The 71,659-nt window shown below is 45.0% G+C and overlaps 2 protein-coding genes and 1 non-coding gene across 3 annotated transcripts; 1 reads left to right on the top strand and 2 right to left on the bottom strand.

Annotated features, from left to right (window-relative positions):
* Window positions 1-13,795: 13,795 nt before the first annotated feature.
* LOC118089584 (U6 spliceosomal RNA) lies at window positions 13,796-13,898 on the bottom strand. The gene has a single exon (XR_004693142.2). It is a non-coding gene; the product is annotated as a U6 spliceosomal RNA (small nuclear RNA).
* Window positions 13,899-23,231: 9,333 nt separating this feature from the next.
* Window positions 23,232-44,277, top strand: LOC148685142 (uncharacterized). The gene is made up of 8 exons (XM_088674582.1): window positions 23,232-23,348; window positions 23,931-24,074; window positions 25,331-25,468; window positions 28,651-28,785; window positions 38,118-38,237; window positions 38,818-38,961; window positions 40,459-40,596; window positions 44,019-44,277. Exons 1-8 carry the CDS (start codon window positions 23,249-23,251, stop codon window positions 44,156-44,158), a joined length of 1,059 nt encoding a protein of 352 aa, XP_088530708.1. The 5' UTR covers window positions 23,232-23,248; the 3' UTR covers window positions 44,159-44,277.
* A 5,793-nt stretch (window positions 44,278-50,070) lies between these two features.
* On the bottom strand, window positions 50,071-64,280 carry LOC118089372 (WAP four-disulfide core domain protein 8). Its single transcript, XM_088674581.1, has 6 exons — window positions 64,170-64,280; window positions 62,990-63,133; window positions 54,606-54,734; window positions 52,566-52,703; window positions 50,388-50,534; window positions 50,071-50,264 (listed from the first exon to the last, which is right to left on the bottom strand). Exons 1-5 carry the CDS (start codon window positions 64,255-64,257, stop codon window positions 50,398-50,400), a joined length of 636 nt encoding a protein of 211 aa, XP_088530707.1. The 5' UTR covers window positions 64,258-64,280; the 3' UTR covers window positions 50,071-50,264; window positions 50,388-50,397.
* Window positions 64,281-71,659: the final 7,379 nt, after the last annotated feature.

The raw sequence follows: 71,659 nt of genomic DNA, 5'->3' as shown, positions 1-71,659 counted from the left end.
AACATAAGGTTTGAAAGTATTACGATAAACAATGATAAAAAGTAACATTTCTCCCTTTTCTGTGTGAAACATCCTCTAACTATAAGACTCTTAATCACTCTTTAAATTCTATGCACTGTATTACAAATTTTACCAGGCCTTTCTTTTAGATCTGCCTATTAAAGGATGCTATTAAACTCTGCTCCTGTAAATTATATTAACTAATTGAAATTTTTGTTGGCAATAACCTGACCGTTATTTGCAGAATATACACAACTCGAGGGTATACATCTTTCCACAAATGCTCCCTCTCAGAAGTAAAATCCAACCATCATTATCTTTTTATCGCTGAGTAAACATCACCACTCTGCGTGACTTTACATCTGCTGAGAGGGGGTGGTGAGACTTTCCCTGATTTTGTATTTATTATGTACTTCTCATATTTTTAAGTCACTGTGCATCTTGCGTTGGGCGTAAATGATATGCCCAACATTTTCTCTTGTCAAATTTTCTCTTGTCAATTTTTTAATTGCTCTAACATGATTACACAAGTCATTTAATATTTAGAGTATTATAGATATCTCCAAAATCTCCAATATTTGTTCATCAGAGGTGGAAGGGTGTAGAAAGCTATGGCTTTTGCATACTCAAGATAGAGCCTGTGGGATGGAACACTGGGGCAGACAAGTCACAACAGTTCCTAGAGTATCCACTAACAGGAACTCACCTGGAGGGACACCTGACTAAGTTCCTGTTCCTCCAGATATGCAGATGAGATGGATTAGCTGGGACAAAAGCCCCTAGCCAGCAGCCATTCTCTCTCTTAGCCTTTTCTCCTTCAATGGGAACACATCTCCAGAGAATCTCCAGTTAGAATGGTTCTCCCTCTTGGCCTGCAGACAAGAGAGAGACCAAATGGAGCCTCACTTTACTAAGTAGACTCCAGATGTATATACTTGTAACTTTTCTACGCAAGCCTGCCTTTATGAGATTATGCTGTTAACTCAGGATGAAACTGTAAGTAAACTCTATCTTATTTTATAAACACTGTGTTGTGTATTTCTTTTAAGAGGTACAAAGGGGACTTTGCCAGGAAGTATAATATTGTACAGGTTTTAGCAAACCTGAACGCACACGCTTTGCTGCGCACAAAAGGGGAATGTCACTCTGCTGATATTGGAAGCTTGCTAACACAAGCTTGGATAGGATCTATCAAATAATATATCCTAATCCACATCCCTAACATTCCCACAGAGCCTACAATACAAAGAAAAGGGTCACTCCCTCTGTTCTCCTCTGCCTCTGACCCCTCCCTGAATTCTAGCTGCAGGGGTGCTCCAGGGCTGAAGTACAAGCCAGCTTCTATTTCTAAATAATTTTCTTTTCTTTTCTAAATACACCTATCCATCGTGTCCATTATTTTTCTTCAGAGACAGATAGTGGAAGGTAAAACATCTCATTTTATGGTTCCCCTCTCTCTCTCACTAGCATACACTTCCCATACACATGAAGGATGGGCTGTAAATATTTTCAATAATGAACACATCACTGCTGAGGTGCCCCCACAGGCCTGGGGAGGTTGTGCTGATGCCTCCCCAGCTGTTGCCATTAGCTATGGACCATCTCTGATGTCACAAAAGGACAGGGCCGGCCCCCACATGAGGCAAGGTGAGGCAGTTGCCCCAGGCAGGCGGCAGATCTGACCTCCTCTGCTGCTGGGTCTTCTTCCTTAAAAATGCTCACCACTTGATCTCTTATTGACGTCCTATAAAACTTTATCTTACTATCTCAGAGTAATTAAGGCTATTTTGCTTATTTTAAAGGAATACTAAATGCTATATACACTTCAATACAACTATTAAATTCTGCGCCAGCCGTTCCTATTAACGACTTATGCAAATATAGCAATCAATTGTCTCCTTCAATCCCTTCCATCATACAAAATATTTTTATATGATTTAACCTAGCTTTCATTGCGCAACGTTCATCAAGAAACCAATTCTCGTTCCTAGAGTCTTAATTAATTCTTCTATAGTCACTATAGATTTTTCTTGCTTTTTTCATTTCCTACTGAATAGCCTCTTATGCTGCTTAATATCCTCTTTTGGATTTTTAATTTCGGTCTCATTCTGAGTTGCTCTTCTATCAGTCATTAGAATCTTTCCGCCAAACCTTCCCCCCCCAAGTCTGTTCCAATTGCTTTGTTTCTAACGCACAAGCTGTACTGAAAATTATTAAATCTATTACATTTAGGGCAACAATCCTCAGCTCCTAGAGAAGGTGACTGAAGGGTCACTGGAAGTTGCAGACTGTCCTCTGCACCGGTGGAGGTCAAAAGGCAGCGAAAGAGGATTTGCAGACAGAGGTCTCAGCAGAGAAGTCCATGCCTTCCACAGAATACAAAACTCTCCCATTTCCATGTTACTGTATACTCCACACAAGGGAGAAACATTATGCCAACCATAGAGACAGAGATGGAAGGGAGCGTGCGGAGAGGGGGAAGTACCAGTTTTCTTTTGCTTTGGCTTTTGTTTTATTGTGTATTTCATGTTTTCGTTTTGCATTTTTATGTTGTAAACTGCCCTGCGATCTTCAGATGAAGGGCAGTACAGTGGTATCTTGGTTCTCGAACGTAATCCGTTCCAGAAGTCCGTTTGACTTCCAAAGCGTTCAAAAAGCAAGGCATGGCTTCTGATTGGCGCAAACGCCCCGGAAACAATAGCCAATAGCCGTATAGGACATTTGGCTTCCAAAAAACCTGGAACGCTGACTTCCGGGTTTTTGGCGCTTGGGAGCCGAAATGTTCCAGTACCAAGGCGTTTGAGAACCAAGGTTCCACTGCATATAAATTTAAATGATAATAATAATTATAAACTAGTTACAGGTAGGTAGCTGTGTTGGTCTGACACAGTCAAAACAAAATAAAAAAAATAAAAAAAATCCTTCCAGTAGCACCTTAGAGACCAACTAAGTTTGTCATAGGTATGAGCTTTCGTGTGCATGCACACGAAAGCTCATACCTATGACAAACTTAGTTGGTCTCTAAGGTGCTACTGGAAGGATTTTTTAAAATAATTATAAAGTTAGAGGTGGGATGATACACACAGAGGGATGGGGTGAGACAGAAAGCAAGAGAGCATTCTGCAATCCTGCAATGTTGCAAACTTCCATCCCCTTTTGGCTCTGAATCAGCTATTTCTTGGCTTCAGCTCAACCCCCACCATTGATTCTGGCTCTGTCCCTCCTATTATGAGATGCAGCCCTTGAATTTATTCATGGCTCAATGGTCCTTCATGCGGGGGGGGGGGGGAACTCCTCACCCTCACCTTGAAGGCACGCATGTAATGGGCCTCGGCAACAAGTAAACAGGAATAAAAGCATTAAAGGAAATTAGGCACTTTTGCAAATCACCTGGAAAAGTGCAAAGTGACATTGAGACTTGGAACTGGCAACAAGCTATTATTGTAAGAATGATTTATATTTATTTTTTATAGCCCCACAAGTGCAAGGAGACAGGAAACAAATGATGGACCAATGGAAGGTATTAATAATAAGGACCAGGACCCTTGGGCCTTTCCTAGCTTCTTTCTGGGCTGAAAAAACCCTTGGGCTGCAGGAAAAGCTGTTGGGAACCACCAAGGTGATGATGATAAGGATAAGGATAAGGTTAATGATGATACAGAAGGGATATCATTTTGTCTCACAGTCATCCATACATTTCCAAAAAGGAAACTATTATTTTATCACTCTCCTTGTAAATACTTGATATAAATCTATATTATCAATATAAATTAATGTTGATTTTATACTATTGAAAGGAAACTGTTCATTTATGGTAACACCAGAACTCGAGGGCAACCCATGAACCAATGAATGGTAGAAGATTTACTTTAATTTACTTTCTTTCTTTATAAAAAACGTTTATATACTGCTGCGTCATAAACATATATCAAATAGGTTCACAGCAATAAAATAATAAAAAAGTGAAAAAGAAGTTAAAAGCACAGAGAAATTAAAAACAAGATTCACACAAGGCATGGAATTTTTGTTCCCACAACATGCAGTGATGGCCACCAATTTGGATGGCTTTGAAAGAGAATTAGATAAATTCATGGAGGGGGAAAGCTCTCAATGGTTATTTGCCTCCATGGCTCTGTTCTACCTCCAAAGTTGGAAGCAGTATCCTTCTAAATACCAGTTGCTGGGAATCACAAGTGACGAGAGCACTTGCAAGGTGCAAGGTGCAGTTATAAGTCCTCTGCTCTAATCAATTTGATGTCCACCAAGATAAGGCACTGGCCTAAGCAAGGTAAAGACCAGTAGACACCAGAACTCTGGGATAGGATGGTAGGTAAAGATAAAGGTCAGGACCTTGGACAAGGACCATGGTTAGCAGTTCTGGAGATGAGGCAGAGAGAGCATGTTGTCACAGCACTGTCCTGGAGCAATTGACAGAACTTTATAATCCAGGCTAGGTAGTCAAGATTAAAGCCCCTGCTCCAAGGAGCATGCGATCCAATCCTTGGAGAAGTGTTTCCACAAGGTTCAGGGTACAAGATACAGTCTTAAGTGTCAGCATATCCACAGAGGCAGGACAAGGGAGTGGAGCTGTTTTCTCCCCATGGCACCTGTTGTTGGAAGACTCTATATCTGAGTATTCCTGTTCTGGGACCATGACATCCCAGGTTGGAATATGAACAAAGCACTATTTCCCCATCATTAGAGCCCACCAGAGTATAGTAGTGAAAGCACAGGGCTTGGCGAAACCCAAGTTCAGATTCCTGCTCCTCCATGGAACTTGCCAGGCTACCTTGTGCCAGTCACCAGCTTTCAACCTAACCTACCTCACAGGGTTGTTAGGAAGACAAAATGGGTTGGGGAGAGAACCATATATATTGCCCTGGATTTCTTGAACATGTCTTAGAAATTAATAAATAAAAATAAAGTATAGACACTGAGGACATGCCTGCAGGGGATCATTATGAGGGACCGTGCTGATATTTGCAAGTCACAAGTACCCCAGGTTGAGCCTACACTAATCTACTGCTTCTTTAAATGTCATTGGGTTTGAAACTGGAGCCAGTAGGCCTGTCTTCTTGCAATTTTGGTGGGGTTTTTCCTCACAATGTATTCATGTTTTGGCGACTTAACTCAGATTCCTAGTTCAGCACAGCAGAAGGCAGTCTGCTCTTACCCAGACACTAAAGGAATGGCTCTCTTTTTTCCGCTGCCCCCTCTGGGATATTACTAGAGGAAATATTAACAAGGGGTTGCCCCCGAGAAGCCCAAGGGTATAAAGCTATAAAGATCAGCCCAAAGGAATAACTGCTAATTAACTCTCTCTGATCTTCATATTTAGAGAGAGTAAAACGCCTCAGTGGTTTTTACATTTTTCAATAAGCTCTAGCCTCGACTTCCGAGTTTGCCTTCAATTAACTTCGTGCTTGCCTATATGTTTCGAATACTGAATCAATTATGGTCTGAATGTTTATGCCTCCACAAAGTAGATCTGCAGAGGAGAAAAGAAGTCCCAAGAGGAAACCTATTTTTTTACAGCTCTGCTGCTCAGTGTCTCGCTTTCTCTTTGCCAGTGGCAACTAATAACAAATACCAATTAATGGACAGGGAAGGACAGGCAGGGTTGCAACATGCACTTATTTACAACGTTTGCTAGGCAAAAGCTCTTGAAGTGGGCATGGATCAGGACCCCTGAAAGGTGTTGCCTGAGGAGAATCCCAAGGGCTGGGTAGAGAGGCCCGAGGGGAATGTATTTAGGCACAGGGCATGAAGTTCTCTCCTCTCTGTTTTAGGGCCTTCTTAAAGGATTGACGTGAATGGGCCTTGCATATTTCAGTTGGAACAGAGTTCCACCAGCATGAAGCCACTGCCAAAATGGCCCCTCACAGGTGGGCACACAAGTAGAGCCCAGAGATGGGCAATCTGAGCCTGAACTCTGAGTACAGACCTGCTGATATGGGTGAAAGCATACAGTGGTACCTCTACTTACGAATTTAATGCGTTCCGAACGCACATTTGTAAGTCGAAAAATTTGTAAGTCGAATCCCATAGGAATGCATTGGGAGAAAAAATTCGTAAGTCGAAGCAACCCTATCTAAAAATTTGTAAGTAGAAAAAATCCTATCATCTAAACTGCATCCAAGATGGCGGACGGAGCTCTGTTCGTAAGTAGAAAAATTCGTAAGTAGAGTTATTCATAAGTAGAGGTACCACTGTAGTTGGGTCCCTTACTGCTTAAGGGCTTTAAAGGTCTTTATCAGCACCCGGAAACTCACAGCCAGCAATCACAGTGCAAGCAGTAGGCCTAGTGCAACTGGTTCCTGGGCAGAAGCTGAAACATAACTTTTGAATGGTAATCGGGGAAAGAGAAACAATTTGAATTTTTAGAGCTGGCTGGAAAGAAGCATGGACAGTGTGTGTGTGTGTGTGTGTGTGTGTGTGTGTGTGTGTGTGTGTGTGTACAAGGCAGAAGAATCAGCAAGGATGAGCTGCTGTTTTGGGGGGGCTGATGCTGCAATAGGAATTGCACCGCCTGTTCATAGGGTTGCCAGACTCACTAGAAGACAGGACTTCTGTGCCTTTAATTGCCCTGCTCTCTTTTGAGTCTGGAAACCTTAAAGAGAAACCAGCAGACCCTTTGTTTAATTTCCAAGCAAAGGGTCTGCTGGTTGCTCTTTAAGGTTTCCAGACTCAAAAGAGAGCAGGGCAATTAAAGGCACTGAAGTCCTGTCCACTATTGAGTCTGGCAACCCTACCTGTTCATGTGTCTGCTTCACCTTTCCTCCCATCCCACTTGATGAACCGGATGAATAAGCAGTATGGTCTCCTTACGGACAAAGAGCCTAATTCTGTAAAGCTGACCCTAAGATTTCTTATTTCATCGTGCCAACACCTGAAATTTAAAAACTTCACATTTCTGCTCTTTCTGCTCTTGCTGATAAGCTTTAGAGATGCAGCTGTTATCCCACTCTTTCTGAAAGGAGCTCAGGGAGGTGCTTGAGGAAGAGTGTCCTGATGCTCTCAAGTTGGGTAGGAGGAGACCTTCAGACTGCTTTAAATGTATAATGCAGATGAGGTCTAAGTAGGGTTGCCAGACATCTGGGGTGACCTGAAGTCTCTGTTCCTCGTCTCCAGGGCTCAGTGGTGGGAAGGAGCACAGAGGGAAAAAAACCATGACATTACCAGGGCATACCTATAGGTCTACAGCTTGACTCCTGAAATCTAAGGACCAGGGATGCTCCTGACCTGGCAACTCAAGGCCTAAGATAGATGGGTCTAGTCTAGATGAGCAAGAAGGGGGGAAATCCTAAGAAGGGAATGGGGACATTTGTTCCTGAGGGTAGCTCCAAATTTGAACACTGTATTTGCATTGATTGTGTCAGCTATGCAATTCAAGCAGCATTTATTTGTGAGGGGGAAAGCTAACTTGAAAACACCACTAATTGCATTTTGATTTTTTATGCATTCAGTGCTGTGTGCTTCAAGCCATGTCCATTTCCCCCCTGGGTGAGCTAATGAGTTGCTTTGAATGCATATACCTTCAATTTGTGCGAGTTATCTAGTTGTTTTTGAATGTTGTATGTCTTACTTATGCCATGTTCATTAGTGCATCCTGATAATATTTAACGGGCTGAGCTTCCCCTCTGTCTGATAGTAAGACAATTTTGTTTTCAGCCTGATCTTGTACTCCGCTAGGTGCAATGTTGCTGAATTAGGAGTGCAGGAAGATGCCATTCTGCTTTCGGAATTCCAAGTGGCTGCTCCGTAGTTGAAGATCATAGTTCAGGGGCAGAAGAACAAATGTTTTTAAGGTAGACGTTTCCAGGTTCTATTCCTGACATCTCAAGGTAGGAAGCGAAAACACTCCTGACAGTAAGAGCAGTTAGTGGAAAAGACTCTCTCGGAAGATTGTGGACTCTCCTTCCTTGGAGGTTTTTAAGTAGAGGTTGGAATGCCACCTTATCTTAGATGCTTTAGTTGAGATTCCTGCATTGCAGGGGGTTGGACTAGATGACTCTTGGGGTCCCAACTCTGATTCTAAGAAATCCTGGAGAGCTGCTGCATAGTCAGTGCAGGCCTGTAGTCTTAATCCTTTTCAGTTATGCACAGACATGCATTTGAAAACCCACTTAAAAAGAAAGACACATGCCCTCTTTCAGAACAGGTTACTGGTCACTGTTAAGGACACCCACCAGCTAATCTCCATTACAAGAGGGAATCTCCCAGGCTAAACTTTTCCAAGACATTTAATTATCTTTGTGGTCTCTTTTTACAATCTCAGAAACACAGTGTTGGGGCGAGGGGAACCCAAGGGACACTTGGCCCAACCCCAGTTTCATATCAATATAAAGTTTGACAGCTAAAAGAAAAGGGCATGGAGGTCATGTTTGGTTGGGAGTCCTGCATGACCATCCAGTCCAGTGGAAGGGTGAAGCTGTGTGGCACAATGGTGGGCAGCTTGTTAACACACCCCCAACCGACTTTCCCTCCCTTGAAGGTAAAATGAACTTTCCTTTTTTATAACTATTTATTAAATTTTCCAATTAAACACATTTAAAACAATATACAAAACAAACAAACAAACAAACATTCAAAATACATAAATCACTCTTTTAACAATTCTCATTACTCATTACAAAATACTCCACCGAGTTTGACTTCCCTCCCTCCCCTCAATAGGTTTTCTAATCCGCTCTTATCTCGCAGTTCCTTTATATCTAGTCTTTAAAGTCAATTCGTAGGATTTATTTCAAGCCTGCAAGTGTCTTTAAACCTCTACAATTCTTTTCCATATAATCCACAAATTTACTCCAATCCCTTAGAAACCTTGTCTCCCTCTGGTTTCGAATCCTGCTAGTCAGTCTCGCTAATTCTGCATATTCAATCATCTTTGTCTGCCAGTCTCCGATTGTCGGTAAGTCCTGGGTCTTCCATTTTTGGGCCAATAATGTCCTTGCCGCGGTTGTCGCATACAAAAATAAGGTATTATCCTCCTTGGTTATCTCTTGACCTATCATTCCTAACAAAAAGGCTTCCGGTCTCTTGGGAAAGGTATACTTAAGAATCTTTTTCAGTTCATTATATATCATTTCCCAATAGCCTTTAACCTTTTCACATTTCCACCACATATGATAAAAGTCCCCTTCCTTTTCATTGCATTTCCAGCACATTCTATTACTCATTCTATACATTTTTGCTAATTTCACCGGGGTTAAATGCCATCTATACATCATCTTCCAAACATTCTCTTTCAAAGCAGTACATGCTGTGAATTTTATTGTTTGGTTCCATAGTTTCAACCACGCATCGTATTCAATATTATGCCCAAAATCCTTAGCCCATTTTATCATTACCTCTTTCGTCAATTCATCTTTAGTTTACCATTCTAACAGAAGGTAAAATGAACTTTCCTGGGCTGATCCCCAGAGACACAGATGCCCCTTACATTTTTGTGTGCGTAGAGATTTTCAACTGTATCTTACACAGATGTTTGCAAAACAGATGGTTTTTAGCCCCACTGCATTAATCTGAAGAGCTTCCTGACTACAGGGATAGTGCAATAATAAGCAATAACATATCTCCGAGTTGATTCATTAGGATGACACAAGCTGCCCATTCTTTATTAATGGTAATGGCTTTGAGTCACTGGTGCTATCAAATTGAAAAGAAATTTGGATGATCGAGCATGCCCCATACAGGGCTGAATCAGTCTGGCTCCGATTGCTCCTTTTCTGTATCTGTGCTCCTACAGATTTGATCCTAATGCCTCTCACTTGGGAATAAGCCCCATGGAATTCAACAGGATTTACACCTGAGTAGACATGGTGAGGATTGCACCAATAGTGTCCTTTTAAGTTCCTCATAAGAATGTGAGATGTAAAAATAAAAAATAAAAAATGTTGATGACGACGACTAAAAACCTCCTTCTAATTACGCCTCCAATTAACCTCTCCCCTTAATAGCTAACATCCAGCAGGTTACAGGTAGGTAGCCGTGTTGGTCTGGATGGAAGTAAAATAAAAAAATTCCTTCAGTAGCACCTTAAAGACCAACTAAGTTTTTATTTTGGTATGAGCTTTCGTGTGCATGCACACTTGGAGCTTTCAGATGATTAAGCACCACTCAGGTCTCCTTTTGTTCCCCTGTAATCGCCATGTCAAGTCTAGAGATGCAGATGGAGGTAGCCAAATCCAGACTTGGAAGGGGGGGGGGGGTTGTATCCAGTGAAACCATCTCTTTAGTGCAGTGATGGCGAACCTATGACACGCGTGTCAGCACTGACACGTATAGCCATTTTTGGTGACACACAGCTGCATGCTGAGACCTTACTTCCAGCCGGCAGTGGAATGCCACAGGCGACACATCTGGGGGGGGGGCTTTTGGACTTCCGGCGAGGGAAGGTGGCGGTCGACAGGAAGCCACGGAGCTCCTGAAATTGACCAGCGCTGCAGGAGCTGCCGGACAGGCTCCTGAGCCACCGAAACCGCCACCGCCTGGACACTGGGGGCCACCAGTGCAGCAACCGGGGAGCTGCCGGACCCCACCCCCCCACCCCGCGAACCTGACGGCCGGCCTTTTTTTAAAAGGAGAAACAATTATACATTTTTGTTATTTAAACTATAAATATCGTGAAATTATGGTTTTTTTTCTCGAAGTGACACACCACCCGAGTTATGCTCGGTTTTTTGGCGAATTTTGACATACCAAGCTCAAAAGGTTGCCCATCACTGCTTTAGTGTAAGGACTTCTCCCATGCACTGTTTGCAACTCAGCATCAAAAAGTGATCATCAATAGCATCTATTTTTATTACCTGTTTAGAGTATTCTGAGGGAGAGCATGGCTGAGTGATTGGATAATATTCCATTTTACCCAATTTGCATAATTTATGCAGGCTTTTCCTGTATAACCTACAGGTATTAGGTTGGTGCTGAAATCGGATTGCCTGACTGAAGATTTCTTTAAAAAACAAACCACTTGCTGATTCTCATTCACAAACACACCATGCTGATAATCTACATTGGTTGCCAATTGATGTTAAATTCAGTCTAATGCAGGCATCGCCAAACTGCGGCCCTCCGGATGTTTTGGCCTACAACTCCCATGATCCCTAGCTAACAGGACCAGTGGTCGGGGAAGATGGGAATTGTAGTCCAAAATGTCTGGAGGGCTGAAGTTTGGGGATTCCTGGTCTAATGTATCATGCCCCAGGTTCCTGTTTAAGATAACCATCTCAGACAACGAGTGTCTGGGAGAAGCAGCTTGAGATGCTCTCCTCCTGACTGATGTGAACTCCAAATGTAAGTTGTTAAGGTAAGGTTTATTCTCTGTGCGCGGGGGGCATAGAGACGAGCAGAAAAACAGGCAGCCTTCGGCAGTTTAAGTTGAGGTGGCTGGCAGCTCTTTCATTAAGGTAAACTTCGAAACAGCAAAAGCAACCCACTCCTATCCATATGGAAAGAGCCTTCCAGTTTCCTGGGGAGTTATGCTGAAAGTTGTTAACCTACATCACTGCCAATAAAAGGAGCATCTGTTTCCTACCTTTGGCACACAAGCAAACCAGACTAGTAATTGCTGACATTTTAGGCAGGCATGATGCTACGCTGGGAAGACAACTAAAGGCAGAGTCCAAAGGGCACAGGACTAGAGAACTTGGAGGAATTATGGATGCCTTAGCTGAGATTCCTGCATTGCAGGGGGTTGGACTAGATGACCCGGGTCCCTTCCAGCTCTATGATTCTATGAATTGTATCACTGTGAATTACAATATCAGCTGACCAGATCATTGCCTCTCTCTCTGGGGGAAGGTTGCAGCTCAGTGATAGAGCAACCACTTTCCATATGGAAGATCCCCGGTTCAAATCCCGGCGTTTTCAGGTAGGACTGGGAAGCTTCCACCCGCCCCGTCTAAAACCCCGGAGAGCCAATCAGTGCACACAGTGCTGAGCTAGATGGACCAATGGTCTAACTTGGTATAAGACAGCTTCCAGGGTTACTATGTTTTCTGACTAACGTGCGGATCAGAACTTAGCTTTCTGCCTGATTTCACTTTTTTTCTGAATGCTGCCTTCCTCAATGGTTTAACTGCATTGAAACGCATGTTCAAATGCGTATTTGGCAAGAAAATACATTTAGAGATTAAATGTAAAGTTTTGTGCAGGCTGACTGAGAAATGGGATTGGGTGGACACTTGTGGACCAGAAACAGGCTTCTGGTAAGTGTAGTCAAGTTAAGGGTGCTGGGAAGTTTATCTCTGTGAGGGGAAAACTACAGCTTCCAGGATTCCTTGAGGGAAGCCATATGCTTGAAACATGTGTGGCATGCGCTGTAAATGTATGGTTTGTTGAGGCTCAGTCTCAGCTCTTCTTTCCACCAGTGACCACTTGGTCGAACATTTCACAGTCTCCCAGGAACTTCCATCCTCTTCTCTATCCTTCCACTTTTACCCATTTTTTTATTTCCCCGTCAATCTGACCATGTTTACAGATGCTCATTCGCTAGTCCTCGCTAACAGGGAGAATAACATCTCCTTTTTGTTCCTTCTGTCTGATTTGACGCACGTCCATCTGTTTCATAATGTCCTCGGCTGAAATCGAAAGTGATGGAGGGTGCATGAGCTGTGAAATTTAGTTAGCTCAGGCACATTCCCATCCCATGCGAGCAGCAGCCAATGTAGGGGCAGTAGAGACCCACTGCGCACAACACTCCAAGTCAGATTTCTGTATGGTATCAAAGCCATTCTTCCAAAGGGTTCTGCAACTTTTCATTAAAGTAATGAAACGTGAAGGCGGATTTGTGGGCGCCACTGAAGTAATGAGCTTCAAGAGCCAGCTTGGATTCTGCTCGGGATTTCCATTCTCAATGTCTGTGCTGCTTTCTGTCTCACTGTGCCAGCCGATTGGACAGCTACCTTCGCAATGCCCCAGGAATGCATAGCAATGAGCAAGAGTGAATCACGCACAGGCAGAGCAGTGGAGACAGAGATGAGCTCAATGGCAGGCTTCGCGTAGCTCAGTGTGGGGCAAGCCCTTGGGGAAACCTTCCACAATCACACAGGCAATGTAGGCAGCAACACACCTGAAGAGGCTTGGAGCAAAGGAAGGTAGAATGGTGCGCAGTACTCAAATGTGAACGATCACCTGTGGCTTGGATAGCTCACTTGGTTAGAACGTGGTGCAGATAGCGCGCACCAAGGTTGCAGGTTCGATCCAGCTGCATATTCATGCATTGCAGGGGGTTGGACTAGATGATCCTCAGAGCCCCTTCCAACTCTACAATTCTATGGTTCTATGGGTGTTGTCAGGGACCATGCAAATGCTATTTTCAACATTTTCTTCAATTCATTATATATCATTTCCCAATACATTTTTACATTTTTACAACCCCACCACATATGATAAAAAGTACCTTCAGCCTCACACCCCCAACACTCTTCCTTTTCATTTTTATACATTTTTGCCAATTTGACCGGTGATATGTACCATCTGTACATCATCTTCAAGTAATTCTCTCTCAGCAGTATACAATCTGTAAATTTCAAATTTACTTTCTACATTTTTATCCAATCTTCAAATTGTATATTGTGACCTATATCTTGTGCCCATTTAATCATTACCGATTTTACTTCTTCATCTTTAGTTTCCCACTCCAAAAGGATATTGTATGCCTTTTTTAATAGTTTCGAATTTTCTTCTATCACTTCCTTTTGGAATTTGGAAACCGAATATGAAAAACCTTTCTTGTCCTCTTTGAAGATATCCTTTAGCTGTCTATGGTGCATATTCTTTCCATTTTAATTTTAAAAATATGGAACGCTTCACGAATTTGCATGTCATCCTTGTGCAGGGGCCATGCTAATCTTCTCTGTATCGTTCCAATTTTAGTATATGTGCTGCCGAAGCAAGATGGGATTTTGGACCACGGCGCTGTGACTCAGGATCTCTCTAAGGAAATGCTCACTAGACAGGCTGATACACAGACAAGCTTCTCCTCCGGGAACATTTTTAGTCCCTGCCAAGCTTTGTTGGTGAAGAGATGCGTCGCTCAGCTCAGAGATTTGCACTTAATCAAACCAATTAGCAATTTAATCTTGTTAAAAGCCACGATAATTGCATCATTATCAAATCAAGTGGCAATATGAAGATGTCAGTTTAATTGCTGATAATAACCCTTCTTGATAAGGAAGTGAACTATCCAGACCCTGAATGACTGCATTCACCTTCCTTCCACTCACTCACCCATCCGATCTGTTTCTAATTGAAATTTCACACACCCCGCACAGGGAAATGGAAATTATTATTATTATTTTATTTTATTTTATTTTTGTGCTGTGAGAATGGAGAAGAAAGGTAGAAATCTATAGACCGGAGGAGAGTCACCGATGCGCTCAAATCCAGAAGGGTCAGGGAGAGCTGCGTGGGCTGTGTACACATCATAAATTTAAAGCACATTACGTTCCCTGAGGGACGCGGGTGGCGCTGCTGGTCTAAACCACAGAGCCTAGGGCTTGCCGATCAGAAGGTTGGTGGTTCGAATCCCCGCAACAGGGTGAGCTCCTGTTGGTCCCAGCTTCTGCCCACCTAGCAGTTCGAAAGCACATCAAAGTTCAAGTAGATAAATAGGGACCGCTCCGGCGGGAAGGTAAACGGTGTTTCCGTGTGCTGCGCTAGTTTGCCAGAAGCAGCTTTGTCATGCTGGCCACATGACCCGGAAGCTGCCTGTGGACAAACGCCGGCTCCCTCGGCCTATAGAGCGAGATGAGTGCCACAACCCCAGAGTTGTCTGCGACCGGACCTAATTGTCAGGGGTAACTTTCCCTTTCCCTTTACTTTCCCTGAAGAAGCCTGGGAACTGTGGTTTGTTAAGGGTGCCATGAACTGTAGCTCTATGAGGGGTAAGCTGCAGTTCCCAGAATGATTGGCAAAAGTAAAGGGGGGGCTGTAAGTTTAATGCCAGGTATCTTAAAATCTTTAATTGGATACCAGCTCTTACAAACACGGTGAAGTTTGAAAGGGGAACTGGAACTAGGTGTCCATCTTAACAGCATACTGCCCTCTGGTGGCAACCTGGAAGTACAGCATCAATCAAACACCAATTTGTGCCTTCCACGCTGGCTGGGACTGGTGGGAATTGTCACCCAAAGTATCTGAAAGGCCCCTAGTTGGGGAAGGCCGAAGCATGCAGCAGATCTGTACAGAGCCAAAACACTGCCCCACTTTTGCAGAGCCCTTCCCAGGTAATGAAATTAGGGCAGTATTTGTGGTAATATTCTGAGGGAGAAATTCTAAGCAAAAATCAGTCTTGGAAGGTTCTGGTACTTATCATTCAAGAAGTTGCTTTCTATTTTGGCCATTTCTTTAAGTAGGGGAATGAAGAAAGACCACTGTCCTTTTCAGGTGTGTCTTACCCATAGAGTCTAGTGGCGCGGGGCACCAGGGCGCCAAGTTCTGGAGGGCGCCAGGGAAGAGGCGGAGGCGCCTCCCAGCATCAGCTGACCACCCTCGCCTGCCTCTGCCATGCCGCACCGAAGCAGTGCCACACCTGGAGCCTCCGTCTGCCATGGCCACTGTGGCACGAAGCGGCCAGCTGAGCCGGGAGGCGCCACGTCCAGCCTCTGCCTCTTCCCCGCTGGAGGGAGCTTTGCACCACGGCGCCAGATATGCTTAAGACCTTTTCATAAATCTTTGGAAAAACAGGAGTTTTCAGTGTCACTGTCTTTCTCAGACGATTTCAAGCCTTCGTGGCAACCAAGGTGAGGATCAGCTTGGATCTGGATGAGCAATATCTAGCAAAATGGCAAAATATGGTAATGTTTGTTTGTGGGAGGCTCCATTATCTTGCAACCTTTTGCTCCCCAATGCAACTGGCAGGAAAATGGCATGCAAAGTTCTAATATTATTATTTTTAACTTCATTTTTATTATTTCCACTTGTCACGCAAATAAATTGGTCCATAAATAAAAGTACATCACAAACAAAGTTATATCCAAAATAAAAATGTTTTGCAAATTATACAATGTGTCTTTTCTTATTTACCCCTCTTTTATTCCTCTTATATAACTTTGACATCTAAACTTGTTCTTTCGAACTCGACTTCCTCTTTCTTCTCTCGGTTTTATTTTTTTCCTTCATCTTTCTTTTCTACGTTTTACCATTTCTTGCCTGTCATTCACACAAATCCTATCCAAAGATACATTATTGACAATGACTATATATATATTTTGTGTTGTATTTTCAAAATAGTCCTACTGGCGTTTTGATATTTTTACAATATTCTTTTAGATAATCAGCAAATTTACCCCATTATTCCTGATACCTTTGCTCCTTCTGATCTCTTATTCTCCCCGTCAACCTCGCCAATTCCGAGTATTCCATCATTTCCCCCCTCCATTCGTCTACGGTTGGAATTTCTGGAGTCTTCCACTTTTGGGCTAACAACATTCTAGCTGCCGTGGTGGCATGCAAAGTTCAGGTTAGTAACAAGACTATAACTGTGGGCCAGAAACTTGATTGGCAGCCATTTCGGTTTCCTCCGCACAGGTGAATGGGGCAGGCCTAGGTGCAGGGAAACCCCACACTGAGAACATTAGAGTAGTCCAAAATCCTATGCTTTTCATGGAATTATCAGGGAATACTGTCTGTTCTATTTTTGAGTCAGATTTACTGTACTGTATTTACTTGAATCTAATGCTCACCTTTTTTTGGCCAAATTAATGTTGCGAGAATTAACAGTGTGCATTAGATTTTATGGCATATTTATATTCGCCAGCAAATCCTTTTTTTTTGTTTTGTTTCAAGGTTCTGAAAATTAGATTCAATGGCTTCCCCTGAGGAATCTTGGGAATCTTTTGATGTTTTCCTCTACTTGGCATTCATCTATTTGGTGTGTCTGTGTTTGTGGAGGGGGAGAGTAGTTAGGTATTTAAGTGTTTGTTCCTACCTAGTTTGTTGGCTAAAACAAGCAAACAAACATACCAAAAGCAATTTCTTTTCCAATCGTTTCAAAGTTCAGCTTTATTTTTACAGGGCTAAAGCTATTTGAAATCCCCAAAAGGAGACCAAGCAGAACTGGAAGCTGCGTAACTTAGCAATATGTCCAATATTGAGAAATAAAAACGGAGCAGCCTAATAGCTAATTGAATATCACATTTCCTGCACAATGCAGTTCAGATGCAGACCTCAAAGGAAATTCCTATCAGAAAGAAATATGAATGCTTGATGAAAGAAATTGACCCATTGTTCTATCAGGAAATTAGAATCCACTGGATTTGACATTTACGCACATGCAACTATATTAACGCATCATTGGCGTGTTATTGGGGGCCTGTAAGTTTAATGCCAGGAATCCTAAAATCTGTAATTGGATACCAGCTCTTACACACACTATGAAGTTTGAAAGGGGAAGTGTGTCCATTTTAACAGTACACTGCCCTCTGGTGGCAACCTGGAAGCACAGCATCAGTCAAACGCCAGGCTTCATCAACTTTGTGCCTTGCATGCTGGTTGGGACTGGTGGGGAAAGAATCTGGAGGGCACCAGGTTGGGGAAGCCAGAGGCATGCAGCAGTTTCCTTTAACTGATATGTGCAGAGTCAAAACACTGCCCCACTTTGCAGTTCCCTTCCCAGGAATTGGGGCAGTGTATGTGGCAATATTTGTGGCAATATTCTGAGTGAGGAATTCTTAGCAGTTTTGGAGTGTAATTATCATGGGAAAAGTACTGTAGCTTTTTATTTGGGCCATTACTTTAAGTAGGGGAATGAAGAAAGACCTCTGTCCTTTTCTGAAATCTTGGGCAGGTGGGGAGAGAGTTTTCCGCGTAGTTTTCCGTGGGTTAGCTGTGATGCAGCATTCTTTCTGAAACGATGTTTGCTATTCTTTTATTGATCTAAGAGCATTAAATGTGACATTTGTATTATTTACAAGGGAGATGGGACCTGTTAAGCTAGCTCTTAGAGAAGATGCTGGATTGCATTATAAATTTATAGGATTATAAACAATTATGAGACCCAAGTTCAGTTAAAGATTCGTAACTTTGGATAATCAGATGATCAAATGATTATACCTCCAACCTCCATTGTGAAGAGATGAGACACCAATTAAATATTCTTTAAGGGATCCTCAATGAATCCGTTTTAACTTAACTGCTACTCCTCTAATGTATGGACAACCTGTAATGACTCCAGATTTGGGGTTGCGATAGTCTTAGCAAAACCAGCCTCTGAGCAATCCTAGCTCACTTTTGCCACCATCATGGCTGCCCTTCTCCTTACCCCCTGAGTGCAATATGTGCCTCGATTAGAAGAGCAGCATTAACAGAATCATAGAATCATAGAGTTGGAAGAGACCACAAGGGCCATCCAGTCCAACCCCCTGCCAAGCAGGAAACACCACCAAAGCATTCTTGGCATATGCCTGTCAAGCCTCTGCTTAAAGACCTCCAAAGAAGGAGACTCCACCACACTCCTTGGTAGCAAATTCCACTGCTGAACAGCTCTTACTGTCAGGAAGTTCTTCCTAATGTTTAGGTGGAATCTTCTTTCTTGTAGTTTGAATCCATTGCTCTGTGTCTGCTTCTCCGGAGCAGCAGAAAACAACCTTTCTCCCTCCTCTATATGGCATCCTTTTATATATTTGAACATGGCTTAACCTTATCACCCCTTAACCTTCTCTTCTCCAGGCTAAACATACCCAGCTCCCTAAGCCGTTCCTCATAAGGCATTGTTTCCAGGCCTTTGACCATTTTGGTTGCCCTCTTCTGGACACGTTCCAGCTTGTCAGTATCCTCCTTGAACTGTGGTGCCCTGAACTGGACACAGTACTCCAGGTGAGGTCTGACCAGAGCAGAATACAGTGGTACTATTACTTCCCTTGATCTAGACGCTATACTCCTATTGATGCAGCCCAGAATTGCATTGGCTTTTTAAGGTGCTGCATCACACTGTTGACTCATGTCAAGTTTGTGGTCTACCAAGACTCCTAGATCCTTTTCACATGTACTGCTCTCAAGCCAGGTGTCTCCCATCCTGTATTTGTGCCTTTCATTTTTATTTATTTATTTGCCCAAGTGTAGTACTTTACATTTCTCCTTGTTGAAATTCATCTTGTTTGCTTTAGCCCAGTTGTCTAATCTGTTAAGGTCATTTTGAAGTGTGATCCTGTCCTCTGGGGTATTAACCAATCCTCCCAATTTGGTGTCATCTGCAAACTTGCTCAGGATGCCCTCAAGCCCATCATCCAAGTCATTGATAAAGATGTTGAATAAGACTGGGCCCAAGACAGAACCCCGTGGCACCCCACTAGTCACTACTCTCCAGGATGAGGAGGAGCCATTGATGAGCACCCTTTGGGTTCGGTCAGTCAGCCAGTTACAAATCCACTGAATGGCAGCATTGTCTAGACTGCATTTTACCAGCTTCTTTACAAGAATATCATGGGGCATTAGCCAACTTGGTTTTATCCAGGTGTTGTTGGACCACAGCTGAATAAAATATCATGTATATACAGTCTTTGTCCATGGAGTTTTCTTGGCAGGGATACTGGAGTGGATTGCCAGTTCCTGCTCCAGGAAGAATTGATGCTTTTGAATTAGGGTGCTGGAGGAGTCTCCTGAGAGTCCCATGGACTGCAAGAAGATCAAACCTATCCATTCTGAAGGAAATCAGCCCTGAGTGCTCACTGGAAGGACAGATCGTGAAGCTGAGGCTCCAATACTTTGGCCACCTCATGAGAAGAGAAGACTCCCTGGAAAAGACCCTGATGTTGGGAAAGATGGCGGGCACAAGGAGAAGGGGACGACAGAGGACAAGATGGTTGGACAGTGTTCTCGAAGCTACAAACATGAGTTTGACCAAACTGCGGGAGGCAGTGCAAGACAGGAGTGCCTGGTGTGCTCTGGTCCATGGGGTCACGTAGAGTCGGACATGACTAAATGGCTAAACAACATATACAGCCTAACATACCTGCCAACATTTCTCCGATGGAAATAGGGACGTCCTATTCCATAACAACAACAACAACAATTTTTATTGTTTTATTATTTTAATAATATTACTTAATAAATTTTATACCCCACCCATCTGACTAGATTGCCACTCTGGGTGGCTTCCAACATATATACTGGTAAAACATAATAAAACATTGAACATTAAAAAAAACCAACCCACCTTCCCCACACAAGGCTGCCTTCAGCTGTCTTTGAAAGGTTGTATAGTTACTTATCTCCCTGTCTTGGGGTTGCATAACTCCATACCCTCCAACAATTCTCTGAAAAAAACAGGGACTTCAGACCTCCAACATTTCTCTGATGAAAATAGGGACATCCTAAGGAAAAGCAGGACATTCCGGGATCAAATCAGAAACCAGAAACCGGGGCGGCTTCTGTAAATCCTGGACTATCCCTGAAAAATAGGGACACTTGGAAAGTCTGGAAGGCAAACTATTGCTCCATCTGCTCAGTATTATCTCACAATGGTTCTTGATATTTGTCTACAAATATGTTGTTCTCAGAAAAATGTTTGTTCTTTGTTGGCCCAAATTGCAAGCAGAAGGATCTTCCAATATGCTGAGGAAGCATTGCTTCCCCACCCTCACCCCCCAAAAAATCAGGAATTTTTGCTCAGAAAACCACCAAAATTACACAAGAGAACATACAGCCAAAATGCAACAGCATGAAGAGATAACTCTGTCCTTTTCAGAAATTGGGGTGGGGGGGCACGGCGGGAATGAGTAGTTTTGAGTGGGTCAGCTGCGATGCAACATTCTTTCAGGAAACAATGTTTGCTATTCTTTTATGGCGCATTAAAAGTGACATTTGCATTATTGCACAAGGGAGATGGAATCTGTTAAGCTGGGAATGGGGGAGAAGATCCCAGATTGCATTACAAATTCATAGGATTCTTCTTTTCACACACAATTATCAGACCCTAGTTCAATTAATGATTTGTAACTTTGGCGCCTGGCATGGTCTGGTCCATGGGGTAATGAAGAGTCGGACACGACTAAACAACTAAACAACAACAACAACAACTTTGGATAATCAGATGATCAAATGTTTATACCCCAAGCCTCCATCGTGAAGAGATGAGGCACCACTGAAACATCCTTGAAGGGCTCCTCATTGAGTCAGTTCACTCTGAGTAACTCTACCTTGCCAATGTGTGGACAACCTGTATTAGCTCCAGACTTGAGGCTGGGATAATCTTGGTGAAGTCAATCTCTGTAGGCCCGATATCTCAGCAGTGGCGGAGGAACCCTCTCTGGCACCCGGGGCGGCGCAGCCCGTACGGACTGCGCATGTGCGGCGACCGTATGGGATGCCACACATGTGCAGTCCGTATGGGTTGCCTCTCTCGCACAGCGACCGTATGCGTGGCCCGTACGGACGGTGCGCTTGAGCATCAGCCTGTACCAATGCCGTGTGAGTGGCGCCCATACGGACTGTGTGCGCCCTCGGCCGCTATACAGTTGGGGGGGCAGGGGCCATCTTGTCACCCCTCCCAGAGTGGCACCCTGGGCGGACCGCCCCCTCTGCCCCCCTTCCTACGCCCCTGTATCTCAGCAACACTACATCCCCTTTGCCTCCAGCACCACTGCCCAGGGCTGGGTTTAAATTTGATGAGGCCCTAAGCTATTGAAGGTAATGGGGCCCTTTATGTGTCCAGCTGTCCTTTGTCAACAACAAATTGTTGCTGTTTTTTTGTGTTGAATATATGCTACATGGTAATTTATGGACCTAATAGGTATCTAAAGCTATTTGCACATAACAAAATATGTCTATTTTGGAAATGTACATCCAAGTTTTTTCCTTTAATGTTTTGGGGGCCCCCAAGAGTGTGGGGCCCTAAGCTATAGCTTGTTTAGCTTATACATAAATCTGGTGCTGCCACTGCCCTTTCCTTCACCCTCTGAGTCCAATCGGTACATCTGTTAGAGGGAGAGCATTAGCCAAAGTGGTTTTATCCCAGGGTCATAGGACCACAGCTGTCACCAGCAGCAGCCAGCAAGACCAATAGTTGGGGATGATGGAAGTCATACAGTAGTATGACATTTGGAAATCACCACATTGGCTACCCATTGGATCCTTGATTTTAAGAGGCAGCCTTTTTAGAATCTTTCTCCATGTCTGAAAAGATTTCAAGCCTTCATGGCAATCAAGGTGATGATCAGCTTGAATCTGGATGAGTATCGTCTAGCAAAATGGCAAAATAGGGTAGTGTTTGTTTGTGGGGGCTCCATTATTTTGCAGCTTTTTTCTTCCCCTCACAACTTTCTAGGTTAGTAACAAGGCCCTGACCATGGCCCAGAAACTCATTGGCATCCATTGTGGATACCTCCGCACAGGTGAATTTCGCAGGTCTAGGTACAGAGAAGCCTCACATTGAGCACATTAAAAAGGTAAAGGGACCCCTGACCATTAGGTCCAGTTGCGGACGTCTCTGGGGTTGTGGCACTCATCTCTCTTTATTGGTCGAGGGAGCCAGCGTACAGTTTCCGGGTCATGTGGCCAGCATGACTAAACCGCTTCTGGCGAACCAGAGCAGCGCACGGAAACGCCGTTTACCCACCCGCCAGCACTTTGACGGGCATTCAAACTGCTAGGTTGGCAGGAGCAGGGAGCTCACCCCGTCACGGGATTCAAACTGCCGACCTTCTGATCGGCAAGCCCTAGGCTCTGTGGTTTAACCCACAGCGCCACCCGCACATTACTGTTGTCCAAAATCCTGTGCTTTTCGTGGAATTATTTGGGAATACTGTCTGTTCCACCTTTAACTTGGAGTCACGTAAGGGAAAAAAAACAGATTATATACTGTATAATGTAATTGACCAGTTGAGTAATGTCCCCACTTGTAGCTTGTAGGAGACAGATTAGAAGAATACCCGGAGCATCTCTGTACTGCCAAATGATACCACTTTTATATTCGTTCAGCTGCCACTATGGCTTCCCCTGAGGAATCTTGGGAACTTTTTGATGAGCCAAGAATTCTCTGTTGAAGACTCCTAGCCCATAAACTGTTGTTTCATCTTTACAGGACTCCCCTGAGAGGTGGAATGTCTGCTAAATTGGTAATTAAATGGGCCTTGGACACAATCTACCTGTTCCTCAACATGAAAAGCCAGAAAAACAAGACCCTTGGCATGTTTCTGAGAGAATGCTTTGTGTCCCCTCTATTCCAAAGCTATGTGCCAAAGGATATATAAATGCCCACCTTGGCCATCTCGAATCAGCCGACAGAGGGGCAGTTGCTAACAGCACCATGAGGTCGACCAGCCTTTTCATCTTCATTGGCTTCTTCATCCTGTGCCAAGTGGCACCATCGACTTGTGCCACAACAGAGGCCCGTCCTTATTTTGGCAGTAAGTATTGAAGGGAACCACTCACAAATGTCCTGTTGTGTTGGGGCTCCCAAATGGGCTTTGTGAGCGTTTACTTCCTAACACAAGCAGCTGGAGAGAATGTGGTTCTCCTGCTGTGCTTGTCTGTTTCATTCAGCAGTTTTAATTTATGCCCATTGTTTTAATATTTCTATGCAAGCTGCTTTGTGACTTTCTCCAGAAAAGTGGGAGATGGATATATATAAAGAAATTAGCAAATTAAATGCGAGGAGAAGATGGACGGTATTTGCTGATATTATATCTGGATCCTAGTAGTACATTTGGGTCTCCGCAAATAATATCTATGCAACTTTGAGATTGAAGGTGTGCATCTTTCTTATCCTTTGGATGAAACCAGCTGGTGCCAAAGAAGAGCCAAGAGGTCAGAAACATGTTGGGGAAAATATATAGTTTTATTTTTCTTTGCACTGCCAAGGTCTTCTCTCCATTTGTTTCTGCATCTTCTCCCTTCTTTTGTTCTCTTGGGAAAAAAATGCTCCTAGCTACTCCTGGGCTCTTACTGGTGTCACTGAAATTCTTCTTTTTTTGTGTTTTTGTTCCAAGTTAAACTTGGGGATTGTCCTCGCAATGATGCCATCTGCCATGGGCAAGCTGTTGGGAACAGCTGCGTTAATGACACCCACTGCCCAAGTTCAGAGAAGTGCTGCCCGGGCCCCTGTGGCAAAGCCTGCTTCCAGCCTGTGAATGGTATGGTGTTCCAGTTCCTGCCTCTAGGGGGGATATTGTGGGCATGTGTTGGGGGGGTGGAGTGGGGGTGGCAACCTATGTGCGTGTCTGGGCTGCTTGTGAGTTGTGCAATGTGCAGTGCAGAGTGTGTTGTAATCCTCCGCGTGCCTTCGTTTACCTGGCCTTCATGTGGCTGCGTGATGGGTGGGTTGCGTCGTGGGGTATGCCTGGGGCGTGTACATGGGGCTATGCATTCTGGTTGGTGGCCACACTCAGTGTGGCCTTCTGCATCATCCCCTGTCCATTTGCATTCCTGTGCAGTTTATCACACACTGCTTTCCCATGAGCTAGGTCTGTCCGACCTCGCAGTTCGTACACACCCGATAAGGGCGCTTGGGAACTGTCCCCTGCATGTTAACAGGTGGGCATCATCCCAAGGGGGTCTTGGCTTTAGGTGGTTCTACGCTCCTATTTCTACTTTGCCAGGAAGCAGCAGACTCAGTCGGCATTACTCCCTCCCTGGTGCCCTGAGTGCGTTCCAGATCTGGGGTAGTTTACGCCCCCTAAATTTATGCCAGCATAGTTTTTTGTCAGCTTCCTGTGCTTAGAATTGCTCTGAAAGATGTTATTACAGTAACTTCCCATCCCAAGTGTTGGGAATCAATGGCTTGATAAAACTTGTGCAGATAAGGAGACAGCGTTATGCAAATGATGAAGGCAGCTCCCCCTCCCCCACTGGCATTTGGGGTGTGGGAGAACCCCCTGGAGAGCATCAGAGGAGGAGAGCAGGTATCATTCCTCCCTGGATAATACAGATCCTTACAACTGTACAGGACTATTGCAAGTATTGCCTCCCGTGGGAGATCTATATGGCCCGTCCGTGAGTTGAATACAACTAGTTTATTTATCGATAGGTAGCCATGTTGGTTTGACGTAGTCAAAAAATTTTTTTAAAAAAATCCTTCCAGTAGCACCTTAGAGGTCTCTAAGGTGCTACTGGAAGGATTCTTATTTATTTTTTATTGATTGATTGATTCAAGATCCTCTTTTAAATTGGAGCCCGCATGCTTTTCTTGTGGGGCTTTTGGGAGGGATGCCTCCAGTCTAGAAACCCCTTTAAGATTTATTCAGCATCCCCAATAAGTATCCTCAGTTTCTCCATGCCAGACTCAGAGTTGGCAACATACAAGCAGGCACTAAGTGACAGAATTAAGCTGAGTCTCATTTCTGCAGCACAGCCTTCTTTCGTCTGATATCTTGAATTTTCTCTGTTGTAGTGAAACCAGATCACTGTCCACCAGATCATGAACAAGCTATTAAAAATTTTAATGACTGCAATAAAGATGCTGATTGTCCAGGAAAACAGAAATGCTGCTTTGCTTATTGGGGGTCGGAATGTCTTGATACACAGAAAGGTATGGTATGGTATTTTGTATCACTGGACAATGCTTAGGTTTGCTCTGCTTTTCTATGGTCAATAGCTACTGGTCATGATATTACTGCAATAATAAAAATAATATCATCTTCTGCTAGGTCTTTCTTAATGTGCCTCGTCCACAAGAGGTCCAGAGGGTGGCAATGTGAAAACGGGCCTTTTTTGCAGTGGCTCCCCGTTTATGGAATGCTCTCCCCAGGGAGGTTTGCCTGGCGCCTTCATTATACATCTTTAGGCACCAGGCAAGATTGTTCCTCTTTAACCAGGCCTTTTGTTGATTGTCACCCAATGCCCTTGTAAAACATGGTGGGTTTTTTGGGTGGGGGTGTTCATAACACCGTGTTATTCAGTTGCTTCTGCTTTTATTCTGTATTTTTATATTGTGATTTTATCCTGTGAACCACCCGGAGACCTGCGGGTATACAAATTCAATAATGAATAATAAAATAATACAAATGATATTTATACCCTGCCCTTTCCTCAGCCACGCTGGGTGGCTTCCAGCCAAATGTAAAAAAAAAACCACATAATAAAACGTCAAATATTAAAAGGGCAGAATGCGTCTCCTCACAGGAGATCATAGAATCAAACTCTGAACACCACCCAGCCCAAATCCCCTGCAATGCAGAACTCTCAGCTAAAGCACCCATGACAGATGACCACCCAACCTCTGCTTAAAAACCCCCAAGGAAGGAGAGTCCCCCACCTTCTCATGGGGGTCTGTTCTACTGCTGATGTTGGAGTCCGTGAGTGGGGAAAGAGTTTTGTGTCTCTTTCCTGCTTCTGGGCTTTATAGGCACATATTATTGGCCACTGAGATATAGAAGGCTGCACTCGATCATACTTTGGCCTGATCCAGCATGCTGGGGACCATGCCTGGTCTGATTGGCAGCCTTAACCCATCCATTCCAAGAGTGTATGCTTTCCCGTTTGGGGTCCCAAAGCCGAAGGTCAGTAGCTTGAGGAGGCGGCATGAGCCAGAGACGGGGGTCAGGACATGAAGCATGGCTGGCAGATAGTGCTTTGCAGCTGGCAAAACAAGAGCAGAATACCAAGCAAAGCTAGTCCAGAGCATTCATATACCGGTAGACCTGAAGGAGCGTCTCCACCCCCATCATTCAGACCGGACACTGAGATCCAGCTCCGAGGGTCTTCTGGCAGTTCCCTCCCTGTGAGAAGTGAAGCTACAGGGAACCAGGCAGAGGGTCTTCTCGGTAGTGGCGCCCACCCTGTGGAACGCCCTCCCACCATATGTCAAGGGAATAAACAACTATCCGACTTTTAGAAGAAGCGTACATAAGCAGTTTCTGATCTATTTTTGGTATTTCCTCTCCCACTATTCCTAATAGAAATGCTTCAGGTCTCTTTGGAAAGGTGTACCTGAACATTCTTTTAAACTCATTATATATATTACTAGTGTATTTCAGCCCGTTCAATAACGGGCGCTAGAACATCCTGGGGTTCGGAGAAGCGCTTGCGCAGCGCTTCTCCGAACCCTGGGACCTGTCCTTGCTGTCGGCGGCAGGGGGACAGGAACGGAGGAGGAGAAAGCGCTGCTTTCTCCTCCTTCCTTCCTCTCCCGCAACCGCCGACAGGAAGGACGCGGGACACAAACGCCTACCTCGCCGCCGCTGCTTCGCGGCCTCCCGCCGCTCCTCTCACGGGCCAGGGAGGGTTGTGAGCAGGAGGCCTCCGCTGGCCTCCACCCTCGCTTCCCTGACGTTCCAGCTGGGAGCGGCAGTTGGAGGAGGCAGGGGGGGGGAGAGTGCGCGCGTGCAGTCTCTGCTGTCCAATCCCTGTGTCCCTGGGCCATATGCGCAGTAACCCAGGGACACACGGGACAATTGGACGCAGAGACACTTGCACTTTATTATATAGGATTCCAAAAGACTTTAACCTTGCTGCAGGTCCACCACATATGGTAAAAATCACCATTTTTAACATTATATTTCCAGCAATTCTTGTTCCTCATTCTATACATTTTAGCTAACTTGGTTGGAGTCAAATACCATCTAAGCATCATTTTCATTATGTTTTCCTTCAATGTCATGCATGCAGTAAATTTTAATCCTGTATTCCATAATCTAGACCATGTATCTAATTCTATATTATGCCCAATGTCTATTGCCCATTTTATCATAACCTCCTTGACTTCATCTTTTGTATGCCATTCCAACAATAGATCATACATTATTGATAAGATTTTTGTTTTACCCTCCAGCAACTCGGTTTCCAGCTTTGATCTTGAGATTCCAAAGCCATTATTATTTTTGTCTTTATTAAAAACATCATTGATCTGATGGTACTGCAACCGACCTGTTAATTTGTCACATAATTCTGCATATGGTTTCATCCTTAGCCCTCCATCATCTTCCATTAGCAACTCCCTATACGTACTACGTATTACGTAGGCTAGGTGTCTTTCATATTTAACCTTTTTACTGAGATTGATTCTACTGGTGAAAGCCACCATGGAGTTTTCCATTCTAACACTTCTTTATACCTGATCCAAACCTCATATAGTGGCTTTCTTATGGAATGGTTTAGGACGCCTCTGTGTACTTTTACTTTATCATGCCACAGATATGCATGCCATCCATACCTGTTTCCATATCCCTCTAGATCTAGCAATCTTGTATATTGATGTTTGATGTTTTATCGTATTTTTAATATTTTGTTGGGAGCCGCCCAGAGCGGCTGGGGAAACCTAGCCAGATGGGCGGGGTATAAATAATAATAATAATAATAATAATAATAATAATATATTATTATTATTATTATTATTATTATTATTATTATTATTCATGTGGCTTGGCAATTGCATGCAATGATGTTCCATATCTGCTTGCTAACTTATCTCATTAACTTAGGTCCCTGACAAGGCGATCCCTAGATCAGTGTTTCTCAACCAGTGTGCCTCCAGATGTTTTGGGACTACAACTCCCATCATTCCTGACCACTGGTCTTGCTAGCTAGGGATGATGGGAGTTGTAGTCCCAAAACATCTGGAGGCACACTGGTTGAGAAACACTGCCCTAGATGATAATCTTCAGGGCTTTGAAGAATCAGCCATGTGGCTAGGGGTGGATCACTTTATTGGTAGAACATTTTTTTAAAAGAAAAATTATAATGCTTATGTGTTGTCACCCATCTTTACTACAGCAAAGCCTAAAAAGTGCCCTCAAGAAATTTTCAAATGTACTAAAAGAATGAGGAACGACTGTACTCATGACACTGAGTGCCCAGGGGTGAAGAAGTGCTGCTTCTCTAAGTGCCTCTTGCAGTGTGTGAACCCAATATAAAGGATCTGAGACGCAGGCTGCTTCTGCTGAGGAGACAACTTGCTCCCACAATCATCCAATGGAACCTCAGCGTGATCCGGCTGAAACACAAATCTTCCAATAAAGTTTTCTGGATCAGAGCTTTGCCATTTGTAATTATTTTGTGTCATCGTTCTTTTTCTTTTTCGTTTTTTAGCAATTTATACTAAGCAATTGTCAGAGGTTTTTGTGGCTACTCTTGAGTAACGACGCTCCACACCTCCTTGTCTTTAAGGTGTTTTTATTGTGCATATTATTTACAGTGCAAAGAGTCTGGAAAACATGTCTGCTTAGTACGAGTCAGAACCTCACAATGGCTTCTTCCTGTTTCGCGCTCAACATAACAGCTTGGGAACCCCAAAGCGCCTCCCTCTCGTGCGCCTCAATTCAGGTGTTGGGGGGGAGGGCCGTCCTGAGTGCTCTCCAGTGGCCAATCCCGTCATTTCCTCCCCAGCGGCTTCCTTCTCTACTCGGTGTTGAGGCTCTCGCATGCTGTCAGAGCCTCTCCCCTCCCTTCTCTACTTCCTGATTCCTTTAATCTGATCCCCTACTGTACTTGCTGCTCTGCGAAGAGCTCGAGCTGATGAGGGGGGGGGGCTGTTCTCTATAAGCCCTCCCCCTTTCAGCAATGATCTGAGAAACTAAGTCTGCTGGATGGTGCTGAATAGAACCCCAGAAATGGTTAGGGCTTTTAGCCTATGTAATCCAGTTTACAAGGTGCACAGGTGGCACTTTGGTCAAAACCACTGAGCCTAGGGCTTGCCGATCAGACGGTCGGCGGTTCGAATCCCCGCAACGAGGTGAGCTCCCGTTGTTCGGTCTCAGCCCCTGCCCACCTAGCAGTTTGAAAGCACATCAAAGTGCAAGTAGATAAATAGGTACCACTACAGCGGGAAGGTAAGCGGCGTTTCTGTGCGCTGCTCTGGTTCACCAGAAGTGGCTTAGTCATGCTGGCCACGTGACCTGGAAGCTGTTGTAGGCACATCCAACTCCCAAGAGACTGCGATCTACTCCCAGTATTAAAAAAAACTGGCAGTGATCTACCCATTGTCATTGGAGGGAGGAGTTTTATTTAGGGGAGAGAGTCAAAGGTTGTTGGGGTTTTTTTTGGAGGGGGGAGGACAGAGTTGCTGAGCTTCTTTTTTGGGGGGGGGGAGGCTATCCTTTAACTACAACGCTGACAAGCACAAAAAACAATAAGGCCAACTAACGTTGGCAGAAGACTATAAAAGGCCGCCCTTTATGGTAAAACATAATAAAACATTGAACATTAAAAAAAACCAACCACCTTCCCCACACAAGGCTGCCTTCAGCTGTCTTTGAAAGGTTGTATAGTTACTTATGTCCCTGCCGAGGAAGCATTGCTTCCCCCCCCCCAAAAAAAAACCAGGAATTTTTGCTCAGAAAACCACCAAAATTACACAAGAGAACATACAGCCAAAATGCAACAGCACGAAAAAATACCCCTGTCCTTTTCAGAAATTGGGGTGGGGGTGGGGGGTCACGGCGGGAATGAGTAGTTTTGAGTGGGTCAGCTGCGATGCAACATTCTTTCAGGAAACAATGTTTGCTATTCTTTTATGGAGCATTAAAAGTGACATTTGCATTATTGCACAAGGGAGATGGAATCTGTTAAGCTGGGAACGGGGCAGAAGATCCCAGATTGCATTACAAATTCATAGGATTCTTCTTTTCACACACAATTATCAGACCCTAGTTCAATTAATGATTCGTAACTTTGGCGCCTGGCATGGTCTGGTCCATGGGGTAATGAAGAGTCGGACACGACTAAACGACTAAACAACAACAACAACAACTTTGGATAATCAGATGATCAAATGTTTATACCCCAAGCCTCCATCGTGAAGAGATGAGGCACCACTGAAACATCCTTGAAGGGCTCCTCATTGAGTCAGTTCACTCTGAGTAACTCTACCTTGCCAATGTGTGGACAACCTGTATTAGCTCCAGACTTGAGGCTGGGATAATCTTGGTGAAGTCAATCTCTGTAGGCCCGATATCTCAGCAGTGGCGGAGGAACCCTCTCTGGCACCCGGGGCGGCGCAGCCCGTACGGACTGCGCATGTGCGGCGACCGTATGGGATGCCACACATGTGCAGTCCGTATGGGTTGCCTCTCTCGCACAGCGACCGTATGCGTGGCCCGTACGGACGGTGCGCTTGAGCATCAGCCTGTACCAATGCCGTGTGAGTGGCGCCCATACGGACTGTGTGCGCCCTCGGCCGCTATACAGTTGGGGGGGCAGGGGCCATCTTGTCACCCCTCCCAGAGTGGCACCCTGGGCGGACCGCCCCCTCTGCCCCCCTTCCTACGCCCCTGTATCTCAGCAACACTACATCCCCTTTGCCTCCAGCACCACTGCCCAGGGCTGGGTTTAAATTTGATGAGGCCCTAAGCTATTGAAGGTAATGGGGCCCTTTATGTGTCCAGCTGTCCTTTGTCAACAACAAATTGTTGCTGTTTTTTTGTGTTGAATATATGCTACATGGTAATTTATGGACCTAATAGGTATCTAAAGCTATTTGCACATAACAAAATATGTCTATTTTGGAAATGTACATCCAGGTTTTTTCCTTTAATGTTTTGGGGGCCCCTAAGAGTGTGGGGCCCTAAGCTAGAGCTTGTTTAGCTTATACATAAATCTGGTGCTGCCACTGCCCTTTCCTTCACCCTCTGAGTCCAATCGGTACATCTGTTAGAGGGAGAGCATTAGCCAAAGTGGTTTTATCCCAGTGTCATAGGACCACAGCTGTCACCAGCAGCAGCCAGCAAGACCAATAGTCGGGGATGATGGAAGTCATACAGTAGTATGACATTTGGGAATCACCACATTGGCTACCCAATGGATCCTTGATTTTAAGAGGCAGCCTTTTTAGAATCTTTCTCCGTGTCTGAAAAGATTTCAAGGCTGCATGGCAATCAAGGTGATGATCAGCTTGAATCTGGATGAGTATCGTCTAGCAAAATGGCAAAATAGGGTAGTGTTTGTTTGTGGGGGCTCCATTATTTTGCAGCTTTTTTCTTCCCCTCACAGCTTGCAAAAAATTGGCACACAAAGTTCTAGGTTAGTAACAAGACCAAGACCATGGTCCAGAAACTCATTGGCAGCCATTGTGGATACCTCTGCACAGGTGAATTTTGTAGGCCTAGGTACAGAGAAGCCTCACATTGAGCACATTAAAAACATAAAGGGACCCCTGACCATTAGGTCCAGTTGCGGACGTCTCTGGGGTTGTGGCGCTCATCTCTCTTTATTGCCCGAGGGAGCCGGCGTACAGTTTCCGGGTCATGTGGCCAGCATGACTAAACCGCTTCTGGCGAACCAGAGCAGCGCACGGAAACGCCGTTTACCTTCCCGCCAGAGCGGCACCTATTTATCTACTTGCACTTTGACGGGCTTTCGAACTGCCAGGTTGGCAGGAGCAGGGAGCTCACCCCGTCACGGGGATTCAAACTGCCAACCTTCTGATCGGCAAGCCCTAGGCTCTGTGGTTTAACCCACAGGGCCACCCAGGGCCGGTGATAGGGTTTTTTGCGCCCTAGGCGAGATCACCTTCTGGCGCCCCCCCCCCGGCCAATCATATTTCAAACACATGTGAAAGCAAGTAAGCAAATGACACTGGCTAATTCATAGCCTTCCTTTCCTACTCTGTCTCCCTCCCCCAAATCCCTTGTATTTGTAAAAAGAAATGAGGAGGAGCTACCTTATGCTCAGTCCAATCAATGGCCTGCCTTATTCAAAACATAATTTTCTTTTATTCTTTTTATTGTGTAGAAAATGTGCAAAAGGTGCATATTTGTAACAAATTCCTATAATTTTATATAGAAGTGCTATATAACGAGTGCCACCATCATTTTTATTCAATCATATATTTTTTCTACCTTCCCTACTGTTTTCTATAGCTCGGCAAACTATGCCTCAGTGGTGCTGCGTTCGCTGGGGGGGGGGGAGGGACTTCTCGTCTGGTCCAGCATAGAATCATAGAGTTGGAAGAGACCACAAGGGCCATCCAGTCCAACCCCCTGCCAAGCAGGAAACACAATCAAAGCATTCCTGACAGATGGCTGTCAAGCCTCTGCTTAAAGACCTCCAAAGGGGGAGAGTCCACCACACTCCTTGGTAGCAAATTCCACTGCCGAACAGCTCTTACTGTCAGGAAGTTCTTCCTAATGTTTAGGTGGACTCTTCTTTCTTGTAGTTTGAATCCATTGCTCCGTGTCTGCTTCTCTGGAGCAGTAGAAAACAACCTTTCTCCCTCCTCGATATGACATCCTTTAATACATTTGAACATGGCTATCATATCACCCCTTAACTGGACACAGTACTCCAGGTGAGGTCTGACCAGAGCAGAATACAGTGGTACAATTACTTCCCTTGATCTAGATGCTATACTCCTATTGATGCAGCTCAGAATTGCATTGGCTTTTTTAGGTGCTGCATCACACTGTTGACTCATGTCAAGTTTGTGGTCTACCAAGACTCCTAGTTCCTTTTCACATGTACTGCTCTCAAGCCAGGTGTCACCCATCCTTTATTTGTGGCTGAGTAAATTCGTATGGTTGGATAAGAAACCAAGAATCCAATATAAACTGCTCACAGATGTCACGGAAAGAGGGGAGTGGGGGGTTCCTGATTTGAGACTTTATTATGCATCATCATGTTTGTGTTGGCTCAAGGATTGGTTAATATTAGAGGACGAAGAATTATTAGAGGTGGAAGGATTTAGAAACATAGGGGGGGTGGCATACATATTTATTAGAGGCAGAGAAGGGAAAACATAAACAATTTGGCAATCATGTTATTAAAAAAATCAATATTTAAGATCTGGCAGGAATTTAAAAATTTAATAGAACCAAAAATACCCTGGTGGGCCTCTCCTTTTGAGATGACGGCTCTAGGGAAAAATTGAAGAAAGAAAAATGGTTGACATATCAAGACATTCTGGTAAGTGAAGAGGGGCAATGGAAGTTAAAAACATACGAAGAAATTAAACAATATTGCAGCAGTTGACTGCAATATTTACAGATACAAAGCCTCTTTAAGGAACATAAAAAAATAGGATTTACAATTGGGAAATCAAAATTGCAAGAGTTGATAATAGAAAATAAGGAGAAACCACTATCAAAGATATATAGATTCCTCCTAGAATGGGAATTGAAGGATGAAGAAATAAAAGGGGTGATGACCAAATGGGCACAAGATCTGGGAAGACCGATCTATATATCGCAGTGGGAACATAGATGGAAGGTATCTATGAGATTTACGGCCAGTGCGAATATAAAAGAAAACATCTTGAAAATTATTTATAGATGGCATCTGACCCCGAATAAATTAGCAAAAATATACAAAAATGGCTTAGATAATTGCTGGAAGTGCGATGAAAAGGGAGGAAACTATTTCCATTGTTGGTGGAGTTGTAAAAGAATCTATAAATTATGGGGGGAAATCTACGAGGAAATGAAAAAAATGTTAAAGGTCACCTTTGGGAAAAAGCCGGAATATCTATTATTGAGCATAATACCAGAGAATATGCCAGACAATAGAAATATATATATATATATATGCGTGTGCAGCAGTAAGATTATTGATTGCTCAGAAATGGAGAAAGAAGGAATTACCTACAATACAAGATTGGCAATTAAAATTGATTGAGTTTATGAATTTAGAAAGAATGACGGCAGCAATCAGAAATATTTCTAAGCAGAAATCCAAATTGGAATGGGGGTTTGTAGAAGAGTATTTTTTAAAAAATTGGTATAAAAACTGAGTTGATGATCTGTTTAAATTAGACGGTCATGAGGAAATTAGAGCTTGGAAAATAAAGAAGATAAAAATTTAGGATACAAATACTAGACGAAAGTAACGGATGTAAAAAATGAATATATAAGATAAGTGATGTGAAGTGACTGGGAAGTTAATATTCTCTTTTATCGGAACAAGCATATACTGTATATTAAGATCTATACAATGTTGTGTCTAATATGTATTTTATGGTGTTGTATTTTATGGAATTTAAATAAAGTTGATTTTTAAACTTTTTTTTTTAAAAAAAACATTGTGTATGCCATCAAATGCCAACAGTGCCCTTCAGCTCTCTATATTGGACAAACAGGCCAAACCCTACGCCAAAGGATAAATGGACATAAATCAGAAATCAGAAATCACAAGACAGAGAAACCAGTAGGAGAGCACTTCAATCTCCCAGGACATTCTATACAAGATCTCAAAGTAGTTGTTTTATTACAGAAAAATTTCAGAAACAGTCTGGAAAGAGAAGTTGCTGAATTGCAACTCATCACCAAGCTTAAAACCATGAAGAGACCTGGTCTAGACAAGGACACTGGATTCTTATCTCATTCTACATGATAAAGCTATTTTTAGCCATCTCACCCCTTGCTTTTTCCTGTAAGTCCAATTGCAGTCATTAACAGTCATCCACAGCTCCGAGGGTAGTTCCTCTCGCCGTACCTTACCTTTTCCCCTTCCTTCATGACTCTTGCTGGGTGCTCCAAATTCCAGGCAGGCAGGCAGGCAGGCAGGCAGGCACAGGCAGGCAGACACAGGCAGACACAGGCAGGCAGGCACAGGCAGGCAGGCAGGCGCAGGCACAGGTAGGCGGGAGTCGGGACGCGTCAGCGCCCCCAACCTTCTAGCACCCTAGGCCGTCGCCTAGCTCGCCTAAGTGAACGTGCCGGCCCTGGCTCATCAGCTCGAGCAAGTGCAGTAGGGGATCAGATTAAAGGAATCAGGAAGTAGAGAAGGGAGGGGAGAGGCTCTGACAGCATGCGAGAGCCTCAACACCGAGTAGAGAAGGAAGCCGCTGGGGAGGAAATGACGGGATTGGCCACTGGAGAGCACTCAGGACGGCCCTCCCCCCCAACACCTGAATTGAGGCGCACGAGAGGGAGGCGCTTTGGGGTTCCCAAGTTGTTATGTTGGGCACGAAACAGGAAGAAGCCATTGCGAGGTTCTGACTCGGACTAAGCAGACATGTTTTCCAGACTCTTTGCACTGTAAATAATATGCACAATAAAAACACCTTAAAGACAAGGAGGTGTGGAGCGTCGTTACTCAAGAGTAGCCACAAAAACCTCTGACAATTGCTTAGTATAAATTGCTAAAAAACGAAAAAGAAAAAGAACGATGACACAAAATAATTACAAATGGCAAAGCTCTGATCCAGAAAACCTTATTGGAAGATTTGTGTTTCAGCCGAATCACGCTGAGGTTCCATTGGATGATTGTGGGAGCAAGTTGTCTCCTCAGCAGAAGCAGCCTGCGTCTCAGATCCTTTATATTGGGTTCACACACTGCAAGAGGCACTTAGAGAAGCAGCACTTCTTCACCCCTGGGCACTCAGTGTCATGAGTACAGTCGTTCCTCATTCTTTTAGTACATTTGAAAATTTCTTGAGGACACTTTTTAGGCTTTGCTGTAGTAAAGATGGGTGACAACACATAAGCATTATAATTTTTCTTTTAAAAAAATGTTCTACCAATAAAGTGATCCACCCCTAGCCACATGGCTCATTCTTCAAAGCCCTGAAGATTATCATCTAGGGCAGTGTTTCTCAACCAGTGTGCCTCCAGATGTTTTGGGACTACAACTCCCATCATCCCTAGCTAGCAAGACCAGTGGTCAGGAATGATGGGAGTTGTAGTCCCAAAACATCTGGAGGCACACTGGTTGAGAAACACTGATCTAGGGATCGCCTTGTCAGGGACCTAAGTGAATGAGATAAGTTAGCAAGCAGATATGGAACATCATTGCATGCAATTGCCAAGCCACATGAATAATAATAATAATAATAATATATTATTATTATTATTATTATTATTATTATTTATACCCTGCCCATCTGGCTAGGTTTCCCCAGCCGCTCTGGGCGGCTCCCAACAAAACATTAAAAATACGATAAAACATGTGTCCAGCTGTCCTTTGTCAACAACAAATTGTTGCTGTTTTTTGTTGTTGAATATATGCTACATGGTAATTTATGGACCTAATAGGTATCTAAAGCTCTTTGCACATAACAAAATATGTCTGTTTTGGAAATGTACATCCAGGTTTTTTTCTTTAATTTTTTTTGGGGGGCCCAAGAGTGTGGGGCCCTAAGCTAGAGCTTGTTTAGCTTATACATAAATCTGGTGCTGCCACTGCCCTTTCCTTCACCCTCTGAGTCCAATCGGTACATCTGTTAGAGGGAGAGCATTAGCCAAAGTGGTTTTATCCCAGTGTCATAGGACCACAGCTGTCACCAGCAGCAGCCAGCAAGACCAATAGTTGGGGATGATGGAAGTCATACAGTAGTATGACATTTGGAAATCACCACATTGGCTACCCAATGGATCCTTGATTTTAAGAGGCAGCCTTTTTAGAATCTTTCTCCATGTCTGAAAAGATTTCAAGGCTTCATGGCAATCAAGGTGATGATCAGCTTGAATCTGGATGAGTATCGTCTAGCAAAATGGCAAAATAGGGTAGTGTTTGTTTGTGGGGGCTCCATTATTTTGCAGCTTTTTTCTTCCCAGCGTACAGTTTCCGGGTCATGTGGCCAGCATGACTAAACCGCTTCTGGCGAACCAGAGCAGCGCACGGAAACGCCGTTTACCTTCCCGCCAGCACTTGGACGGGCTTTCGAACTGCTAGGTTGGCAGGAGCAGGGAGCTCACCCCGTCACTGGATTCAAACTGCCGACCTTCTGATCGGCAAGCCCTAGGCTCTGTGGTTTAACCCACAGCGCCACCCGCACATTACCGTTGTCCAAAATCCTGTGCTTTTCGTGGAATTATTTGGGAATACTGTCTGTTCCACCTTTAACTTGGAGTCACGTAAGAAAAAAATAATACAGATTATATACTGTATAATGTAATTGACCAGTTGAGTAATGTCCCCACTTGTAGCTTGTAGGAGACAGATTAGAAGAATACCTGGAGCATCTCTGTACTGCCAAATGATACCACTTTTATATTCGTTCAGCTGCCACTATGGCTTCCCCTGAGGAATCTTGGGAACTTTTTGATGAGCCAAGAATTCTCTGTTGAAGACTCCTAGCCCATAAACAGTTGTTTCATCTTTACAGGACTCCCCTGAGAGGTGGAATGTCTGCTAAATTGGTAATTAAATGGGCCTTGGACACAATCTACCTGTTCCTCAACATGAAAAGCCAGAAAAACAAGACCCTTGGCATGTTACTGAGAGAATGCTTTGTGGCCCCTCCATTCCAAAGCTATGTGCCAAAGGATATATAAATGCCCACCTTGGCCATCTCGAATCAGCCGACTGAGGGGCAGTTGCTAACAGCACCATGAGGTCGACCAGCCTTTTCATCTTCATTGGCTTCTTCATCCTGTGCCAAGTGGCACCATCGACTTGTGCCACAACAGAGGCCCGTCCTTATTTTGGCAGTAAGTATTGAAGGGAACCACTCACAAATGTCCTGTTGTGTTGGGGCTCCCAAATGGGCTTTTGTGAGCGTTTACTTCCTAACACAAGCAGCTGGAGAGAATGTGGTTCTCCTGCTGTGCTTGTCTGTTTCATTCAGCAGTTTTAATTCATGCCCATTGTTTTAATATTTCTATGCAAGCTGCTTTGTGACTTTCTCCAGAAAAGTGGGAGATGGATATATATAAAGAAATTAGCAAATTAAATGCGAGGAGAAGATGGACGGTATTTGCTGATATTATATCTGGATCCTAGTAGTACATCTGGGTCTCCGCAAATAATATCTATGCAACTTTGAGATTGTAGGTGTGCATCTTTCTTATCCTTTGGATGAAACCAGCTGACCCCAAAGAAGAGCCAAGAGGTCAGAAACATGTTGGGGAAAATATATAGTTTTATTTTTCTTTGCACTGCCAAGGTCTTCTCTCCATTTGTTTCTGCATCTTCTCCCTTCTTTTGTTCTCTTGGGAAAAAATGCTCCTAGCTACTCCTGGGCTCTTACTGGTGTCACTGAAATTCTTCTTTTTTCTGTTTTGTTCCAAGTTAAACTTGGGGATTGTCCTCGCAATGATGCCATCTGCCATGGGCAAGCTGTTGGGAACAGCTGCGTTAATGACACCCACTGCCCAAGTTCAGAGAAGTGCTGCCCGGGCCCCTGTGGCAAAGCCTGCTTCCAGCCTGTGAATGGTATGGTGTTCCAGTTCCTGCCTCTAGGGGGGATATTGTGGGCATGTGTTGGGGGGGTGGAGTGGGGGTGGCAACCTATGTGGATGTCTGGGCTGCTTGTGAGTTGTGCAATGTGCAGTGCAGAGTGTGTTGTAATCCTCCGCGTGCCTTCGTTTACCTGGCCTTCATGTGGCTGCGTGATGGGTGGGTTTCGTCGTGGGGTATGCCTGGGGTGTGTACCACACTATGCATTCTGGTTGGCTGCCACACTCAGTGTGGCTTTCTGCACCAGCTCCTGTCCATTTGCATTCCTGTGCAGTTGATCACACACTGCTTTCCCATGAGCTAGGTCTGTCCGACCTCGCAGTTCGTACACACCCGATAAGGGCGCTTGGGAACTGTCCCTTGCATGTTAACAGGTGGGCATCATCCCAAGGGAATCTTGGCTTTAGGTGGTTCTACGCTCCTATTTCTACTTTGCCAGGCAGCAGCAGACTCAGTCGGCATTACTGAGAGCCAGAGAGCCAGTGTGGTGTAGTGGTTAAGAGCGGTAGACTCGTAATCTGGGAAGCCGGGTTCACGTCTCCGCTCCTCCACATGCAGCTGCTGGGTGACCTTGGGCTAGTCACACTTCTCTGAAGTCTCTCAGCCCCACCCACCTCGCAGGGTGTCTGTTGTGGGGGAGGAGGGGAAAGGAGATTGTTAGCCGCTTTGAGACTCCTTCAGGTAGTGACAAAGCGGGATATCAAATCCAAACTCTTCTACTCCCTCCCTGGTGCCCTGAGTGCGTTCCAGATCTGGGGTAGTTTACGCCCCCTAAATTTATGCCAGCATAGTTTTTTGTCAGCTTCCTGTGCTTAGAATTGCTCTGAAAGATGTTATTACAGTAACTTCCCATCCCAAGTGTTGGGAATCAATGGCTTGATAAAACTTGTGCAGATAAGGAGACAGCGTTATGCAAATGATGAAGGCAGCTCCCCCTCCCCCACTGGCATTTGGGGTGTGGGAGAACCCCTTGGACAGCATCAGAGGAGGAGAGCAGGGATCATTCCTCCGATCCTTACAACTGTACAGGACTATTGCAAGTATTGCCTCCCGTGGGAGATCTATATGGCCCTTCCGTGAGTTGAATACAACTAGTTTATTTATCGATAGGTAGCCATGTTGGTTTGACGTAGTCAAATTTTTTTTTTAAAAAAATCCTTCCAGTAGCACCTTAGAGGTCTCTAAGGTGCTACTGGAAGGATTCTTATTTATTTTTTATTTATTGATTGATTCAAGATTCTCTTTTAAATTGGAGCCCGCATGCTTTTCTTGTGGGGCTTTTGGGAGGGATGCCTCCAGTCTAGAAACCCCTTTAAGATTTATTCAGCATCCCCAATAAGTATCCTCAGTTTCTCCATGCCAGACTCAGAGTTGGCAACATACAAGCAGGCACTAAGTGACAGAATTAAGCGGAGTCTCATTTCTGCAGCACAGCCTTGTTTCATCTGATATCTTGAATTTTCTCTGTTGCAGTGAAACCAGATCACTGTCCACCAGATCATGAACAAGATGTTAAAAATTTTAATGACTGCAATAAAGATGCTGATTGTCCAGGAAAACAGAAATGCTGCTTTGCTTTTTGGGGGTCGGAATGTCTTGATACACAGAAAGGTATGGTATGGTATTTTGTATCACTGTACAATGCTTAGGTTTGCTCTGCTTTTCTATGGTCAATAGCTACTGGTCATGATATTACTGCAGCAGCAATAATAATAATAATAAATAATAATAATAATAATAAATAAACAAATTTTTATTTATACCCCGCCCTCCCCAGTCAAAAACCAGGCTCAGGGCGGCTGACACCAACAGAATTACAATAAAACAATTAATTAAAATACAGATTAAAATACAGTATTAAAATTTAAAATGCAGCCTCATTTCAAGTAGTCCATAAATCCAAGCCATGAGGGAGGAAAACACAGGGGGTCAGACTGAGTCTAACCCAAAGGCCAGGCGGAACAGCTCTGTCTTGCAGGCCCTGTAGAAAGATGACAAATCCCGCAGGGCCCTGGTCTCATGGGAAAGAGCGTTCCACCAGGTTGGGGCCAGTACTGAAAAGGCCCTTGCTCTAGTAGAGGCCAATCTAGCCATCTTATGACTCGGGATCTCCAGAATATTATTATTTGTGGATATCATCTTCTGCTAGGTCTTTCTTAATGTGCCTCGTCCACAAGAGGTCCAGAGGGTGGCAATGTGAAAACGGGCCTTTTTTGCAGTGGCTCCCCGTTTATGGAATGCTCTCCCCAGGGAGGTTTGCCTGGCGCCTTCATTATACATCTTTAGGCACCAGGCAAGATTGTTCCTCTTTAACCAGGCCTTTTGTTGATTGTCACCCAATGCCCTTGTAAAACATGGTGGGTTTTTTGGGTGGGGGTGTTCATAACACCGTGTTATTCAGTTGCTTCTGCTTTTATTCTGTATTTTTATATTGTGATTTTATCCTGTGAACCACCCGGAGACCTGCGGGTATACAAATTCAATAATGAATAATAAAATAATACAAATGATATTTATACCCTGCCCTTTCCTCAGCCACGCTGGGTGGCTTCCAGCCAAATGTAAAAAAAACACCATAATAAAACGTCAAATATTAAAAGGGCAGAATGCGTCTCCTCACAGGAGATCATAGAATCAAACTCTGAACACCACCCAGCCCCAATCCCCTGCAATGCAGAACTCTCAGCTAAAGCATCCATGACAGATGACCACCCAACTTAAAAACCCCCAAGGAAGGAGAGTCCCCCACCTTCTCATGGGGGTCTGTTCTACTGCTGATGTTGGAGTCCATGAGTGGGGAAAGAGTTTTGTGTCTCTTTCCTGCTCCTGGGCTTCATAGGCACATATTATTGGCCACTGAGATATAGAAGGCTGCACTCGATCATACTTTGGCCTGATCCAGCTTGCTGGGGACCATGCCTGATCTGTGGGCAGGCTTAACCCATCCATTCCAAGAGTGTATGCTTTCCCGTTTGGGGTCCCGAAGCCGAAGGTGAGTAGCTTGAGGAGGCGGCATGAGCGAGAGACGGGGGTCAGGGCATGAAACATGGCTGGCAGATAGTGCTTTGCAGCTGGCAAAACAAGCGCAGAATACCAGGCAAAGCTAGTCCAGAGCACTCATATACCGGTAGACCTGAAGGAGCGTCTCCACCCCCATCATTCAGACCGGACACTGAGATCCAGCTCCGAGGGTCTTCTGGCAGTTCCCTCCCTGTGAGAAGTGAAGCTACAGGGAACCAGGCAGAGGGTCTTCTCGGTAGTGGCGCCCACCCTGTGGAACGCCCTCCCACCATATGTCAAGGGAATAAACAACTATCCGACTTTTAGAAGAAGCGTACATAAACAGTTTCTGATCTATTTTTGGTATTTCCTCTCCCACTATTCCTAATAGAAATGCTTCAGGTCTCTTTGGAAAGGTGTACCTGAACATTCTTTTTAACTCATATATATATTACTAGTGTATTTCAGCCCGTTCAATAACGGGCACTAGAACATCCTGGGGTTCGGAGAAGCGCTTGCGCAGCGCTTCTCCGGACCCTGGGACCTGTCCTTGCTGTCGGCGGCAGGTGGACAGGAACGGAGGAGGAGAAAGCGCTGCTTTCTCCTCCTTCCTTCCTCTCCCGCAGCCGCCGACAGGAAGGACGCGGGACACAAACGCCTACCTCGCCGCCGCTGCTTCGCGGCCTCCTGCCGCTCCTCTCACGGGCCAGGGAGGGTTGTGAGGAGGAGGCCTCCGCCGGCCTCCACCCTCGCTTCCCTGCCGTTCCAGCCGGGAGCGGCGGTTGGAGGAGGCAGGGGGGGAGAGTGCGCGTGTGCAGTCTCTGCTGTCCAATCCCTGTGTCCCTGGGCCACATGCGCAGTAACCCAGGGACACACGGGACAATTGGACGCAGAGACACTTGCACTTTATTATATAGGATTCCAAAAGACTTTAACCTTGCTGCAGGTCCACCACATATGGTAAAAATCACCATTTTTAACATTATATTTCCAGCAATTCTTGTTCCTCATTCTATACATTTTAGCTAACTTGGCTGGAGTCAAATACCATCTAAACATCATTTTCATTATGTTTTCCTTCAATGTCATGCATGCAGTAAATTTTAATCCTGTATTCCATAATCTAGACCATGTATCTAATTCTATATTATGCACAATGTCTATTGCCCATTTTATCATAACCTCCTTGACTTCATCTTTTGTATGCCATTCCAACAATACATCATACATTATTGATAAGATTTTTGTTTTACCCTCCAGCAACTCGGTTTCCAGCTTTGATCTTGAGATTCCAAAGCCATTATTATTTTTGTCTTTATTAAAAACATCATTGATCTGATGGTACTGTAACCGGCCTGTTAATTTGTCACATAATTCTGCATATGGTTTCATCCTCAGCCCTCCATCATCTTCCATTAGCAACTCCCTTTAGTACTACGTATTACGTAGGCCAGGTGTCTTTCATATTTAACCTTTTTACTGAGATTGATTCTACTGGTGAAAGCCACCATGGAGTTTTCCATTCTAACACTTCTTTATACCTGATCCAAACCTCATATAGTGGCTTTCTTATGGAATGGTTTAGGACGCCTCTGTGTACTTTTACTTTATCATGCCACAGATATGCATGCCATCCATACCTGTTTCCATATCCCTCTAGATCCAGCAATCTTGTATATCGATGTTTGATGTTTTATCGTATTTTTAATATTTTGTTGGGAGCCGCCCAGAGCGGCTGGGGAAACCTAGCCAGATGGGCGGGGTATAAATAATAATTTGTTGTTGTTGTTGTTGTTGTTGTTGTTGTTGTTGTTGTTATTCATGTGGCTTGGCAATTGCATGCAATGATGTTCCATATCTGCTTGCTAACTTATCTCATTCACTTAGGTCCCTGACTAGGCGATCCCTAGATGATCATCTTCAGGGCTTTGAAAAATGAGCCATGTGGCTAGGGGTGGGTCACTTTATTGGTAGAACATTTTTTTAAAAGGAAAATTATAATGCTTATGTGTTGTCCCCCATCTTTACTACAGCAAAGCCTAAAAAGTGCCCTCAAGAAATTTTCAAATGTACTAAAAGAATGAAGAACAGCTGTACTCATGACACTGAGTGCCCAGGGGTGAAGAAGTGCTGCTTCTCTAAGTGCCTCTTGCAGTGTGTGAACCCGATATAAAGTATCTGAGACACAGGCTGCTTCTGCAGAGGAGACAACTTGCTCCCACAATCATCCAATGGAACCTCAGCGTGATCCGGCTGAAACACAAATCTTCCAATAAAGTTGTCTAGATCAGAGCTTTGCCATTTGTAATTATTTTGTGTCATCGTTCTTTGTCTTTTTCGTTTTTTAGCTCCACGCCTCCTTGTCTTTAAGGTGTTTTTATTGTGCATATTATTTACAGTGCAAAGAGTCTGGAAAACATGTCTGCTTAGTCCGAGTCAGAACCTCGCAATGGCTTCTTCCTGTTTCATGCTCAACATAACAACTTGGGAATCCCAAAGCGCCTCCCTCTTGCCCTACGGGGTGCCCTGCACCTCAATTCAGGTGTGTGGGTGGGGGAGGGCCGTCCTGAGTGCTCTCCAGTGGCCAATCCTGTCATTTCCTCCCCAGCGGCTTCCTTCTCTACTTGGTGTTGAGGCTCTCGCATGCTGTCAGAGCCTCTCCCCTCCCTTCTCTACTTCCTGATTCCTTTAATCTGATCCCCCACTGTACATGCTGCTCTGCGAAGAGCTCAAGCTGATGAGGGGGGGCTGTTCTCTATAAGCCCTCCCCCTTTCAGCAATGATCTGAGAAACTAAGTCTGCTGGATGGTGCTGAATAGAACCTCAGAAATGGTTAGGGCTTTTAGCCTATGTAATCCAGTTTACAAGGTGCACAGGTGGCACTTTGGTCAAAACCACTGAGCCTAGGGCTTGCCGATCAGATGGTCGGCGGTTCGAATCCCCGCAACGGGGTGAACTCCCGTTGTTCGGTCTCAGCCCCTGCCCACCTAGCAGTTTGAAAGCACGTCAAAGTGCAAGTAGATAAATAGGTACCGCTACAGCGGGAAGGTAAATGGCATTTCTGTGCGCTGCTCTAGTTCACCAGAAGTGGCTTAATTATGCTGGCCACATGACCTGGAAGCTGTCTGCGGACAAACGCCGGCTCCCTCGGCCTATAGAGCAAGATGAGCACCACTACCCCAGTGTCGTCCGCGACTGGACCTAATGGTCAGGGGTACCTTTACTTTACCTTTAATCCAGTTTACAGGCCAACATGGTTTTTGTTTGGTTAGCAGTTGTAGGCACATCCAACTCCCAAGAGACTGCGATCTACTCCCAGTATTAAAAAAACTGGCAGTGATCTACCCATTGTCATTGGAGGGAGGAGTTTTATTTAGGGGAGAGAGGCAAAAGTTGTTGAGCTTTTTTTTGGAGGGGGGAGGACAGAGCTGCTGAGCTTCTTTTGGGGGGGGGAAGGCTATCCTTTAACTACAACGCTGACAAGCACAAAAAACAATAAGGCCAACTAACGTCGGCAGAAGACCGCCCTTTTGACACTATGTAGGGACAGCATGAGGGGGGTGGGGCCCCACGGAAACATTAATTGTACATTGCTTTTAATCCTGCAATCGATAAGGATCCCGCAATCAGCCACAATCGACCGAGGATCTACCTGTCGATCACGGCCGACCGGTTGGACGTCGCTGTGTTCAGTGTTAACAATGGTCATAGCAGGGGGTTGGAGTGTGAAAATCGTATCAAAAGAAAGTGGATCATTGTCCACGTTTCTCAGTATTCTGCTCACACAGTGGATAAGGAGATGCTCACAGGAAGCCCACCTGTGTTCCTTAGCAAGTGCCAATCATGGGCCTCCTGCCCCTTATCCTCTGCAATCCCAGACCCTCAAAGTGTCCCTATTTTCCAGGGACAGTCCTGGGTTTACAGAAACGGTCCCCGTTTCTGATTTGATCCCGGAACATAAGGCTTTTCCTTAGGATGTCCCTATTTTCATCAGAGAAATAATGGAGGGTATGCAGTTATGCAACCCCCGAGCATCTGACAGCAGGCCTGTATAAGGAAGATTTTTTTTTTTAAAAAAAAGGTCAGTGTTTTATTATGTTTTTATATGTGTTGGAAGTTGCCCAGAGTGGTAAAATTATTATTATGGAATAGGACGTCCCTATTTTCATCGGGGAAATGTTGGAGGCTATGCAATCCCTTCATCTATGAGCAGGTTGCATTTTTGCGCAAATAAACCATATACTGTATCATAAACTAAGACACCACATCATCGTCCCCAAAGGGAGCACAGGCCCTGGTCAACATGTCTGCATGCAACCCCTGGAACATTGCACCACTCGGGGAGACTGGGGTTCTGTGCCTGAGCCACTTGTTTTGGAGTGGGCGTCTGAAAAGCTAAGTCAAATAGATACAGCAAGAGGAAGTTCTAAAACTCACTGACAAACTACAGTACTGTACTGTGCAATGTTTCAGGTAGGAGGGTTTGGACAGCTCATCAAGTTGCCACCAGAGGGCAGTATGGTGCTAAAATGTATTAACATCTTGCACAAAACTTTAATTCTTCAGAGTTTTATAGTTTGGGAAACACCACTTTAGAGGTCCCATTTTCTGAGTAGTGTAGTTGTGACTCATTTTATTAAGTGCAGGCACAGTTCCAGGCCAGTGATGGTGCTCTTGGTGCCCACATGCCATTATTTTTAGATGGAGGAACAGTATTCTAATCACGTCTGGGTTGAGCTAGAAACTGTTGCTTTGAGCACTTAACCTTTCAGCAGAGATATTACTTCATGAAACAAAAAGAAGACAATTCTACACCCCCCACCCTGGAGCCTTTGGCATTCATTTCTGGGCCTGAACCCAACAATGTTTGTCAGCAGCAAAGGTCTTCTGGTTACATCTGGATTGGGCCACAAAAACTCTGTTGCTCTCAGCACTTCACTGTTGACAGATCTAAGGTGTGACAGGACAAAGGCAGCTCTGCACACAAAGAAGAAAATGGCAGCCATCCTCATGGGGTGGCTGGCACAATTTGCAAAGGGTTCAAGGCAGAAATTTATGGTCTTTTGTGCATAGCTTTGTAAAAAGGAGACACACAGCACATTAGCTGCCATTTCATAGAGCTGGGGAATTGAGGAAACTTTGTTGGGGGTCTACAAGATTTACCGCAAATTCTTAGCAACCTTACCAAACATTTCCCATGAGAGGGATTGATGGTGATAACTGAAGGTGTGTGATGAAAAGGCCCATACATATTTAAAGAATAGATATGTACCGATACTGCCATATTCTCTGCCCAAACTGCTGAGTCTTCATGGCACCCTCAGAATGTGGCTTTTAAATTTGATGGGAAGCTAGCGTTTTCATACCTTTGGTCTGGAGAAAGGACTAGTTGTATTTGTATAGGTCCCTAGTCCTAGCTGCAACTGTGAATTTGCTTCATTTCTCGGTTGATTTGGCAAGGAAAACGCAACTGTCAAGCTTGGGAAAGAGTTTTCCCCACAAAGCAGAAACAGGGAAGTTGATTACTGAAAGCCAGCCTCCGCCAACAGCCAATTACTCTCTTTCACCACCTCTTTAATGAACATGCTAATAAGTTTCAGACTGTTTTCTAAGAACTGGGAGTGTTTCCAGAGCAAGAGATTTCATGCAGTACCATTCCCTCTGTATTATTCTTCATCAGCATGGGTTATTCGGGGCTCATTCACATGAGCCAGTGGTAATCACACGGCACTGTCCTATTCAGGTAGCACACAGGTAACACAGCCAGGAGTTATCAGGGGCAGTGCCAGAAACACAGCCAAAGTCCAAAACGAGGTGCAACACAATAGCTCTACCTGGAGTTGCTGAGATTTGAACCCGATACCCTTTTCTGAAATGCATGTGCTCTGCCACTGAGCTACAGCCCATTCCTATTTGGGTGTGGGTCTTGTTACTTGAACATACTTTTTGCAGTTGTGTATTTCATATGCATTTTTCTGCAGTCAGAGTCAAATCACACTCCGCACAGAAGTAGCTCCCAGACGGATGCCTCCGCAATGAGAAAGGTGATCAACATCTTCATGACATTGTCCCTGAAGGTGGCTAAGGCTGAAGCCTGGGTTTAAACTTTCCCAAGTATGTTGTCAGCTCTCCAAAGTGGGAGGTATGTTGTTTTCTCTTTGAAGACCATTCTGGATTCTTCCAGTGCAGAAATGTCATTTCCCCCCTAGGCTTATATATTTGTCTGTTGAACCCCTTGGCCTATGGCTTCTATAAAACAGCAGAAGATGTGCTCATTTCTGTCTTAATCAGCATTGCAAAAGATCTCTCTGGACACTCTCCTGCAACACTGGAAAGCCTTACAAAACTTCCCAGCGACAAAGAGAGCAGCAAACACGGATAGCTTATCTAGCGTATTCCATGGAGCAATTCAGTCATCAAGGAGTGTAAAAAAAACTGAAGGTGACAGTGAGATATGTGGGAGAAGAGTGGCAATTGCAGTGGTCCAGCACCTAAGATTTCAAAGATATTTCCAAACCTAAAGAGGAAATATCAACTCTGCTTCCAGGTGTCTGTGATCCAAAAAACAATCTGTAGATAGGCAGGCAGTTTCCTATTCCCCAGCCCTTAATGTTGTATTTGTGGAATGGTTTGCATTTGGACATTAGTGTGTGGAGAATGGCTTGAATAGTCCCATCTCACTGCACCTCCTGATCATGATTGCCCCCCCCCCACCTGCCACGGACATTGGGTGGGTGATGTGCTCTTTTGTGGGCGATCACTTTTTCATGCAATAAATGTTCAGTTACTCACATTTGCAGAGACGCGGGTGGCACTTGTGGTCTAAACCACTGAGCCTCTTGGACTTGCTGGTTGGAAGGTTGGCAGTTTGAATCCCAGCGACGGGGTGAGCTCCCGTTGCTCCGTCCCAGCTCCTGCCAACCTAGCAGTTCAAAAGCATGCCAGTGCAAGTAGATAAGAAGGTATCGGTGTGGCGGGAAGGTAAATGCCATTTCCATGTGCTCTGGTTTCCCTCACGATGCTCTGTTGCGCCAGAAGCGGTTTAGTCATGCTGGCCACATGACCTGGAAAGCTGTCTGTGGACAAACACCGGTTCCCTCAGCCTGAAAAGTGAAATGAGCACCGCAACCCCAGAGTCACCTTTGACTGGACTTAACCATCCAGGGGTCCTTTACCTTTACCTTTTTTAAAAACCTTACTCACATTTTGCAGTGAACTAAGTCCCCCCCCCCTCAAAACACTTTTGCTATAGATATTTCTTCTTCTACTTCTTTGCTTACCCCTAATGTACAACCTACTGTGGTATCCTGCGGGCTTGGGAAGCGTACTCACTGTGTGAGGAAACCAGCAGGTTTTCCCAAATGCTAGGAAGCAGCAGGAAAGTGTCAACAGTAGTATTAATTTCTGATAACAACTCCATATAGCAGCTCCCACTTGCTGCACAGACAAAGCTTAAGACTCCAGCAAGTTCTCACTTAGCTATGGCAGGAACTGCTCCCCAGGCAGGGAGTTTCAATTACTGATCAGGCATGTCTGGACAGACCACAAACACTACAGCTACAATATTTTTGGAATGGCAATTAGAATTACCATGCATTTCATAGTTTCTCTGAGCTCCAAGAGACAAACTGAATCATGGATGGATGATTCAGAGTTTGCTCCCTGCAAGCAGTTTTCACCCCAAGATGACAAGACAATGACAGCTGCTGGAAATTTATATCTGGAAGGATATAGGCCAAGAATTACAATGTAAATATAACAAACATTGGGATATTGGGGGGGGGCAGATATTGGGAATGGAGAAGAAATTTGGTTCCGTTTATTATGAACCTTCCTCAGTCAAACTTCCTGAAACTGTTGTTTTGAGATTTATTTATTTTGCATTGGGGTACCAACCCATGTGCTGTGCTTTAAATGTGAAGGTGTTTAGGTGCTTTCTGCTTTGTGGCAAATAATACAATCTTCCAATACCCAGAAAATGCTCTTCTGAAGGAAATATTATCAATTTACCCTTCCTAGAAAAGCGGAGTTAAGTCACTGTTGTCACATTATCTCCACAGAGTAAGAGATACCGAACAGTTAAATGATTTTAAAAATATTTTTATATTTTATATTTTTTGCAAAAAAAAAAGATGTTTGTTGCAGAACATCTTTCATTGGGAGATTATTCATATATTCCACCAGACTGTGTTCCATCGGAAAAACTTTGAAAAACTTTTGTGTTTTCTTTGTTCCAGTCACGACTTGCTGACAAAAGTTCCCTTGTCAGGAGAATTTTCCTATCAAATGAATAAAAGGATTCCTTAGTTATGATTTCTACATTGCAGGGAGTTGGATAAGAAAAACCCTATGATTTTAACTGAGATACTAGGGAAGGACGAGAAGAGAGACACAAGCAATACCTTTATTTTCTCATGGGTCTATACAACTTTTCCCACAATTTAAATAACAGCACTTTTTCTGTCCTGGACAATCGGAATCACTGCTGCAAAGATCTCCTTCTGGGACGGAGCAGAAAAATGGAAGGCTGGGGCAGCTGCCGGCTTTTTCTGTAACAGAAAAAACCCACCACATGACTGTTCATTTTGTGTTTCCAGAGCCAGATGAATGCTTCAGATAAATAGCTCACCTATGCATGTCCAAAGCCCCACATTTCATCAAGGGCACATCAAAATCCAGCATGGCCTTGTGGTTAGAGTGTCAGACTAGGAATTGGGAGACCAGGGTTCAAATCCCCAACTGGCTATGGGGCTCACTGGGTTGCCTTGGGCCAGCCACTGCCTCTTAGCCTAACCTACTTTTCAGGGTTGTTTTTTTAAAAAAAGGAGGGGTAGAATTGCAAAAAATGAATGGATAAATGAATGAATGAATGTAGTGCAGCCCCACAGAAAGGCATAGAGAGGGGCAGCCCCTCAAGCCAAGTTCCTGAATGATACCATAGGCTGCAAACACTTTGGCGAAATTTCACGGATCTTTGCCTGAAACTAATTGCCTGGGTCAGAGGCTCCTTGCTTGTTTATTCATCACCTATGTTGTTAGGTAACAATTTGTGTTAAAAGATAAAGGTAAAGGGACCGACTCTGGGGTTGTGGTGCTCATCTCGCATTATTGGCCGAGGGAGCCGGCGTACAGCTTCCAGGTCATGTGGCCACCATGACTAAGCCACTTCTGGCGAACCAGAGCAGCGCACGGAAACGCCGTTTACCTTCCTGCTTGGACCGGTACCTATTTATCTACTTGCACTTTGACGTGCTTTCGAACTGCTAGGTTGGCAGGAGACAATTTGTGTTACTAAATAGCAAATCTTCCTTCCTTGTGTCATTGTTTAGTATCAACATGTTACATGTGAATCTTGAGAAAGGTAACCTCAATGACATCGAGATTCACATGTAACCTGATGTCACTAATTGCTGGAAGTAGAAGCTCTTCTCCAATGAAGACGGGTGTTGTGTGCTTAAGAGAGAAAGAATTTGGGAATTTGTATGGAGCCCAGATTGAATTCCAAAGAACCAGCTGTTGATAGAGAGAGGGTGTCTTTGCTCTTCCATTGAGAGAGCACTTTGTATTTATGTTCCAGTTATGGAAGATAATACTTTCTATGAAAGTTATGCTTTGTACAAAGTGACATTTTGTGTCTATCTTCCAATTTTGGGGGATGGAGCAATGATTGAAAAGATAGCCCATTGTCTATTTCATCTTATATATCTGCCAGAGTGGATCAGTTATTTTGAATTCTGGCAGCTATCTAATTGCAATCAGCATCTGCAATGGCTCTAGATCAAGGGAAATAATAGTACCACTGTGTTCTGCTCTGGTCAGACCTCACCTGGAGTACTGTGTCCAGTTCTGGGCACCACAGTTCAAGAAGGATACTGACAAGCTGGAACATGTCCAGAAGAGGGCAACCAAAATGATCAAAGGCCTGGAAACAATGCCTTATGAGAAACGGCTTAGGGAGCTGGGTATGTTTAGCCTGGAGAAGAGAAGGTTAAGGGGTGATATGATAGCCATGTTCAAATATATAAAAGGATGTCATATAGAGGAGGGAGAAAGGTTGTTTTCTGCTGCTCCAGAGAAGCGGACACGGAGCAATGGATTCAAACTACAAGAAAGAAGATTCCACCTAAACATTAGGAAGAACTTCCTGACAGTAAGAGCTGTTTGGCAGTGGAATTTGCTACCAAGGAGTGTGGTGGAGTCTCCTTCTTTGGAGGTCTTTAAGCAGAGGCTTGACAGGCATATGTCAAGAATGCTTTGATGGTGTTTCCTGCTTGGCAGGGGGTTGGACTGGATGGCCCTTGTGGTCTCTTCCAACTCTATGATTCTATATACTTCACAGATCCTTACATAGCTTTTTCCTACCTGCGGTTTCTACTCATGGGGAATGGATAAAGATAAAGTATTGGTTTTGGTCTGGGGAATCCTAACTACAGATCCTTATTTAAACATAAAGTTCATTTGATTGCCTTCAGCAGATTACTGTGTCTCAGGTTAACCTAAAGCACTAAATGACAACATATTGTAGGAAATCAGACACAAAAAGCCAACACAGAAGAACCAGCTTTAGCTATACACCATACCTTGTGGGTTTCTGCAAATCTTGCCACAATTGAAGTAGCAGCACTTTTGAATCCCCTCACAGTCATAGTCATAATTGCAGAAATCCTTTCCCTTTACACTGCATTTGAATGGATTTGGGGGGCAAGTTCCAAATTTTTCTGGAAGTAGAAAATAGCGGGGTTAACAAATACCAAAATACACTATGCCTAAAAACATTGTTGTGAACTTAAATGAAACAAGGGTAGCAAAACATTATGTGCACAGGAAAGTCCTATGTGAATTATACACAACCAGCCATTGAGTTAATGGTTACTGGACTTTGGGTGATTGCGGGTCACATTACAAAATCAGCCCGTGGGAATTGAAAGCTGAATGAGCAGAAGTTCAATGAAGATGGGAATGTATGGGAAGAATGCAATGCTTCATTAAATGGTTTGGTGCAAGAACTGGTACAGCCGGAAGGGGGACAGGGGATTATTATTATTATTCATTTAATTTCTATACCACCCTATACCCGAAGGTCTCAGGGTGGTTCACATAAAGCAGTGATGGCCAAACAGGACTACGTAGCTAACAGGACTAGTGGTCAGGGATGATGGGAATTGTAGTCCCAAAACAGCCGGAAGGGCAAGATCCTTTATGGCCATCACTGACATAAAGGATCACATACATAGAATCAAAATATAAACAACAACCCAATTAAAAAAAACCGTAAAAAGAGCCAGCATTTTAAAAAGAGCATAGGATGTAGATCAGGTCAGGCAAAGGCCGGGTTAAAAAGGAACATTTTTGCCTGGCGCCTAAAGGTTTATAGTGCACTGCTCCTTGATTAAAAACAGAGAGAGAAGCTGCTACACATTGAAAATTCAATGCCACAGAGAAAGGTTCTAACTTACCAACCTGCAGGACGTGCAAATATATTTTTATGTTTTAGTTTATAGAAACATTTATTTTTTAAAAAAAAACATATTGACATTCTTTCTCACAAGAGAGAATACTTTTTAACCAGTTTGTGATTCCCTCTGAGTGCAGCCCTTGTAAGTGGACTTGGAACTATGGGATTTGGTTTCACCTGGAGCACGAGAGGAGGCAAATTTTGCATGGCAGTTTTTGATATCGAGGATAATTTTTGATTACAATTGGGCACCATTTGCAGTCAAGATTGTAGATCGAACCTTTCAAAACTGCACTGATTTTAACCAGTTTTGGCAGGATGGTATTCTATTGTTTACTCAGCAGCATTAGAATGAATCTGCATTTTTTGCATAAGAAACTAAAAAAAAGAGTCCATTTAACAGTGGCACTGTGGGCTAAACCACTGAGCCTAGGGCTTGCTGATCAGAAGGTTGGCGGTTCGAATCCCTGTGACGGGGTGAGCTCCCGTTGCTTGGTCCCAGCTCCTGCCAACCTAGCAGTTCGAAAGCACGTCAAAATGCAAGTACTGTAGATAAATAGGAACCGCTACAGCGGGAAGGTAAACGGCATTTCCATGTGCTGCTCTGGTTTGCCAGAAGCGGCTTTGTCATGCTAGCCACATGACCTGGAAGCTATACGCCGGCTCCCTCGGCCAATAATGCAAGATGAGCGCGCAACCCCAGAGTCGGTCACGACTGGACCTAATGGTCAGGGGTCCCTTTACCTTTACCTATTTGTGGGGGAGGTTGTTAGAATTCCTGGGCAGTGCTAAGTACTGCTTGACAGTAAACGATGCGAAAGGTCCAGGGAGTCCTTTGCCAGAAAATGGTTCATGTTGTCCTACCGCAAGTCTTTCGCACTGAGAGCACTGAAACTTGAAGCAAGGGCCTCAGAAACTGGTAAACGGTACCATTTCATTTCATTTTTTTTTAAAAATTAAATTTATATACCTCCCTTCATCCAAAGATCACAGAGCAGTGTGCAACATAAAAATGCAAAAGGAGAAAACAAAATACATAACAAAGACAAACCAACCAATAACCCACCTCCCACAAAAAGCCATAGATGGCTTGGTCAGCCAAATATATATTTATATACAACTCTGGTATCAGACAGAAGGAGAAGCAGCTTCATTCAAAACCTACCTAGTGGTGGCAGGCAAGATGCAGGTGGCATCTGTGCCCAGAGGGCCAGCAGCCCCACAAAGGCTAAGGTGCTTCTGGCCTTCATGGTGCATTCAGAATCTGGTTCTGAATGTTCATCACTGGGCCAGGCTGGTGATATTTAAGCTTGCTAAAAGGGTGGCACTGGATCCCAAGAGGGAGGAGCCCTGCCCCACTTTTGTCACCCAAACATGCCTTGCAGATGCCACTCCATTACCCAATCTTTATTTCACCTATAGTCTATATGCCGGTATACTCTTGCATTCGGTAGCTATGAGCCTCTGACCTACAATCTGGAATTCCGGCAGTTATTAGTGAGTGCAATGAGTACAGGGTTAGGAAAGGGGAAATCCTACGTGCTTCTTGGAGCAGGACTTGGCTGCTTTCTGGGTGTGCTACTTTCCAAATCTTCCTGGTCATGATCAGAGTGATTCACTCAGGCAATGGAGGCCAAAGACAGCACAGCCTGCCTTCCTGTAAACAGCTTTCATGGGGGGGTGGTGGGTAATATGGGGTGAGAACTCAGCTGAAACCTCATTCAACCTTCTGCGTGGTTTGCATAATGTGCAAATTCGGCTGCCTAAATTTGGGGGACAGAAACCAGGCAACCCTAAGCTAGAGACAATAAGCTTTTAATTGAGAGATATTTTTGGATGTATAGTCATCACTTAAAATGGGTGTGTGTGTGCATGCCAGCCTGCTGCCTATGAAGACCTTCCTTGGCACTCACAGACTCTGAGCTCCCATTTTTTAATGGGAGGTAAAGTTATGAACCAAAATGTGCTGGCACCCTTCTAAGGGTCTCACCCTTCTAAGAGCCAGTGTGGTGTAGTGGTTAAGAGTGGTAAACTCGTAATCTGGGGAACCGGGTTCACGTCTCCGCTCCTCCACATGCAGCTGCTGGGTGACCTTGGGCTAGTCACACTTCTCTGAAGTCTCTCAGCCCCACTCACCTCACAGAGTGTTTGTTGTGGGGGAGGAGGGGAAAGGAGAATGTTAGCTGCTTTGAGACTCTTTTGGGTAGTGATAAAGCAGGATATCAAATCCAAACTCCTCCTCCTCCTCCTCCTCCTCCTCCTCCTCCTCCTCCTCCTCCTCCTCCTCCTCCTCCTCCTCTTCTTCTTCTTCTTCTTCTTCTTCTTCTTCTTCTTCTTCTTCTTCTTCTTCTTCTTCTTCTCCTCCTCCTCCTCCTTCTCCTCAAAGTGGCTAACATTCTCCTGGCTCTCAACACACCCTTAGATGGATAGCCTCAAGCACACCCATCCTTTGCACCCTGATATTCAATCTGTTAAATACCCACTGGCAGAGGAAGAGGAGTGTGGGGGGGGGAGCGCACCGCCCCTGACAGTGAGATCTCAGTGGGGTGCCATCGCTGCTACCCGACCCCGGGATGTGCACCAGCACCGCACCGCATCACCTGCTCTCCACCACTGTGAAGACCACTGATCTACAACACCATAATCAATGATGATCTCTTGTCTGTTGTTTTGTTAATGATGCTCAGGGACAATGGCTCTTTAATTCTTTCATATATGGCAGCCCTCGCCATGTGGAGCCCTCCAGGGATTTTGGACCACAACTCTCAACTAGCATGCCCAGTGGTCAAGGCTGATGGGAAATGTAGCCCCATAGGGGGACTACATAGTTCCACAATGCATATGGAAGGCATTGGGGAAGGGGTGGACTAAAAGATGTCAAATGGGCGACAAAGGAAATGAAGGAGAAGGAAAGAGAGAAAGCTACAGAGGTCATTTAACAATTGACTTCACAGTATTTACAGTACAGTACAAGGAAGGAAGTAGATTTCCCCAATACTACAAGCTGACCTGTGGGTCAATGCCGACAGGAGAAATTTGAGAAATGCATACTATTCTAGTCTTGCGATGTACGTACTCCATTCACCTATAGATGCCTGCACACATCTCTCTGCAAACAAATGTTTGGTTACCCTTCTATTGGTCAACATTCCCAAGGTGAGCAGTTTTAGTGAGGTGCTGGGAAAGAGTAGTACCCACTCTACAAGACTGCTGACGGCACCTCTGTAGGATAAGTTCCAACAGCTCACACATGGGGAGAATTTTTATTCTGTCTGCATTTTAATTTTGTGATGCAAGTGTACAGTCAAAAATGCGTACAAAATGCATATACAGTGGTGCCTCATGTTGCATATGGGATCCGTTCCGGAGCCCCGTACGTAACATGAGCTGTACGCAACCTGCGCCTGTGCTTCTGCACACTCGCGGGTTGCGATTTGGCGCTTCTGCGCATGCACGGGTTGCAATCCGGCGCTTCTGCGCATGCACGAACCGCCGAACCTGGAAGTAGCTCGTTCCGGTACTTCCGGGTTCGGTGCGTACGTATCCCGCATCTTACGCAACCCACAGCATTCGTAACATGAGGTATGACTGTATTGGGGAATGTTTTCACAAAAATGCACATGGTGATAATAGCATACAAAACTGCATTATACTGAGGGAAATTGCTTGCAAAAATATGTATGTTAGGCAAAACTGAATACAAAAATGTGTAAGTTTTGTGAAATATAAACTAAACTGCTTAAATGCCTTTATCTTCCACAATCTCAAGGTAGTGTACATGGTTATCCTCCTCCCCATTTCACCCTCACAACAACCCTGTGAGGTAGGTTAGGCCAAGAGATGGTGACTGGCCCAACATCACCCCATGAGCTTCATGGCTGAGTGGGGATTACGAACCCTGGTGCCCCAGGCCCTAGTTCAACACTCTAAGTCTAACCATTAAACCACATTGAATTTAATATCGGAAAAATGAGAAAGTGGGGGAAACTGAAAACTTCAAGCTGTTTTACAAATGTTTTTGGGCTTAAAAAAGGTAAAAAGTAAAGGACCGCTGGACAGTTAAGTCCAGTCAAAGGTGACTATGAGGTTGCGGTTCTCATCTCGCTTTTCAGGCTGAGGGAACTGGCATTTGTCCACAGACAGCTTTCCAGGTCATGTGGCCAGCATGACTAAACCGCTTCTGGCACAACAGAACACCATGACGGAAGCCAGAGCACACGGAAACACTATTTACCTTCCTGCCACATCGATGCCTATTTATCTACTTGCACTGGTGTGCTTTCAAACTGCTAGGTTGGCAGGAGCTGGGGCTGAGCAACGGGAGTTTACTCCGTCACCGGGATTTGAACCGCCAACCTTCTGATCGGCAAGCCCAAGGGGCTCAGTGGTTTAGACCACAGCGCCACCCACACCCAGTGTTTCTGGACTACAGCTTGCTTAATCAGGAATTTCGGAGTCATGTGTTAATGATGCTCCCATAATCTCTAACTACTCCCTTGTTGCATGTAAAATTTATGCACCTCTGACCTCAGGCATTATTTGTGTAGCTTCATCTGTGTTCTTTCCTGGCAATGCTAGACTATAATGAAATGTTGGAAACTATCATATTAGGCAGGCAGGCAGGCAGGCAGACATATATGGTTTTGAAATGTTGCTCTGAGTGGAAACCTGTTGATCACAAAGACTTCTGCACAGTTGTCATGTACCTGCAGAGCTGCATTTTCTTGTTAATCACATATCTCAGTCAAGAGCATTCGTTTGGTCAATAGCAGAGCATCCAATTTGACTTGGCTGGTTGCCACAAAACAAATATTACTGAATAGCTAAGCAAAATAAAAAAAAATCCTTCAGTAGCAACTTAAAGACCACCTTAAAGACCTTAAGGTGCTACTGAAGGATTTTTTTAAAATTTTGTTTCGACTCAGACCAACACGGCTACCTACCTGAATAGCTAAGCTTAGCAGATATCAAGCTCCAGGTTCATAAGTACCGGTAATTGCTTCTGACTTTGGCAAAAAAAAAATCTTGTTAGAGCAACAACGAGGCTTGAGGCATCTTAAAGACAAATAGGTTTATTGCAGCACAAGCTTTCATGAACTAAAGCCTACTTCATCAGTTGCATGAAGCGAATTATTAGTTGGCAGGTATTTAAGGGAGAAAGGTATAAAACAAATACAAATGAATGGTAATGAGATGCAATTAGAATGTATATATATGTTAAATAGGCACACCCTTTACAGCTGCAGCTGGGTGATAATTTACTCATCGTTTTTGAGATGACTCTATCAACACACACAGGGGCAGGGAACCATTAGTAAGAAAGCCATTGATGGCAATACCCTGGCATTGATTAGTAACTTTGATTTTAAAAATATATATGCTGGTCTATGACCGTAATAAAGCACTTGATTAAAATCCTTTCTCTCCATTTGACCCTCAAGTGATGGCAATGAACTTCTTGACAATTTGTAATTCAGTTGTTTCGCATTGTATTTATTCATTCGAAGTCCCTTTGTTGTGAAATATGTACGTTGAGGTCAGTTACAGAGTGTCTTGGGAGGCTGAAATGTTCTGCTACTGGTTTGTGGGTATTGCCATGGTGAGGTCAGGTTTGTATCCATATATTTTTCAGGGGTAGAGACTGACCTGTCAATTCTATGTTGAATACAGAAGGATATTTTGGGCAGATGATGGTATCAATCACAGTGGAAAATTGGGACCCAGGTGGCGCTGTGGGTTAAACCACAGAGTCTAGGGCTTGCTGATCAGAAGGTTGGCGGTTCAAATCCCTGCAACGGGGTGAGCTCCCATTGCTCAGTCCCAGCTCCTGCCCACCCAGCAGTTCGAAAGCACATAAAAAAGAAAAAGAAAAAGTGCAAGTAGATAAATAGGGACTGCTCTGGCGGGAAGGTAAAGGGCATTTCCGTGCACTGCTCTGGTTCGCCAGAAGCAGCTTTGTCATGCTGGCCACATGACCTGGAAGCTGTCTGCGGACAAACGCCGGCTCCCTCGGCCTATAGAGCGAGATGAGCGCTGCAACCCCAGAGTCGGACACGACTGGACCTGATGGTCAGGGGCCCCTTTACCTTTACCTTTACCTTTAGAAGACACTATTAGGTCCTGTTACAGTGTTGCTAGAGTAGACATGGAGGCTGAGTTGGCATCTGGTACTGCCATAAGGCATCTGGTACTGCCAACAGTTGCTGCTGCTCGTGAGTAACTGTTTTAGGTGGGGGCTGCGGTAGGCTGTTTGTAAGTAGGCACAAGTCTGGCACCCAACACCACAGAACAGAGATGGAAAGGTACAGAGATATTTCTTCCTGGGGCTATGGCTGAATATGTTGCTCCAAAGGGCGAATCATATTAGGCACCAGAAGTGCATGTTATCACATCCGCACAAAATTTCGCCCAAGACTTGTGCAATCCAAACTGAACGAGACTTTTGAAAGCAATTTCAATAAGAGGCAAAAAGGGGGAAGCTGTTATTATGGTGTGGTACGCTGGTTTGACAGCCACGGACAGGAAGTCCCTACAGAGGGTGGTGAATACTGCACATGATATCATGGGCTGTCCCCTGAGTTCGCTAGATGACATTGCAGGAGACCACTGCCTCAGGAGAGCGAGGAAAATTCTCAGGGACGACTCATACCCCGGCCAGCACCTCTTTAATTTCCTACCTTCGGGCAGGAGATACAAAAGTATAGTCAGCCGCACCAACAGGTTAAAGAACAGTTTTTATCTGTGGGCTGTTGGGCTGCTGAATGGAAAAAAATAGTGGTGCAATTGACTTCCGACAAGCACACAGAGTGTCAACAAGATTGAGTGTATGGGGGGGGGGGGCTCATTTAATTTCACTGCACACAGGTGGTGTACTGACAATAAAGGTTTATTATTATTATAGTTATGAAAGGCCAACATGAAAAGCAGAAAGCAGCTTCAGCTCAGTTCTGTCTCGGATATTAGTTTGTCTACAGTAAATCAGAAGAATGATATCTTAAGAGTTAGCTTTCTGTGGGAGCTGAAGACATAAACAGAGAGATGATCATTTCCCTCTCCAAATCAAGGGCTTCAAATACTTTAGAGACCCAAAGATCCAAATCAAAGAATCATTCAGCTAGATTTTCCTCCTGCAAATGAGGTAAGTAGTTGGCTGGTAAATCCCAATCGGAATAATGTCCATGGATGGTACAGGTGTTTTTGTTGCAGTGTAGTAGTAGTGGTGGTGGTGGTGGTAGTTGCTGCTGCTGCTGCTGGGTGTCCATCAGTGAAACAAGAATTTATGCTACAGGAAAGAGGAGAGAAATATCTATTTGATTAAATGCTACCATCACAAATAGTTGCAGTGTCCAGGGCAGCTGTCTATCAGCTCCATCTGGTACGCAGGCTGAGACCCTACCTGCCTGCAGACTGTCTCGCCAAAGTGGTGCATGCTCTGGTTATCTCTCGCTTTGATTACTGCAATGCGCTCTAGGTGGGGCTACCTTTGAAGGTGACCCGGAAACTACAACTAATCCAGAATGCGGCAGCTAGACTGGTGACTAGGAGCGGCCGCCAAGACCACATAACACCGGTCTTGAAAGACCTACATTGGCTCCCAGTACGTTTCCAAGCACAATTCAAAGTGTTGGTGCTGACCTTTAAAGCCCTAAACAGCCTCGGTCCAGTATACCTGAAGGAGCGTCTCCACCCCCATCGTTCTGCCCGGACACTGAGGTCCAGCCTCCTGGCGGTTCCCTCACTGCGAGAAGCAAAGCTACAGGGAACCAGACAGAGGGCCTTCTCGGTAGTGGCACCCGCCCTGTGGAACACCCTCCCATCAGAGGTCAGAGAGATAAACAACTACCTGACATTTAGAAAATACCTAAAGGCAGCTCTGTTTAGGGAAGTTTTTAATCTGTGATTTGATGTATTTTAATGTTTGTTGGAAGCTGCCCAGAGTGGCGGTGTATAAATAATAAAGTATTATTATTATTATTGTTATTGTTATTATTATTGCAGTATGTAGAATGACTCACATTCTGCGTGGATTAGTGCAGGTTACACAATTCTCATGCCCTATCTGAACTATATGAAGGAGGAGTTGCTGACCTTGGCTTCTCTAGTACACATAATATCTTCTCTTGCTGTAACATGGCATATCTCTGATGAAAGTCTCTGAATCTAATAAGCACCAAGAGCCTAAACTCAATACTTCAGTAATTTATATCTATATTTATAATTAGGTTATGATTATCCACTATTGGCTCTGCAACAATATAGAGCTGCAGTGTGATATGCATGAGTCATGAATAATAATTGGACTAGATCACCCTCAGGGTCACTTCTGACTCTACAATTCTATGATTCTGCAATGACTTGCCCTGTTAGAATAAGAGAAAGGAGACCAGGATAATATCAGGATGCTTCCTCCATCTATTCCACCTGGGATTGCATTCTCCCACACCACAACCAACAGCTACACTACAGTTAGAAGAGAGTTAAGATGCCACCATCATGCCTGATGTCACTTCCAGTGGGATCCCTCCACCGAATGGGAACACAGATTTTGCATATCATGGGTTGCTTCCAATGTTGACCACACTCAGAGTTGACCTATTGGAATTAATGGACATAACTAACACAGGCCCGTTATTTCCAAAGGATAAATTCTGAGAGCCCTTCCACTCTTGATCTCCAGCAACTGTGGGATCCAGGTAGCAAAAATATCACTGGGCACAAACAGAGTGGTTTTGGAGAAAAGTCACTCTGATCCATAGAGATGTCCTGCAGTTAGTGAAGGAGGGTAGGGAGCCCTTCTGCATTGCTGAGAGATCTCAGTATTCACTTAAAAGGAAAAGAATCCCACCTTTCTCCACCATTGCTGCATCCCATCAGGGGTGGTACTTCCTGTTTCGCCACTTAAGGAAAGGGGAAAGTGCCACCTTGCCACGCCACTGCTGCTGCCGCCACCACTATCTGTCTGCTCCTGCCGCCGCCACCTGCTTTGCCATGTGCCCTGCTGCATCTGCCAATGGTGCAGAAGCAGCAGCACCATTTGTGCCAATTTCCCACAAGATTATGCCAATTTTGGGTGAGACCTCTCCACCACTGGTAAAGGGGGTGGGGCAGGGGGCGTAGCTGCGGGGATGCTGCCTGGGGGGCTTCTACTGCCTGAGGCAGCTGCCTCAGCTTGCCTAATGGGTGAGCCGGATCTGCATCCCATAATAGAGATGTAGCCAATGTGGTGTCCTTTGAACAGCCTCCATCATCCCTAACCATTGGCCATGCTAGCTAGGGCTGATGGGTTTTGTAGTCAGATAAATCTGGAATGCACCATGTTGGGTAGCCCTGCCATAATAGAATGCTAAGCCTCTTCTTCTCCAGCCATCCATGCTTGGAACATTTTCAGCATCCTTCCTGAGATGCAAGCAATACCACTTTCAATTTCCCGAGTTGTTCTCCTCAAAGGAATCCTAACCCATTTTGCCACCCACAAGGGAAATGCTAACATCATTGGCGAAAAACCTGTCCTGAATCAACACAATGCAATGATCTTGTTGCATACAGTACCAAATACTGGGTCGATGCAGTCTTTTCCACACATCCCTTCGCAACACTTCATGGACCCTTTACAGTCAAAGTCATTATTGCAATGGTTGGGGGGATTGATCATCCGGCATCTTACAGTAACCACTGGGCACTGTCCTGGTTTCTCTGCAACAGGAAGAGCAAACATGGAATGAAAGAAAAGGGCATAATTGTTATGCTTCTTGGACTTGCCAGATAATTACTCTCAATGCCAATGACCCATCTAGTCCAGCATCCTGTTCTCACAGTGGCCAACCAGATGCCTGTGGGAAATCCCCAGACATGACCCAAGCACAAGGGCTCTCTCTCTCCCCTCCTGTAGTTTCCAGCAACTGCTTTTCAGAAGAATTACTGCCTCCTGCCATGGAGGCAGAGCAGAGCCATTGTTACTAGTAGTAGCCATTTATAGACTTATTCTTTCAGAAAAAAAGTTCCATATGTTAAGTCTGAATCCAAGTTGAAAGAACAGGGCAGAATTCCTCAGTTAGCAGTCTTCATGGAAACTGGTTCCCCTGCTCTGAGAAAAGCAGGAGGAGTTTACCAGACAAGGCGAGCTACAGAAGACTTCAGGAGGGCTATCTTGAAACATGGCCAGTATTAAGAGCATGCTCCTCAGCATAGCTAGAATTGCTATTTGTCAAGTGTTTGCCTGCTCATCCATTATTCTGTCCTTGGCTTCAGTATCAGATATGCTATTGAACACTCAAAGTAATGGAAACAGAGAGGGTATGTGGTTTGTTTGTTTTTTAGTCTTTCTAGTCTGGCACCAGTTAGACTCACCCCACTCCCACTCCAGGACCTACCAAACCCTCAGGGTGCCCCCCCTCTGTAACCACCAGTCCCCACCCTCTCACCTGCCAGAACCACACCAGGCTCTACTATGGACCAGCCCATACTTGAATGGACATTTGGCTTAGTGGGTCACAAACGGTGCAAGCATACCTTAAGACCAATGTTGCTAGCTTGATGTCCTCCAGACATTGTTGGATTTCAACTGTCCTGATCGCTGTCCATTGGCTATGCTGGTTTATGGGAGTTGGAGCCCACCAACATTCAGAGGGTACCATGTTGGCTAACCCTGCGCTAATCTGATTTCAAAGGATGAAATGATGGCAGGGGAAAAAGCCCATCCCTTATAGCACATGGTTGTCTTGGGACTTACCTTTTGGTCTTCCTGCACCAGATGCAGGTGGCATCTGTGAAGAAAGGACTAGGATGCTCAGAAGGAGGAAGGCACCTAAAGTCTTCATGATGTTAGCCAGATATCAATGCCTAAGACTGAGCCAAGTCAGTATTTATATTGGTAGGGGTGGGTCAGGAGATGATGCCATCTTTTCACGCCCTCATTCTTAGCTGGTGCATCTTGCTAATTCTGTTGGGTTGTATATAGTTTCCATCTACGTCACATCTTGCAACAGTAGACACTGGAATTAACAGATTATAATCTGCAATGAGCTTCCCCATCTTGGTGTTGTCCAGAAGTTTGGAGTGACAACTCCCATTAGCCTCAGCCAACACAATGAATGGAGCTGGTGGGAATTTTCGTCCAAAACATTTGGACAGCACCAAGTTAAGAAAGGTTGGTCTACAATGTGTCAAAAGTTGCCACTAATTAACCTTTTCCACCATTCCATGCAACTTGGTTCTTTTGAAAGGCGTTATCAAGCGTCTCAGTTGAACTGGAACTCTGTGCATGCCCCAAGACTATGCAGTAAGTAAATAAGATTTCATTGTACTTGTACCCAAGACTATGTATGTAATTTCACTGATTTCAATTAGCAAAGAGACCTGTGATCGTGCTTGAGATCAGAGGAAGCTCAAGTCAAGTCTCATTTTGTTAAGCTGTTTCATCCAAAATTCTTCACCAGAGTGGCTGTAATTTGCAAGGAATTTCCTGCAGTGACCTAGAAATGGATCTCCCCATGAATCACAACAGTTAGTGCATGTCTAATTTATACCCCCAGAATTGGTGACACAGCTAATGCAGCAAGCACTTGTAATGTGGCCCTCAATTATCCCTTGCAAGTCATGGATTTTCCCCCAGCAAGCATATTCCACCCTGATTAAACACATTTGTTTCCATTCCCTGTGAAGCACAAGCTTAATCCTTGCAGTGTACACACTGATACCTATTAAATAATGCATGCTCTGATTGGTTAAGAGACACCCTTTGAGACTGTGCTGCATGGGAAAAATTAAGTCCTATAAGTAATGACAGATTACCTGTCCTTTGTCATAGAATGTCCACCCTACCAAGCCCTGTTCTTCACAAAATAATCTTCTGCATCAGAGCCCAGCCTCTCAGTAAGTCCCTTCCGTATAATTGAGAACACCTTAATACTCAAAACAAAATAAAAAATTCCTTCCAGTAGCACCTTAGAGACCAACTATGTTTGTCATTGGTATGAGCTTTCGTGTGCATGCACACTTCTTCAGATAGGAACAAGGCTTTTTCTTTTGTTAGCTAGACCTCCTTGGCCTCTTCTCCCCATCCCATTGCTTCTAAATCATGTTTGTGGTTGTTTTCCTTGTGGGAAAGGATCCTCGTGGGAAAGCACAAGCCACTGCCTCACCACAAATACGCTTTTCCTATTTTGGGATATTATTGGAATTAGACATGACTGCTCAGGCCTGAGCCTTGTCAGGATGTGGACCAATTGGAGGTTTTTGAGGAGTGCAACTAACTGACTCTTTGTTCTGAAAAGACACCACTCCCCCATTCAAACCCACAGCCAGGTCTCTTTGGAGCTCCCCAAGCCCACCCACCAGCAGGCCAAGGTGAAATCGTAAGGAACCGGTTCTCCCTGTTCATCCATCCATGAGACAGGTAACGATTGTATGTCACCTCTCGCACATTTCTCTACCATTCGTGTTCCACAGGTCTCACACACCTACAGTTTATGCATGACCCAAACTCCACATTTTGCATGTGAAAACTTCCTGGTTTGTTTATTTACTTAGTCCCCTTGGACAACCTCCTGCAGGCTCCATGGCAAAGGTAGATGGTCCAAAGCAGAAAAGCAAGTGAGGCAAGGGATGTGATTCTTAGATTTGTAAGAAGCTGCAGTAGCTACATTCCAGGCTACATTCCAGTAAAATAAGGTCAGGTCAGAGGTTTCTGCAGGGATGTTGCTGCTCTTTACCAAGAGGGGAAGGGGAAAGCAGCAGGGAGCTTGGCATGGCGTAGAATCAGGAACACTAGGCTGGCTCCATCACTATGCTCAGACTGTGCTGTTCTCCCTGCTGCCATGCTGCTTCCTTGTCTGTCTGTCTGTCTGTCTGTCTGTCTGTCTGTCTGTCTGTCTGTCTGTCTGTCTGTCTGTCTCTGATTTATTACCTGGCAGCAATGTGCAGATTTGAAAGAGCCCTGCTGGCCACGGCTAAGTGGATTGGGGGACCCAACCACACAAATGTATTTCCCCCGCTCAGAACAATCTATTGGCAAGAATTGCTGCTTGCAATTTCACAGCCTTGGTGACTGAACTGTCAATTGCTACCTTGCAGAGCTGTTGTGAAGATAAAAAAGGGGGGTGACGACAACAATCTCTTGAGCTCCGGGGGGGGGGGGGGAGAAGCAAGATACAAATATGCAAGAAGAAGGAAATGTTTGGTTTTCCAAACTCAAAGCAAGACACACACACACACACACAAACGTTTTGCCAACCTTGAATATCCTTGTGATAAAATGTATATGGGAATTTTAACTTTCTGCTGCTGTGAAATGTTTTGATGGTTTTATTTCCTGATTCATTTTGTCTTTTGGTTTTATGGTTGCTGTATATTGATAAATATCAGCCCCGTGATGGCAAGCATGCCAGGAACAGCTGTGCACGGAAAATAGAAAATCCGAAAGAGGGAGTGCGATGTCACATTTTTTTCTCAGTAGGAAGGAAGCATCATTTCTTTCAAGAGAGCTGCTTTTGAGTAAAACATACCTGATCCAGCCAATTGTGTTTTATCGTGCAAAGGCAGCACACTTGGCAAGTAGAGTGAATCTCTTCAGCGGAGAAGATACTGGAAATGCTTTATTTAATTATCATCTGATTGCTTAGCAATTGTGATTAAGTGATTAACTGTCCTTAGCAGTGTTGCTGCCTGCTGAAGCCTTAGAACGTTGCCTCTACAGTTTGCTTTCTAACTTACTTTAAAAAGAAACAAATAAAGAAAGCAAATAGTGTGTGTCCCACACCACCACCACTAATTCTGGAGAAGAAAACAACATTTACCTTTGCATTGGGGCACTGAGACATCACCACCACCCTCCAGATCTCTTCTTCCTGTTTGTCTTCCAAGAACACCCTACATGTTTCTAATTCCTTCTGTTGCTCTATGTAACGTTAATGCCCAAAACTCAGAAATTGGTCTTGGTCTGCTCCAGTCACTCCCTAGAAGAAAATACTAAATTCCTTACAGACTTCTCCAGCTGTACATTGACCTAGAAGTCACCATATGCTGTTGTGCATCTTGCTATACCATACTATTGGAATTACTGTAATTACATTGCCACTAGGGATCGTGGTGTTCAATCAGTGACTGAACTGGCTCCTGGGTCTTTTTCACATTCCTTATGTTTCATGTTCCTTGTCCCCCTTCTGCATCTATTTCTTTATTTATATATCACCCTCTCATAAAGCATCAGAGTGGTGGACAGCAACATAAAAACCTTTGCAAACAACAGAGAACAATTGTTGCAATGGCAGACCACTCAAGAAAATGTAAACAACTGCACTGGTCTGTTGGCACCTTAAAATCAAAAGCGAGGATGCCTGCTGAATGAGGGTTTCATAGAGTTCATAAAATAATACCATTGGAAGGGACCACGAGGGTCATGTAGTTCAACTCCCTGCAATGCAGGAATTTTTTTTACCCAATGTGGGACTCGAACCCATGACCCTGAGATTAAGATTCTCATGCTCTATCAACTTGTTTTGCAGTATGGGACCAGCAACACTAAATGCCTGGCTTCTGGTAGAGGCCATGTGGCCCTCTGTAACACAGGGGACAACTAACAATGCTCATCCAGGTCAGTTCTGTGTCCAGGGCAGCTGTATACCAGCTCCATTTGGTACGCAGGCTGAGACCCTCCCTGCCCGCAGACTGTCTCACCAGAGTGGTGCATGCCAGGGGCGTACCCAGGATCAAAACTAGGGGGGGCAAGCCATGGTCGTTCAGGGGCGAGGCCAAGGCACAGGAGGGGAGGGGCCACAAGTGGGAATGTGGGTGGGGCTACAGGGCCAGCGGGCCTGACGACTCTGCGGCGGTGGCTGCAGCCTCTAAATGAACCCCCTAAACTCTCTCACATGAAATTCCCCTGCTCTGAAGCAGAGCCGTCTCTAGGCCAGGGTCCGGTGGCGCAGAGCGTCAGGGCGCCAGGCCACCAGGGGCGCCACTGCGCCCGCCACTGCGCCCGCTGAGAGGCACGGCGGAGGCCGCCCCAGGTGTGCCTCTCAGCTGTTCAGCGGCTTCAGGCTGCTTTCTGGAGGTGCGCGGGCCTGGGGCCGCCTCCGCCGCACGCAGGGGCGTCACAACAGGGGGCAGGCAGCACCCCCTGGCCCAGGGCCGGCCCTACGCCCAGGCTGGGTTGCGCAGGGCTCCGGCCCTCCAGGCGGCAGCCACGCAGTGAGCTGCGCCCGCCGTGCCAGTAAATGGGGTGGGTGGGGGCACCAGAGGGATCCATCACACCACGGCGCCAGGTATGCTTAAGACGGCCCTGCTCTGAAAACATCGCTCCCATCCATTTACGGCTAGCCCCCCCCCCTGAAAAAACCCTTTGGGCCCGGCTTTCCCTCCTCCAGGTCCCCCCGAAGCCTTACCAGTTCCCACTCTATATATCTGGGATGGGGAAGGAGCTCAGAGGTCTGCTAGTCCTGGGGGGCCACCCCCCTGTGGCCTGGGAAGATACTGGGGACCTCCCCCCGCCAAGCTGAGACCCTCAAAGAAGATTAAAAAGCTGCCACCACCGCCTCCCCATTGCAAGGGAGCAAAAGATGGGAAAGGTGGGGTGGCACAGCGCAGGCGAGCCCCCCCCAGCTGCGACCCGGCGGCGGTGGCAGCGGCTCCCCCACCCTCAACGCCCCTCTCTCAGCAGGGGCAGAAAGGGAGAGCGGCTGGGGGGATTGCAAAGAAGGAAACAGCAGCCAATGCCCGGAGAGGGCAATGCACGCAGGGGGAGCGGAGAGCTGTGCCGCCCCCCAAGGCAGCTCCTTTCTTATTGCCGGGGGTGGGGGGCGGCGAGGAAGGGTCACTGCCACTGGGCTACTCCTGCCCTCATGCAGCTTCCTTGCAGCAGCCATGACCACCGCCTTCGGATGCCGCCCCCCACTCCTCCTTTGCAGGCTTCTGCCCACCAAGGCTGAACTGGCTCCTGTCAGTGCACTTCCTCTCCCGGCCCAGGAGGAGTCTCAGTAGCAACTCCTAACTCAGGGGGGGTAGGGGGGTGCGAAGGGGGGAAGGGGGCGATTCCCAGCCCGCGGTGCCGACGATCGCAGTGCAGCCTACCGGGAGGCAGAGCGCGGCTGCAACCAATGCAAGGAGCCATGTCTCCTTCGCTTGCCAGCCCAGCAGAACTCTTAGGTAGGAGAGGTTGCTGCCCGGCAGGGCTTTCCATTGGGAGGCGCGAAGGCTTTAGTGGGTGGGAATTGGTGCAAATGTAGGCAGGGCGGGCTGAGAGGAGGAGCCGCGGCACCAGCAGCGTTTCCTCCCCCCTCCCCCCCGTGTCAACAAGCGGGGCGCCTGCGCAGGGTATTTGCTTCCCTAGTCAGGCCCGCGGTTTGGCCTTCTAGGGGGGGGCAGCTGCACCCCCCTGCCCCATGCTGGGTACAACCATGGTGCATGCTCTAGTTATCTCTTGCTTGGACTACTACAATGTGCTCTACGTGGGGCTACCTTTGAAGGTGTCCCGCAAACATAACTAATCCAGAATGCAGCAGCTGGGAGTGGCTGCCGAGACCATAACACCAGTCCTGAAAGACCTACATTGGCTCCCAATACATTTCCAAGCACAATTCAAAGTGTTGGTGCTGACCTTTAAAGCCCTAAATGGCCTTGGACCAGTATACCTGAAGGAGTGTCTCCACCCCCATCGTTCAGCCCGGACAACTGAGAACCAGCTCCGAGGGCTTTCTGGCGGTTCCCTCACTGCGAGAAGCAAAGTTACAGGGAACCAGGCAGAGGACCTTCTCGGTAGTGGCGCCTGCCCTGTGGAAAGCCCTCCCATCATATGTCAGATATCTGACTTTTAGAAGACATTGGAAGGCAGCCCTGTTTGGGGAATTTTTAAATGTTTATCGTGTTTTTAATATTCTGTTGGGAGCTGCCCAGATGGGCGGGGTATAAGTAATAAATTGTTGTTATCATCATCGTCATTATCCAAACAATTTCAGTGATCAGGCTGGGATAGAAGAGCTCAGTCAGTTGTTTACTTATTATTCCATCTATAGCCCACCTTTATTCTAAGAAGCTTATTGAGTGAGGATTTGAAACTTCTACACCCATGCTGCCTCTCCTTTAGACTGTAAACCTACAGGGATGAACAGCAGCAGCACATCCCATTCAAGAAAAAAAAAGAAAAGACAATCAATACAGATGACCAACTTCTCCTTTTTTTTTAATGTTTATTAGCAGGGAAATAGAAAAGTAATGAAAAAGAAGCTCATTTCCCACTCGAACATTTTGCTTCTTTCCCAATCTTCATAAACAGGATGAGCCACCAACACCTGTGGTCTTCAGGCATTTTAGGATGAAGGGGAAACATCCTGGAAATAAATCAAAACATTGGGAACATTACTTTCTAACATTTCTAGATTCAGGTAGGTAGCCATGTTGGTCTGACACAGTAGAAATATATATAAATGTATAATTAAAACATTGTCCAGTAGCACCTTAGAGACCAACTAAGTTTGTTCTTGGTACGAGCTTTCGCACACGAAAGCTCGTACCAAGAACAAACTTAGTTGGTCTCTAAGGTCCTACTGCACAATTATATATATATATATATATATATATATATATATATATATATATATATATATATATATTCTAACAGTTGTTAGAACACTGGAGATCTGGTTTGAAGAGAACCCTTCTCGGCCACTAATGTGAATTTTGTTGCAGAGTATGTTTCTCTCTGGAGTTTTCAGTCCAGAGACAGACTTTGGCCACCTCATGAGAAGAGAAGAATCCTTGGAAAAGACCCTGATGTTGGGAAAGATGGAGGGCACAAGGAGAAGGGGACGGCAGAGGATGAGATGGTTGGACAGTGTTCTCGAAGCTACCAACATGAGTTTGACCAAACTGCGGGAGGCAGTGCAAGACAGAAGTGCCTGGCGTGCTCTGGTCCATGGGGTCACGAAGAGTCGGACACGACTAAATAACAACAACACGTTTCTCTCTCACTAAGTGGAAGACTGGCACGGCTATAATATGTAAACTAGCTCCTCACGTAGAATCACCAGCCATTACTTGTCACAGCAGAAGCAATGAGGAAGGTGGAAAGAGAAACTCAGGGCATGACCAGGAAGGCCACTTTGATTTCTGGGCCGAGACACATATTTACAGCAACCCTTCTCTCTCTCTCTCTCTCTCTCTCTCTCTCTCTCTCTCTCTCTCTCTCTCTCTCTCTCTCTCTCTCTCTCTCTCTCTCTCTCTTACATA

Source organism: Zootoca vivipara, chromosome 7 (genome assembly GCF_965207765.1).
Source record: "Zootoca vivipara chromosome 7, rZooViv2.hap1.1, whole genome shotgun sequence".
Taxonomy (NCBI): Eukaryota; Metazoa; Chordata; class Lepidosauria; order Squamata; family Lacertidae; genus Zootoca; species Zootoca vivipara.
Note: the sequence above shows the minus strand (reverse complement) of the source record. Positions and strands in the feature narration are given on the sequence as shown.

Coding starts and splice junctions, on each gene's coding strand:
- LOC148685142 (XM_088674582.1), top strand. CDS start 23,249: ATGAGGTCGACCAGCCTTTTCATCTTCATTGGCTTCTTCATCCTGTGC. Junction 24,075..25,330: donor CTGCTTCCAGCCTGTGAATG/GTATGGTGTTCC, acceptor TCTCTGTTGTAG/TGAAACCAGATCACTGTCCA. Junction 25,469..28,650: donor ATGTCTTGATACACAGAAAG/GTATGGTATGGT, acceptor TCTTTACTACAG/CAAAGCCTAAAAAGTGCCCT.
- LOC118089372 (XM_088674581.1), bottom strand. CDS start 64,257: ATGAAGACTTTAGGTGCCTTCCTCCTTCTGAGCATCCTAGTCCTTTCT. Junction 63,134..64,169: donor TGGTGCAGGAAGACCAAAAG/GTAAGTCCCAAG, acceptor TTCCTGTTGCAG/AGAAACCAGGACAGTGCCCA. Junction 52,704..54,605: donor ATCTTGCCTGCCACCACTAG/GTAGGTTTTGAA, acceptor TTCTACTTCCAG/AAAAATTTGGAACTTGCCCC.